Genomic DNA, 72,089 nt, shown 5'->3' on the forward strand with positions numbered 1-72,089 from the left:
ATATTTTTTACTGGCAAATGAGGTTCCAATGGTGATTCAGACACTTATTTTGGGGTGAAGATGCACACGAGATATTTCCAGCAACACTTTCAATATCAACCCTTCTGCTTCAAATGCAACTGGCATTGCGCATTACACAATATAACATGAGTACAAGTGTGTGTGTGTGTGAAGTCGAGTGATCGACCGATGAACTCACTTGCCCCTGCCACATGAATGCGGAATTTAGAATAGGGCTGTGTGAGCACCACCCGATGTTCTTTTGAGTGGAAAAACTCCCGTGGATTTGTGTGAAACGTGTAACATGCTCTCCTTTTTCAAAAAAATGGAAAATGTGCAAGGTTAATTATAGGATTTAGTTGGAGTGAATGATTTATACATGACAGCAGTATTAATATCCAGCATACTTATGAACTAAAATGTAACATTTATTCATCCAATTATAATATTTGTGAATATTTTAAATATTTGCCACATTTGGCTTATTTCACAATTAAAGAGGAAAAAATATATAAATTTCATCATCTAAGTCTCACAATTTTGTCACCAAACCATTTTAAATATTAAAAATATATATTTCTACTTTCTACTGTGGTTATGGAGAGGAGCATGTGGTGTCAGAGTGGCGAGATGTTAACCACCTCGCCTGGTATACAGGAGGTCGTGGGTTCGATCCCGACGCCTGCATATTTGAGTTTGCATATTATCCCCGTGATCGCGGTATTTTTTCTCTGCGTCCTCCGGGTTTCCCCTCCATATTTAAAATCGACGCGCATTTCGAGTATTTGGCTGCTATAAATGTCCATATGATGCTAAGCCACTTCGTTGGGCTGTCATTTCTGGCCGGGTCGCTTCTAAAAAGAGCTATATAGTCTCAGTGGACCTTACCTGGTAAAAAATATTTGTTTTCATAGTTTTGGTTGAACGTGTGAGTCAAAATCCCAATTGGGGATGACCTTAACCCATCATACTTTTGGGTCAATAAAATGAGTGTGAACCCGGTGGCCCCGAGTTCGATTCCCGCTCACAACCAATAACAGTGGCGAATATGTTAACGGATCCACGCCTCCTGTAGGTGTGTAAACATAATCACGGGGGAGACAAAGGGGGCCTGGCTTGGTGTTGCCCCCCCCCCCACCGCGTGCGAAAGTGTCGGCCTTCATAGGTGCTCGCTCACAGCACTCGCCCCACCTGTCTGTACAATGAATGGCGACATGGAGGAATCTTTGTGCATTGTGCGCAAAGCACGTGCGCACGTGTGTATTTTTAAGTATTTATTTGCTTTTTTTTGTTTTGACACGAAAATCTATTCTCATTTTGGGCAGTGCTTAACGACGTGGCGACAAATTCTGTTTTTAGCTCTCGTTAAATTTCCCATTATGTGTAAAAAATATATATATAATAAACAGGCGAGTAAATGAAGGAGCAAATTAGGTAAATAAATTATTCAACATATCTGTGTAAATACATATAGAGATAATGTTAAAAGCCAATGCTATCGCACCATAATGTTAAATGGCTACCGCAATCAAATAAAATCCAATACATCTTACTTTTTTAAAGTATTATTATTGAGTTGTGGTTTTGAGGGCTTGCTTATAGAAGGCACATTAGTGCTAGCACGGATTGCATTTCTCGAGGAAACTGATTTGTGCACATGATATTTAAATAAACAATTGGTAGAAAAAATTCTACAAATACATTCTTTTCCATCTGTTGAAAATTACGGTACAAATACAGTGCACTGTCAAGTTGCATAGCGTCTACATGCAGACCGCCATCTCACGACGCGTCTCCAAAAAAAACCAATCAAAGGTGATACAGGTTGAAGGATCTTAACAAAATATCGATATAAAACATGAGCTGGAAAAAATGTAATCGCAATCAAAATTCTAACCGTTTCAGTGCAGAAATGAAAATTTAGCATATGACCGCCAAATATATATTAAACCTCCCGACAAACTGCCAAGACACAACCTGCCAGTTCAATTGGGCAAGCACCGATATCAAAAAGAAAAAAAAACACTCACAACATTATTACACTCAACGCTCGCAGCCCTGAGTCATTATCTGGGAATCAGCTCAACGAACAACCTACGGACCAGATGGCAATCAATCAGTGGTCAGAGGCAGGCCAGGAAAATGTATTTGTGTTTAATAGCCAATTGCTGTCAAGAGGTAAAATTGGGTGGCTAAATTGGGTGACCGGGTCCCTCACAATGGTCACAAAGATTCTCTCTCAATAACCAACCAGTACGTAACCTCTCGCCATGGGAGTGTTGGCAAATATGACCTTCCATTAACCAAAGGTCAAATCCCCTTTCCGCAAAGCATTGAGGCCGTGTCGATGATACAAACAGTTGACGAATGAAGGTGGAGTCTCGTGAAGGATCCTACTGGGCAGTTGGAGGCTGTCGCCCTCAAGCAACAACAACGGGCAGAGGAGCGACGCTCACAACGACGAGCAGGGCGCCAGGTGGCTAAAACACAGCAAGTCGGCACAGGAGGGGACACAGGTGGTGCTTCGGCCAGTCATCTCAGTCAGTCGACCCATGGCACACGGGTCTGTTCCGTGACCTCCTGCCAGCGGGTGTTCGACACTTCACGTGGCCTTAGTGTACATATGGCCTGGCACAGACGCCATGGTGAAGACATGCCACTTAGTGGTGAATGGCGGCAGTTGTTGTTGTGACTTGCAATTGCAAAGTTGAGAGTTCAAATTCTAGTTGAGCGGTACACTTCAACTCAGCTCTGTCTCTCCTGGGTCGGTAAAATAGGCATACCACATTGTGGGGTGGCGTTGCATAGGTCCTCCAGTCTTGTGGGATGGTGCTAGCAGAGCCTAGTGGCCACTCTCGTTGATACTAAACGTGTATTAACCGATGAATACAATTCGGTTTGCCTTTTCACTGGACGATACAGATCCCGCGATGTTATTCGCGAAATAATAGGTAGGCCGCGTGTGCCAGCGTCATGGTACAAATTCGCCAAATTTGATACGTTCATCTTGTAAATTACTCACTTGGGAAAAGTCACATAGCAACATTGCCTCACCTACTGGCAGATCAATACCCACTTGCAGGCCAGTGCTGCATCAACCTTGTCCTGCATAGGGACAGCTGCCACTGGGCCTCCCCTTGGCTTGACTACGCCTTGGCATTAGAATAGTTCAGATGAGATGTGATGTCAGGCCTCTCTTTGAGTTGCTGATTGATTAAATCACCCCATGAATTTAGATCCTCAATTTTTTTAGCATTGTGGAAAGCCAAACCCGGTTGGTGGTAGACATTCACACTGAATATCCACCACCAAAAAAGTGTTGAATTTCCACCACTGGCTCAGTGGCAGTGGGGGGGGGGGTTGAAATTCCAAACTGTGTTCACGATCATCGCTATCTTTAGGGGAGCGATCCATAGCTGCATTTTCATGAAGTATTAATTACCAAAATGAGAACCCACTTGAAATACTTACCGTGTCGAGGTCAAACCAACACGAGGGTCGTGCAGAAATTGAAAAGTGTCTAAACACACATCCCCTTGAACCTTCGCGCAATTGGGGCTCGTGAATTTTGGATGGAGATAAGGGGGGATGTTGCTGATAATGGTCCGTGGACAAAATGGGCTGCATTAACTTATCTCTCAGCACAGAATTTATGACAAGATGTTCTGAGATAGATATACACACACACACTGAGAGCACACGAGCTGAATTTTGATTAAATGTTGCTTTCTTTTTCCCACATGCGTCGACCTATGACCAAATCGCCCGGAGTGGGTATGATCTCGCCAGATCTCGGAAGCTAAGCAGGAGGCGAGCCTGGAGAGTGCTTGGATGGTCTTCCACCATACATAACAAGGCATTGTGTATCATGGGACCTGTTTGCCAGTATCAAGGTATGAAAAATAAGAATAGGTTTTACCCTTTCTGGCAATACAATAGGTGTTAAGATGTTCAAACACCAAACAGAAACCTTTTGCGAGGAATCAAATCTGCATTAACTACACGTACCATTGGTACCTCATTTGCCAGTAAAAAATATGATAATTGGTTTTTTACCCTTCTATCTGGCAACAAAACTGACACCTTTTTTACAAGGAGTCATGTTTGCATAGACCACAATACCTGCAGCCATAATGCAATAAAAAACATAACTCTGATAATATATGCACTGTCCTTGAAGTTCAATGCAACATGACTCCTTGTAAAAAAGGTATCAGTTTTGTTGCCAGATAGAAGGGTAAAAAAACAATTATCATAACCACACGTACTTGTGGTGAACATGCAATCAAACATGCTCTGATAATCGAGGCATTGTGGTCTGCAGCGATACCTTGAGGACGGTGCAGAAATATCCCTTGAACTGTACCTCTATGACCCCCACATTCATCAACCAGTGGCAATGTTTTACACACCGCACCAGTTACTCATTTCAGGCTGAGTCGACCTAGGGGAGGCTCAGGACCGGTTCAGATAATTGTCACTGGTGTTGGCCGTGAGCGGGAATCGAACCCGGGTCTCCAGGTTCATAGCGCAGCGCGCTAACCGCTACAAAACGTGGTGTAGGATGGTAAAATAACCCGACATGGCACAGTGGGTGTGAGAAAGCCCTTCATCCAGCAGTGGACTGGGCAAGAGGCTGTAACATGCACAATTATCATATATTAAATTGAATTGAAAGGTGATTATATAATGGCATTGATAAAAAAAAATGTATCCTTGCGTATGAATGTTGATGTATTGACGTTTGTTATTTTTGTTCATACATCATTAAGCCGCACCTCCGGTTAGCGCGGATGGCTACGTAACGGTGCAAAAGAAGTGTATCTGTACGGTTGGCAACAGGGGCAAAGCAACAGGCATATCAAAGCACAAATTAATTGCGCAAATAAAGACCGTGGTGGTAGCAGTAACAGGGTGACACGGAAGCGACGGAATGGCTGTAAGAGAGAGAGAGAGAGTGTGTAACTGCCGTGAATAGTTCCGAGTTTGAGCGTCACTCTACCAAACATCGCTGAACGGGAGAAGAGAAAAATTAGCTAATTTAAATCTATGTATAGTGTGGTGTGGGCAGTGTGCGGTTAATGTGTTCAGACACCTGGTTTGGCATGTTTCCCTTGTACTGCAGTGTCTGGATGCCCCCTGCCGTGTCTGGCTCACAGCCACCTGCTGTAGCTTTCTCCCGTGTGGAAAATTGTCCGCAGATGGACCTGTTGTCCTGCCCATTTCAAGTGCTGATGAATGATTTCCATGCCCTTATCTTTCCCCGCTTTTAACCATACCCTCCGACACCACGGAGCCAGTCGCCACTTATTGCGTTATCGTTGTCGGTCTTTCTCCCGTTATGCTTTCGTACCGTGTGTATATGTGCGTATGCATGTATATTATACAATACAATATGTATTGTATACATATTGTATTGTAGCGGTTAGCGCGCTGCGCTATGAACCTGGAGACCCGGGTTCGATTCCCGCTCACGGCCAACACCAGTGACGATTATCTGAACCGGTCCTGAGCCTCCCCTAGGTCGACTCAGCCTGAAATGAGTAACTGGTGCGGTGTGTAAAACATTGCCACTGGGGAGACAAAGGCGGTCGGGCGTGGAGCTGGCCACCCACCCCCTCGTGTACCGTTCTGGCCTTCATAGGTGCTCGCTAACAGCACTTGCCCCTACAGTCTGTTAAGGCTATACGGGGGATCTTTTATACAATACATATTTAGAATTATATATATAATGTCGATCATGTGTATGTGCACATACATACATGAATGATTTATATGAATACTAATGTTTAGCATGCATTTTTATTTTTCATTATTTATTTATGCAGCCGTGGCTCCTGTGGGAGCATGAGTGGCCCACAATCACAAGGGCGTGAGTTCAACTCCTGGATGGAAGTTGACTCAGCCCATCAGCCATTCTGGGTTGATAAAAGTAGATGTATTCGTATTTATATGCCATTATATGAATCGAACTTATACGGTTTAATATAACATTACTCATCTTATTCTTGGTTCTTTCGGTAAAGTCACGTAGAAGGGAAACAATAAAATAATAAAAACATAAAATTATTGTTTTATATTGGCGACACGTATCTTTCACAGTTTGTTCATGCTGCCTGTGTTGTGCCCCCCCCCCCTCTCTTTAAACAAAGTCACGCTACAAGGCTATGCTCTACAATCTATATATATACAGTTTATAATAAGTTAAATCTTCCATCGTGGCGCTTTACAGTTTTTTATTACTATTTTTTTTACCAGATGAGTCCCACTGAGCTATGTAGCTCTTTTTTCAGAAGCGACCTGACCATCACAAGTGACAGCTCAACGAAGTGGCTTATCGTGTGGACATTTATAGCAGCCAAATACTCTAAACGCGGTGATGTTGACTCTAAATGTTGGACGGAAAGACCGGAGAATAATCCACACGACCATGAGGAGAACTGGAAAACTCCAAATATAGAGGCATCAGGGTTAGCGATCGAAACCAACGACCTCCTGTATACCTGGCGAGGTAGTTAACATCTCCTAGCCACCGCGGTGGGACAATCGAGAGAGTTTCTTCAATTCTCCCTGCCCCCCCCCCTGTTGAGCCAGCATCGTGAACGGGCACACGGCGGTTCGCGTGGTGGGGTAAAGTGTGGGTACTCCTACCACTCCCAAGACGCATGACCAGCGTGGAAGAGTAGGCCAAAAGTCGCCTCGAGAGAGCGAGTGTCTCCAAAGCTCCCTCTAGTGGAGGCCCTTCTGCCGGCAGCGGCGTAAGCAAGCCATTGCAGGGCCGCACCTTTACCCATTATACATTTGGGCAATGATTTAGGGGAAGAGGCCGGGTCAATTTGTCACCTTAAACGCCGCCGGCAATCGCGATGTCCTGCAGGCAACGCTGAGAAGCAATGAAGAACGCGTGGTGCTTTTAATGGAAATCATTGCAGATGACAAACATCGTGGGGAAAGGAAAGCACGCACACACGCTGACACAACCTTGTGGCCGACTGTGTGAGGACGTTTAAAAGTTCGGGTGCAAAGAGGATCGACACAAATATAAATAAATCTGGATTCGAGAGGAGCCGGCTACATTATACGTATTTGGTGGAATTTCGAAGAAGCGCATTTTGAGCAAAGTCTCGGGCTAATGCAATTTCTCCAGATCTCCCGACCAATGATCGCGAAAACGAATATGTAGTTACAATTATTATTACTGAGAGTGGTCAGTATCAAATGAAGCAATCGCACGCACGCTGCATTTGAAAGTGCACGCATTCCAGCGGCGTTCACGCAACGATCACTTTGAATAGCAGGAAAGAGCGTGGAATTGCCTTGCACACTGACAATCATTCCTTGCCGTGTGAGAGTACATACAGCTTTTGATAGGACATATCTCCTTATTGACCCCTGGGATACTCAGAGTGGCTCTAAATTGAAGTCTGGCATTGTGTGTTTCATCGCTGTGACGTGCTGCGCGGGATACATTATCGTCTGGGGGGAATTGGTTCTTTAAAACTTTTTCAACATTATTAAACGTATCTTCAGGCTATATACTGTAAGCCAAGAGAATGAAACATCTGCCCGATAAAATGCTGACGTAACAATTTTGTTTTCGCTTTTTTTTTCTTCAACCGAGGGTGGCAGCGTTCACGCTTTATCTCCGTCTGTTCGTCTATTGGTGACACGTGATCTCGTCAAGACGAGCCATTTCATATTGCGATTGAGTTTAACGTTTCGATATTTCGAGTGTGCACGTGTTAAATACATATTTTTTTTACTCAGAATTGAAATAATAATAGAAAAAACTCAATGACACTGCTTTATAGAAAAGATATTTTTTTAAAGTGACGTAAATATTTACGTACTATAAATATAAAGGGACATGAACCTAACCATCGCCAAATACAGTGCTCTATATATATATGTCCTTTTCAGGTCGACTTATGGATGGATGTGCTTGAGGCTTTTGTTATTTGTGCTTGTGCACCACCGCTTTCAAACGCGGCATCACCAAACGATGTGTGAAGAAAGTCAACTTGGGGCAGGACCACGTGGCTGAAAGAGATAATGGCCGACGTTGAAGAATCGTGATGGACTGGTATCTGCCAGGAACATCCACTGAGCAGATGGCGTGATGGAAATAAGCCCGTGCGCAGGTGCTGATGGAATCGTTACCTTGCGGGATTGTGGGAGATAACAGCGGCTGGGGGAAGAAAGCCTTCCTCCAGCAGTGAATTAACCATGGCTTATGATGATGATGATGATCAATATCTGTAGGTTGATAAAAGAAACATGACACCTCTCAATTGCCTGCTTGCCTCTAAAAGGGTTTTCATTTTGCAAATGCTTACCATTGACGATCAACTTGTAATACCCCGCTCATCATGCGATAATGAGCATGATGAGACACAGGAGATTAAAACCGGCTCAGAGTTTTCTGACCTAAGCGAATGCTTGCGCGATAACATTTCTCTGGAAAGCCAATGGGCTGATAATGGACTGAAACCCATGTTTATTTATTTGTCGAGACAGAATTTTGTTTCTGCTGATGTGTGCTTTATACAGGATTACTCATATTATCCGCAACCCGATTACCCACAATTCAAATTATCCTGGGGAGCTGTAGGGTCCACGAAAACTCCCATTAGCCGTGGCCCCAATGTATTATTAGTTTCAATTATCCACCGTTATCTTCTGCATTACCCAAAAGTCAATGGGGAACGGCGTCCAATCAACCGTCATTATTTTTCCCCACGGGGATAAGTGGAGTCCGTTCGCGAAAACCCCCCACAGATAATAGGATCTGCGATATTGTCCCCCCCATATCGTAATGGATAAAGAGGTTCTCTGCGGTTTGTCGTGTCTGTGTATATGAAAGTGGTGACGTGCACTCTGAAAAAATTGCAGCACATCTGATAATGCTTGTAGAACAGTGGGAGCGTGACCCGCAGCGCGGGTTAACGTGCAGGATTGATCTGACATCCTCTTGGGAAATTCGCCCCATTGGACTTGTGATGCAGAGAACAAGGCATTTTTATTGATTGTGCAACAGGCTCGATTTTGAGCAGAATTTTTTTGAAATATAATGAATATCAAAACAATTCGAAATAAAAAAAGAGAAAAAAACTACTGCTGCTGCTAGGAGATGCATTTGCTGTGCACATCCTCGTAGAGAAATGAAAAGTGATTACCTCGGCAGTTGAAAGTTAACTTTTGATGATATTTTTTTTAGTTTTTCATGTACGTTTCTGTTGCTGCTGCAAGAGGAGTAGTGACGTGGGTGTGCGTAATTCTGCAACAGGTTACCATCCTGATTACATCTTGAACAGATGTGGTCTCATCCTAATTGACAATCGATGTATAGCCGGATACATAATGTCGGTATAATAATGCCAATTCGAGCTAAATAACGCTCCACCCACCCGAGAAAATCAAGTTGTCACGCGGGCAAACTCGCCAATTGATTTGGGTTTTTTTTTCATTGTTGTTTTTGTTGTTGTGTTTCTACGGAGGCGTCCACCTTGACAGGTCTTTCTTTGAATGTAAACTTTAACCCAGGGCTAAACATTTTTTTAGCATGAGTTCAACACTCGCCTCTTAGTACACGAACCGTATTCTCTACTGGATTACAACGTAACACTTTTCCCTCCCTCAAGAGAAATTGAGGAAGCGGGCTAGCGGGGGACGGGGGGGGGGGACGTTGCAGCATCTTCCAATTCGGTAGGTGTGATTGTGTGTGTGTGACCAGATTTGTATATTGACAAAAGTCACCGGTGTGGTGGGCATCTTGTCAATCAGAAGACCCGGCGGTTAATATCAACTTAATCCACAGCCTACAAAACAGTTGGGCTTTGCTTTTTTTTTTCTCATCAAAAAGTTGCTAAAAGTTGCTGCTCAATACATCCCCAGAGGAGAAGGAGAAGAGGCGGTAACAAATAAACGGGAAGAAACAGACGCAACTCTGGTCTTTTTATCCTGACGTTGGGCAACGTTGGCCCTTAAAAAAACACAGCAGCAGCAGCAGCAGTGCCGTTTGTAGTTTGCAGTTGTTCAGCAGCCAATTAAAACGAATTTTGCCAGGGGAGTTGATTTAAGCACATCATCCCTGTTGAGGCACAATAAAATAAGTAGCACTATGTCGGAATTGATTATGTGATTATGATCATCATAATGGCTCCTGCCATGATAATGTGTAATTTCCACTGCTGGCATGATGAATGAGAGTTCCAGCGCATTGCTCGCTTGAGGAAGAAGACACTTAATGTCTAAAACTTGAATAATTTGGCAAATTTAAATGACTCATATTGCACATGAATTAGTAATACTGTACTTCTTACCAATTATTTGCTCAGGATGAATAATTCATCCTGAATATAGCATGTAACCCAGCCAATTAAGCATCTGTGTGTGTGTGTGTAAAACTTGAATAGGCGTACACAGAGAGATGGAACCTCTGCTAGTTGAAATGTGTGTACGTAACATTGGCACGACTTTGAAGTGCATCTTCTTGCCTTTCATGTCACCTTGATTTATATTTTAATATTCTGCTGCTTCCTACCTTTGAATCGTCGACTCCACACGTATACGTATCGGTCTCCTTTGCCATTGATCACTGCTACTACTACAGTGCCACCGAAAGACGATACATTTATCTTCTTGATTCTTTCGGTAAAGTCACGTAGAAGGGAAGTAATAAAATAATAAAAATAAAACATAATAAAATAAAATAATTCTCACGACGTTTCGGCTACAACACAAGCAGCCGTCTGAAGACGGCGTTGTAGCCGAAACGTCGTGAGAATTATTTTATTTTATTATGTTTTATTTTTATTATTTTATTACTTCCCTTCTACGTGACTTTACCGAAAGAACCAAGAAGATGAATCCCTGCAGTCACGAAAGCTTTAAATCGAAACGATACATTTAATTTGTCGCTCGATTTTTTTTCTTTTTCTCGCCTCCGATTAGCACGGTCTGCTACGTGCGGTGCGAAAGAAGCTCAACGTACATGCGCACGTGCACATTTGTTAACTTGTCCAGTGTCAGACTCTGCACTGATGAGTGGGGTTCGTTGCGTCCCCTATGGCAGGGGTCTCCAATTGTTTAGCGCGAGAGGATTTTCTGTACACGGCCTTTTGTTTTTCTCGCATTGATCCTCGGCCTGTAACTTTTGCCGTCTTTTTAAATCCTTTATATTACGTTCACTTGCTTGCTTGCTTGCGCGCTTACGACCGTGCAAATCTTTCGGTCGTTTTTTAACCCACTTCCCGTGATCCAATCGAGCTGACATTTTGCACACTGACTCGTTGTGCGAGACAATTAATGTTCGTGAAATTTTTTTCCCAAAATTTTCCACTTTTTAGGAAAAAAAATGTCATATTTAATTTAAAATACCAATGTGATAAAAATGAAACTCTTACTCAAGAAAAACAGAAATGAATAATAAAATAAAACCGATGCCACGCATATAAAGGATTTATAGTGAAAAACTTTGTTTTTACGGGTTAATTTTTTTGTTTGCCTTTCTCCAATCTTTTCCCTGGAGTTGTTTTTTGTGGTTTTAACCAAGTTGAGAAGCCAATAGACCAAAATAGTCTGATCCGCAAGAGAACTCGACGCGTACGCATACCTTCCGCTTATCACGGTTGGCTACGGTGCGGTACGAAAGATGTTAAACATGCGTACACATAATAACACTGTGGCTTAAAAACACATGTTAGAGGTGACGTTTTGGGCAACGGCCCTTTATCGCACATTCGTAACAGTATGTTCCCATTGGATGTTATGATCGCTGTGCCATTAGCAATTCTGCGATGGATGCTTTCCCCCTGCAAATATATTAGCGCACTTGATGATGAAATCAATTGTTTGGAGAGAAAACAAATCTTTCAACATCGCTGTCAATAAAGCGACGACCCTTTTCATATGTACGTTGGAAATGTAATCACGCAGTCTGAGTATGGATGATCTTTTCTGTACATGGGTTTTCATTGTTTCCCAATATGCATATCCTGGAGAGTTATTGAAGGCAGACTGAAGATCAATGTGCCTAAAGAGGAGAGCGTTCAATCATTGTGTATTACCCGCTGTGTTGTGTGCTTCTGCCGAGGTATCTCAAATAGATATGGTCAACTCGAGGTATTTACGCCCAAACTCGAATCAAGCCGTATGAAACTACAGTTGTGGCATTTTCTTCTTTCGTACGGCTGATGTAGATTCAGAGCAACGACTACAATTTCACATTTCAGGCGATCAAGCCAGATAACTGCGTCAGGAACAGTGGAGCGTATCGCTGTGACGTCTCCTTTGTATTTGTGTATTGGGCATCGCGTCTTTCTGTTGTACAGTCTGTTCTGCATTACCACAGTCGCACACGGGAGAGTTTTTAATTTCCCATTTGTGCATCAGGTCCTGGTTTGTGCTGATGCGCTTTAGGTTGGACCGTGAGCTTGGTGGAAGATTAAGCCCAAAGGGAACTGTGTTTGGTCTTGTGCCGATACTGATACATGACTCCAAATGCTGGAACTCGAGAAAAATTCTGAAAGAAAAAAAACAATAAATAGCAACTGCAGAAATTATCTGGCTGAAAAGAATCGCGAGAGTGTCTCGACTCGAGACAAATTCGAGCAGAGAGTTTCCGGGCTACAGGAAGTGAATAAATTGAGCAATAAGAGACTGGCCGGGGGTGGTGGGGGGTGGCATTGAGACACACTGATCGAGAAGATCGAAGAGATACATTCCCAGACCACATTCTAGACCACGTGTCCAAACCAAACCCGTTGGTTTGGACACGTGGGCTAGAGCGGAACGAATCCCGGAGGAGCGCATCGAGGACAAACAAAGTCGAGGAAGAGCAACGATGTGGTGCATTGAAACGGCGAGGAACGTTGTAAGGTCACTCTCATTGCACACACAGAGTGCTTGCCCCGAATGAACCACACAATACCTTGCTGATCTCGTCAAAGAGCATACACGAGCAAGCGAATAAAGCTGGCCACTGGATCGCACGCTTTAAAGTGTCCCTTCTGCGGCCGTCTGGCATGCTCTCTTCCCTCCAATATTAGGAAGCTACTGAAGCTATGCACTTTTAAATCTTGATCGAAAACTCATTTTTCTTCTTCTTGGTTCTTTCGGTAACGTCACGTAGAAGGGAAGTAATAAAATAATAAAAATAAAACATAATAAAATAATTCTCACGACGTTTCGGCCACAATGCAAGCAGCCGTCCTCAGGTCAAATCAGGTCTGTCGAGGCGACAGCGTCTGAATGAAACAGCACACGTGCTTGGAGCATATATATAAGCTGGGTTGGAAGGGGGGGGGAAAGGGCGCCTTGACAAAATAATTTGCATATCAAGAGGAATTTAGCATATTTATGGGAAATGCAGGTATGTGATTAGTACTACTTATGTCCGTGCATTATGCAGGATTAGCAGCATCCAAGGGAAGGGATATGGGAAATGCAGGTATGTGAAATGCAGGTAACTCATTTCTTTAGAACTGTTTGTTTGTGTTTAGTTTGTTGTCTTTCCTCCCCGCACCTCCTATGTGGCACGGTTGGCTACGTGATACGTTGAACGGACGTGCATACAATAGGTGCGTGCGTGGAATACATTGAGACAGAAAGAGGGACGTTTGAATTGGAGAGCATGCGCTGGTCATAGACTCATCTCAGCTGTCAATAAAATAGTGTGGTTGTGCAGGGAGCAGCATCGTGAAGAAGGGGTAATGGCCGGTGTTTGACGGAAGAAACGCGATTTAGAGTTCGTGCTCTTCAGAGATGGAGCGATGATATTGGCTCATATGCAGGTGCTTGGTGGATCGCTACATCGCAGGATTACGAGTGATGGTGAAAGCTTGGGGAATGCTTTAAATCGGCAGTGGATTGATCGCGGCCAATGATGAGATGGTTGACTTGAATGAGATGTGACGAGTAATGGCTTTTGATACGCGAGTTTCTAAGTTGGGCTTTGAGTTTAATCACTCGTGATGCACGACTGGAAAACTGCCATTGTCGGGACAAGAGCAGTGTGCATTCGGCACAAGGAGACACGGAGCAAAGTGGATTTGAAGACAGTTGGCACTGGCCAAAAGTGTCCAATTACTGCGGGATCAGCGGATGTGGAAAAAATTAACTTCGTGAACGATGCTATGGGGCAGCTGGCAACAGCCACCCTCCACCAAATCACGTGACAGAGAAACATTGCAGCAACGAGCAGAGTGTCAGGTGGCTAAAACACTCCGGTGTTTAGGGCATGCGTGTTCGCTCGTGGTTGACCCTGGGCTGCCAGCTTTTCTCCGCTCGAACATCTGGTGGGTGGCGGAGGCCTAGGGCACGCGTGGCAAACACTCCTTTCTGCATTGAATGGACAGCTGCCATGGGCGACTATGATGGAGATGGGAACTTCGTTTGGGGTAAAGTGCCAGGAGGGACTCGTCGAAGAGTGCACGCTTGCTACATGTTGTCTATTGGTGACGGTGGTAAAAAAAGATGATGATGATGATGATAATAGCAGAGCACTCTGTATATTTGCTGTGTGAATGGCCTGCGACCACGTAAGTGAGCCTCTGTCTCGATGCAGGAGAAACCAAAATCTGCTTTACGCCACTGCCGTGGTTCGCAGGCAGCCATCTAAAGCACCTCCTTTGCAGCTGTCATCTTGCTGAAGCTATCCGGTTTGTCGGGAAGCCTTTAGGCTCAAATGAGGGTGCGAACCTTTTGGTTCCGCTAGACCTCGCCACGGTGACGCGTGCTTGGCGTGTTAATGGTGACCAAGACACGGCCTTGTGCACATCAAGACGTCTGCCAGTGTCAGTTATCATGTATGTATAAGGATAGGTGTTACCCCTTTCTGGCAATAAAACAGGTATATTCTTGGGTCTTTCGGTAAAGTCACGTAGTAGGGAAACAATAAAATGATAAAATATGAAACAATACAATTTTATAAAATAAAAAATATATAAAACAATAACATTTTATAGTTTTTTATATTTTTATTATTATATTGCTTCCCTTCTACGTGACTTTACCGAAAGAACCAGGAATATCACGAAAGCTTTAAATCAAAATAAATCAAAATTAAATCAAAATAAAACAGGTGTTAAGATGTTCAAACACCAAACAGGAACCTTTTGCAAGGAATCAAGTCTGCATTAACCACACACAATTCTTGTAGTGAACATGCAAACAACACATGCTCTGGTAATATATGCATTGTCTTTGAAACTGGTTGGTCCACACCAGAGACAGCTTTCTTTACAGCCTTAAACACCTGTTCAATGGGCAGAAAAGGTAAAATCATTTCGCACCGTACCTAGCCAACCGTGCCAACCGGAGATGTTTTCAGTCTCTCATTTCCTTTCCGTAAATACTTTCTTTATTGCGCGTGTATTTTTGTGTCTGTCTGTTTACAGTCTTTATTGTAAGTTTGTTATTATTCAATTATGTTGTTATTATTATTATCATTGCATAGCTATTATCCTTGGTTAGGCGGCTAGCGGGTTTATTCACGTCACGAGAGGCCTTTGGTCACGGGCTGTTAGGGCCACGGTTATTCACAGATCAGGTGCCACGTGCCTCATCCCCTGCTTAATGCAGCAATGCCCCACGGTCCTAACCATCCACATTCCCTCTGGTCATTTCCCCCCTCCCCCTCCCACCCGTCATAAATTAGACAGCACCGTAGGGAGTGTAGGTTTGATTAAAGTCCATTAAAATGTGCGGTTACACATGGTTTCCAGAGCGATGCACATTACCTTCTTGCAGTTGGAATCGTCGCGAAGGCGGCGAATGCACTTTTCCCTTTTTGTGCGGCTGATTAAAAGCCATCGTCTCAATAAATGTGCGCGTGATTGCAATATTAAAAGCGTTAAGTGAAAAATCCTCTCCGTGGCACGGGAATCGCGTGCGGAACTTTTAAATGGGAAGCCGAGCACTTTGAGAAAATGGATGGCATCGAGCCAGCCTCACTGAGGGGATCAATTTAATTACATCTGAATGCCCCCTTACGGACGTGAAGCACTTAGGAGGGGTTTTTTTTTGTCCTTTGCGCTTTTCTCTCGCAGCGCATTCCGCGGATCTTTATCGAGGCGGCTGCGCATTGGTGCGCATTAACGCGGGGACTCGGTTGGCGTTGCAACGCTCGCGTGAGCCGGCGACTTAACGGGGCCGGCCTCGTGCATAGCGCACGCACGGAGGCGTGATGGGACCGCGAGATTTTTCCGCGCGTGCTGTAGGCAGTCAGCGCTCACCGAGCAGGAAGGGCAGAGGAGGTGGGAGGCATTATGCCCTGGGCCTCGCGCAAAGAGGGCCTCGCGTTGGGCTCGTCTTTTTTGTGTTTTAAAATCCTTTATATTAAGTTCGCTTGCTTGCTTGCGTGCTTGCGTGCTTGCGTGCTTGCTTGCTTGCTTACGACCGTGCAAATCTTTCGGTCGTTTTTTAACCCACTTCCCGTGATCCAATCGAGCTGACATTTTGCACACAGACTCGTTGTGCGAGACAATTAATCTAAAATTTTACACTGTTTAGGGAAAACAAATTAAATATTTAATTACCAATTGCTTAATACTGGCAGACAATCATCTGACCCATAGGTGGCAGCCATCTCAAGCCAGAGGACGAGAGGACTCTAGCCGCCACGCATATAAAGGATTTATAGTGAAAAACTTTGTTTTTACGGGTTATACTTATTTCTCACTCACTCACTTCTTCTACTCCCCGCTAATGAATGAACGGGGATCACTCGCGACATTCCGCTACGGGCCTCCTGGGAGCCTCTGGGAAGCTCTGAGTACAGCGAGTAGGCCCCAGATGTTGTTCATTGGAGTTTGCCTGTGCCCCCCACCCCCCCCCCCCTCTTGTATGTGTTTTCTCCTGGTACTCAAATTTTCTCGAGTATACAAAAAGTGTGCAAACCGTTTTTTTTTTCGCCAGAAGCGTCCAGCTTGCGATGTTTTTGGCCAACGGAACGGTTACATTTCATGGAGGGGGGGGGGGGTCGTTTCAGCTGTTGGAGGAGCTGTACAATCCCAGAGAAAACCCATGCAGACCAGGGAGAGAATAAACAAATTGAACACGGTGCCACACAAAACGTCGTGATATAGATCCAGGCTCGTATTTCTGCGAGGCACAAGTGTCACCGCTGTGCCATGCTGCTGCCCGCTTAAACTAAAGCGACGCCATAATAGAGGTTGTTTTGGGTTAGATCGCGTAAATGTGTAAATGTGTCGTTAAAATCCACCACCACCCGACACAGCCAACTAGTAAGGGTTGACACTAGTACAGCACACCGGTGTTTCGGAGAGCCAAGCCACAGCGACTCGTTGAAACTCCCAAGAGTAGCAGGAGAAACGTCCCAAACCGACTAGCGCAGCTGCCTTGATTTTATTTCAGTAAGTTTATTGGCAAAGAATTTGTCACACTGTGCACTAATGTCGGAAGTTCATCGCTGCGCATTGCATATTAATGGTTGCGAAAAAAAGCGATTCCAACGGAATGTTGTCACTTTAATTTGCACCCTACATTTTGGTCGAATGCAGGCAGAGGGATTTCTAAGGATTGCGGTGTGTGTCTGTGTGTGTGTTCATTTTCGTTTAAGAGGACACAGAAGGGTATTCATATTCTTGGGTTTTTTCGGTAAAGTCACGTAGGTAAAAAAATTAAAATTAATAAAAGTAGACTAGCCGTAGTTTCAGCCGCACCAACCTTACCATAATAATAAAAAGGGGGCCTACCTTGGCTCCTCCCACCCTCAACCAATTCCATTTTGGAAGGATGTGACTCCATGGGATAGCCACCGTTGAGTTGGCAATCCCAGAGAGATGATGGGTTTTAGAGTTAAAATGACACTATAAATTCAGGTATTTAGTAGTATGCATCATCAGGTAAAATAAATCCACTGCTGGATAAAGGCCTCATAGCCATTTCCATATCGCATGGGTCCCACACAGCGTCATTTTCAGCGTAGTCTTGATTGTCTGAATCAAGATTTCCGACGTTGTTGCTGATTGATCGTGGATTTATCCGGCTGAAATCCATCGCACATCTGTTGGTTAACTCTCCCCGTGTTCCACCGAGCAAATGGGCATTGGTCATCTTCATCGATGGCTCCAAGCCAGCGGTGTGGTCATTCTCCGTTCCCATGGCGAGGGGTCAATACTAAAAAAAGTGAATTTCCAACATTGACTACTCTAATAATTCTGTAGGGATAATGAGCCAAGTTGAGCCCGACAACTGCGATTTTAAGGCGCAAATTTCCAAGTGCCAGTCGACCTCTCTGCAAAGAGGACCACTTGAGCCAGAGAATATTGAATGAAAGCAATTGAGGCACTTGCACGAAACGATGTTGCTAAAGCAGATAAGCAATGCCATCGCGTGATGAGTGATGCTCGTTGAGCACGCGTGAGTGAGCACATGGGATCGAGGGTTAAATGCTGACATGTGTTCCAAGCCATCGAGTCCCCTCGCTGCTTCTCAGCACCGTGCCAGCAGCCCCCCCCCCCCCCCCCCAGACACTGACACGGCATCATGGGAAGCCCAAATCGTACTTTGATGTGCTAAACAAACAGCAGCGGCATTGGCGGCAGCAATACATTTGATCGTCGTATATCGAATATTTTTTATTCAAGCAGCCATTATCTATATCCATTGAGTATGTGTGTGTGTATAATAGGTCTGGCGTGGTGCTGACCATCCACCCCCTCGTGTAACTGTGCTGGCCTTGCGTGTGTGTTGAACTTCTTTCGCTCCGTACGTAGCCAACCTGCGTCAAAAGTGCTCGCACACAGCAATTGCTCCAAAAGTCTGTTTCGGTCATACGGGGGATTTTTTGTCTTGTTTTTTTTCGTAGAGAGTGATCGCGGAGTTGTTAGCTCACCACGCCATGACCCCTAGAAACCTGGGTTCGATTCCTGGCCACGCACAACTTGCGTTGAGAGCGATGCCTGTGACTCTGGGCTTCAGTTCGACCAACACCGTCAGTTGTTGAGCAGCGAGTGCAGTGTGGAGCGTCAACACTCGAGAGAAGAACGCGGCCGTTGGAAACTTCTGGCCAAAATCTCCCCTTCGATTGTCACGGCAGCCTTAATAGGTGCTCGCTGGAAAATCGCGTAACGTAATTGCACGCAACTGATTTTGTTCCACGTCGGAGCGATTTGCAATGCAGAGGTTGCCGGTTCGATCTCCCAACACGGAAGTTGAAACAACGGTGCAACTTTTTTTAACTTTATATTCTTGGTTCTTTCGGTAAAAAATACAAATATAAAACAAACAAAAATGTGTTGTTTTATATTTCTATTATTTTATTATTTCCCTTCTACGTGACTTTACCGAAAGAACCAAGAATATGAATCCCTGCAGTCACGAAAGCTTTAAATCAAAATTTTTTTACTTTCTCATTTGTGCAACTTTCTTAACCCCCCCCCCCCCCCCCCACTTGCCTTGCCTTGCCTCTATCCATCAGAGGCAAGGCGGTACAGCCACATCTGCCCAATATCTCCTCTCGGTCACCCCAAGCTTGTTTAAACTCTGTAAATAAATGATGCCAAAACACTTGTCGAAATCGGCGTGAGATATACACTGCCAAGCAAGAGGCAGCCAGCCGTGAGCACACTGCTGGTGTAAAGGCGGCCTCCCGCTATACTGAGCCCCCAGAGATCCCCTTCTAGAATACACGTGGCCTAATTCTTCCACGTTGACCAGAAATGTTAGAGGAGGTGGGTGTACCCACGCTTTAACCCACTGCACAGGACCTGCCTATCAACACTCACATCCTTGAATTTGAAAATAATTGGTGATCAACAACAACAACAAAAATATGCGCGTATTAAGCGCCGGTTTACTGACGAGCAATGGGCTGGCTCCTGCGTGATTCGAATTAAAAGCGTGACAAATTTCACAGCTGTGAAGTATAGCCCCCGCAAACTTGTGAAGTTCTCCCAGAATATTAATTAATACCTTCACCCCCCCCCCCCCCCCCCAAGGAATGTTTCCCTTATCGAAGGGTGAGGTGGCAGGAAGCTATTGAATTATGTACCACACTCGACTTTCGAGTTGTGTGAAATACGGGCGCCATCTGGCAATTCATCCCCGTACACGGGATGGAGCGCGGTCCTCTGATTAGCGCTAAATTGACTCCTTCACAGCGGGAGCCTTCATTAAACTCACGGGCTGTGTAGCATGTAAACAGTATGAAATTAATGAAAGTCTGTTCTTGCCTTGAAACTGCAGCGTGCCGATGAGGTTGGTGTGAGTAGAAAGCACGTCAACGAGGAAACCATCGGAATGATGCATTGGAAATCTGTGTGGTGTATCCAGGATGCTCGATTATTGGATAAAGGAGCAGCCCTGAAATTGCTTGTGAACACCACTGCTGGCGGAAGGGCCACCACGAGAGTGATCATTAAGTGTATGCTTGTGTCTATGCTTCCGCATTGACGAGACATTTTGGAAGAGGTGGGCATACCCACACTTTAACCCACAGCACGCAACGTATCGATCAGGTAACTTGAATTATGGTAGTGTATTAATAATCGTGTTATGCGTTTTATTAAATTGTCATTTTCATCGTTGTCATTTTATTTGTGTGTTGGAGAGCCAAGCCACAACAATTACAACTAGCTAGATGAAGCTAGTTGTAATTACTGGCGAAACGTCGTACTCAGATTGTAAATGTTGTGGCTTGGCTCTCCAACACACCGGTGTGCTGTATTAGTGACGAATTGGCACGTTTTGTTACAGGGACAACCCTTACTAATTGGCTGTGTCGGGTGGGGGCGGGTTTTAACGACACATTTATATATTTACGCGATCTAACCCAAAAATCCTCTATTATGGATGATATTGGTCGGTAAAGCCTACACGTGGAATATTAATGCAATCGCCACTATTACAATAATCAATTACGTTATTTTCATCCATTTACACGATTATGAAACGTATTTGCATCATCATAATTAGTCATTATGATCATCATCATCATAATTTTCATGATCTTAATCCTCCGTCACAACATTCACCATCGTCAGTTATCATTTTATCAGCACATAGCATTTTCATTGCTCAAAAAAATTACTATCGGACACGTAGTTATTTTGTTCTGCATTATTAAGGGAAATGTAGTATGGCCATTTGGTAAAATGCATTTTCTCAAAAGATATATTTTGCTCGGATAAAAAATCTCCGCCAAATTGCTGTGTGCGGAGTGCTCTGGTGATTGCTGGTTGTTGAATGCGCGACATTAATCTTCCATCCACCGTGTTGCTGGCATTGAGTGCCACGGTGGGAAGTGAAATCTTGCAGGAGCGGTCATTACAGCGCCCCCGTCGAGGTGAAAATGTGTGTTCCGTGAAATAAATGAACCATTTATTTATTTATATGCACACATTTTTTTTCTTCTTCTTCCCTTTTTCCCACGGACACAACATTTCCAGGAAAAGTGACGATGCGACAAAAATCTTCTCGCTAAATCCGTGAGCCAGAAAACGCCTTTGAGCCGCGGTAAATCTACCGCGTGAAATGGAGCAAAATTAGTCTCGATGACACTTGAACAGCATAATTTGTTATTTAAAAAAATATATCTAAATCAAGCCACGGATCTTTGAAGGCCTCTCCCATGCGCAAGTGAAGAGCGGGGGCGGTACTGATCTCCCCCTATTGGCATTGACCCAATATTGGAAGATACACATTCTTATGGCAGGGAACCCCCATGTCTGGCATTCAATAGAACAGCCACCGTTGACATCCTTCAGTGCTGTGCTCATTTAATTGACTCCGCTGGGATTAAAGGGCGTTAATCACTGCATACTTGTTAATCACAGTGCAATCCAGCCAAACAATCTCACAATAATAGGGGTACCACGGTGGCAAGATATTAACTACCTTGCCTGGTATACAGGCTGTATATTTTGAGATTGCATGTTCTCCCTGCGGTCGCGTGGATTTTTCACTACGTCCTCCGGTTTTCCTTTTCACATTTATAACAATGGTCAACACACTTAATCTGGCATCAGTTTTTGTCTATCACATCAGGTTTTTGAGATATCAAAAATTGCATTTTCAATACAAACTGCAGAAGAAAAATATTAAATAAATGTGGATATCTACATAAAATGATATTATAAACACACTATCCTAAAAATACAGCACCATATTTTAACACTAAAGCAGTCACTGACTCGCAACAACTTGCAGTCATAAGTGACAGAGTTAATTTCGGGTTAAATCAACGAAAATGGGGTATGCCTATAGCATAAAATGAGATGTGATAGAGCAAATCTGAGATCAGATTTGGAATCAGCACCCTGAAATTAGTCTAAAACAGCTGCAAAAGTCCAGGCCAGAAAAAAAAAATGTTGTTGTTGTTGACCAGTGTAATCAACGTCACGCGTTCAGAGTATTTGGCTGCAAAACATTTCCACGCGATAAGCCGCTTGGTGGAGCCAACATTTGTGGCCAGGTCGCTTCTAAAAAAAGAGCTATAGAGCTCAGCGGGTCTTACCTGGTACAATTAAAATAGTTTAGTCATAGTTTTAATCAAGTCATTCTGCATGCTGTATTTGAATACTCGTAACTTGAAGAGGGCATTACATGCTTTCTCACACCATTACCGTCAAATGTCATGGGAGGCACGCTATTTGGTTCACTGATGATGTTAATTATATATGCGTTCCGGCCACACGTAAACCAATTTATAACTTTGAACAAAATCTGGTCTATGAGTGCGCTTCTGCGGCCGTCTGGAATGCTTTTCTTTCCGATATTAGGAAGCCACTGGAGCTATGCACTTTAAAATCTAGATTGAAAACTCATCTCTTTCGAACTGATGTTGGGTTTTAGATTGCTGTCCTTCCCCAACACCCAATTATCACGGTTGGCTACCTAGGGTGCGAAAGAGGTTCAACATACATCTTCTGATTTCATGGCTTCCTTCGTCACCATTCCTCTCCATCCGACGTCTTCCCTGTAGTTCGGATGATGGGAGTGGGGGTGGGGTAGTGGTGATGAAGATTACCAATTTGAAAGGCGCCTTATGAAATGTAGTTTTTTATTCACATGGAGGAAGAAATTGCCCCATCCCCTCCCACCCTCCTAGAGACCCTGGACATTTTTGTTTATTTGATATTTACCAGAGAAAATACGGTGAATGTTGTTGTTTCTTCATTATTATTATTGTAACGTAGAGCTTTGTTTATAAAACTTGAGATGTTGGGACTCTCCCCCCCCGCCAACTCGAGAAGTTGCTAGATCCACCCCTGCCTCTTCCTTCACGTGATCAATTCACAACTCGCCCGGTCACGATGGGGGGGGGGGGGTCTGTTTTTTTCGTTACGATGAGAAACAAGTGGCAATCTTTCTTGATGACTGCGGTATATTAAATACAAAAGGATTGACGATCAGTACCGTACCATCACCGTCAAGCGGGCAGGCGGATTCTGATTTATTCTCCCTCTGCACGGACGTTTAAGTGCGCAAGTTGACTTTGATCCGAAGTCATTTGGCGTTCGCAAGCAGCACTCTTAAGCCACTCACTGCAGGGGTGACTCTAGAGTCAGACGGGCTTGCGTTTAGATCGCTCGTTTCAGCCGAGAGTTTTAGCGTGATGAGTGACACACGGCCGGTTTAATTGGGTCTCGCAGGAAAGTCTAGTTAGTAACACACAGTTGCACCGTGATGGCAATGCTTCCCCGTGGTGTACAGATCTACGCAATGACCAGCGTGGTGAAGTATGATCAAGAAACCCAAATGGAGTTGGGAGGCATTCATCGGGCAAAGCATGTCAATAATTTTGATATTTATATAAAAAAAGGTCATATAACACTTTGCCTCCAACCAAACTCCCAGAATGCATCCAATCTTGTCAGATGTTGAAAGGTTAAGCTGTGTTGAGCCTTGGCCATGTGTGGATTAGAGTCCGCCTGGGAATATCAGACCAGAAGGTGTCATTACAGCAGCAGATTGAATTTAACAGTGTGAAGCATTGAGTGTTTATCCCCTCGTATCAGTGGGTTTACTCCAGCTACTCTGTTTTTTCTCCCACCTGAAGCCAAACGCTCATTTATGAGATTGGCCAAACATCCCAATGCAGGACCTCGTGAACAAGGCTTGAGACTCGGGCAGTGGTGGCTACGCTCCGTGAAGGCAAGGAGGGTTTGTGGCTCATGCCAATGTTGAGTCGAGGAGGTGCTATACCCTGGCGTGTACGGAAAAAAAGTGGACCAATATTGATCTGTCCCGTCTGTTTGGGATCAAGTGTTGCCTCCTCGCATGCGTGAGTTGTCTCTGGGTGCTCCAGTTTCCTCCCACATGTAAGCACGTACATTGGCCGATAAGACCTTAATATATAGAGGATTTCAGAGCTTGGGCAACTGTTGGCACCTGTCCATCGTCTGTGGTTCCACGTGCTTCTGAGTTGTTCTCTCTGGTCGAGAGTGAGCGAATTCTGTGCGGTGCATTGCAAGTTAAAATTGTTAATTAAAAAATATTATTATATAGCCATCTGGATGGGTGATTCTCTTAATTTGACACGATTGTCATCATTGAATCATGTTTATTACATCGTTATCATGTACCACAGCATCTCGACAACCATCATCATTGTCAACGGCACGATTGGTCTCGTCATTATAATTTTAATTATTGTAACAATAATTGTAACTATCTCCATCACCAACATTATCATCTACACGATTATCACTGTCACTGCATATACTTCATCCTTACTACCATTTGATACTCATAATCAACGTTACTTTTACCTTCATACTAATTATAATTTCCTCCTTCATCAAATGCTGCAATTGCAGACTTTCATCACGCGAACACTGCACCGCGCTCACAACCGTCACATCCTTATCGGATTCGTCCAAGAGCGTCACTGCAGCCTTCGCAAACGCCGCTGAGGCCAAGCTCTGCGTTCAAATTGAGTCCTGATAGTAGCTGGGTTTTTTTTTTGCTGATGGATTCACTTTTATAGCCACTTTCCCCGATAGCATCCTCATAATCAATTTCAGCAAAGCTTGCCCGAGAGTGCCAATGCTCTCTGCTTTGCCTCTCCCTCAGTCTCAATAACAGGAGCTCGGGGAATCATTATTTTTTGTTTCTTGTAAATCCACAGAGGAGAACACGCCATCCCGATTTTACCTCTGTGCAATATTACGACTGGTCTTTTTTGGGGGGAACGCTCACGGGCATGTACGTATGTTGAATTTCTTTCGCACCGTACGTAGCCAAACGTGCACATCGGAGGTTGCGGGGGAAGGACAAAAACAACTAAACACAAAAAGCGGTTCCAGAGAAGTGCGGTTTCACTCGAGATTGAAAAGTGCATAGCTCCAGTGGATTCCTAACACTGAAAGGAAGGGCATTCCAGACGGCCGCAGAAGCGCATCTGGATCGGGCTTGCATTGGGGGAGACGACCTTGCGTAAGCGGGCATAACAGGCTGTGGAGCTATGTTGTGGGCAGCAGCGGCGCACGACAGAAAAGCCCAATGTTGTGCTATTCTTCTATGATCCCAGGTCTATGCTCCCCGCTTTCACCGACCCACTCACATCCCAGCGTAGTGAAGTGTGGTCACGTAAACTCCATGTCTCTGCATGTCGTTAGGAGGCCCTCATCCAGCAGTGGATTGACAAAAGAGCCGTAAGTGTACGGTCGTTTGGCAGGCTGGCGCTGTGGTCATGGGACTCCACTCACAAGTCAGAAAATCGTGAGTTTGACTCCCTGTCTGTGGCCATCGCAAGCCATTATCACCTCCAGTGTTCAGTAAAATAAGGACCGCTTTGTGTAAAGTGAGCAGGAGATGTCGTCTGGGGAAACTGCCTGCCACCAATGACACTTTGACTTTGACGTAATTTGAAATATGCTGCTATCGTGTTTAAATAATAATAACGTGAGATGCTTCAGTCGAGTAATTGTCAGCACACTAGACTTAGAGTCCAGAGGTCACTGGTGCAAACTCCTGGCGTGGCAGTTGAAACAAACCCTCTGTACACTCGGACATTTAAACTGGTGTACCACAGTTAGTCGATTGGTGAGTAGCGTGTGGTGGGGTAAAATGTGGGTACTGACCACCTCTTCTGAGATATTTAGTCGGCGTGGAAGAGTAGGCCAAAATTCCCTCGAGAGGATCTCTCTATAGAGCTCCCTCCAGAGGAAGCCCTTTCACCAGCATTGGCATGAACAAGCAATTGCAGGGCTGCACCTTTAACTTGTAATATAATTTATTTCACTAGGAGTCGCATCTCATTTCCAAAGGCACCAGACAATATTTAAGTGATAGTTCCACAATAAAATCCTCAAAAGATTGCAGACGGCCAATTGCACACAGATTATTAAATATGAAACATTTTTTAATATACAGTAATGCGTTGAAATAAAATATTATTGTTAGTCAAAATGAACAGAAAATTGTAGAACATTACACGACAGGTTCTATAATTGGGTGTACAAAAAATATTAACGTGGAATAATGTATACATTTTTAATCACTTAACAATGAACCTCAACGGGCAAATGGGTACATTCCTGTCCCGTGTCGATCAATACAGCCTTGAAATGCTTTTATTTAAGATGAGAACGCGTTCAGTATAACACTTCTCTCTTGCGGGAGAGGCCTTGGGGAGATGGAATGGGAGAAGCCTGTGTGTGGTGCACCACACATAGCAAAAACAGAATCACGAAACATCATCGTGCACATTTTATGAAGACTAACCACACATTGACCATTGTGGTGAAGTATGGTCACTCCACCCCCATAACTGACATGGCGTGGCGAGAGGCTTTCATCTTGCACGGGATTGAAAAAAATGAACCCGTAAAAAAAAGTTTTTCACTATAAATCCTTTATATGCGTGGCGGCTAGAGTCCTCTCGTCCTCTGGCTTGAGATGGCTGCCACCTATGGGTCAGATGATTGCCTGCCACCATTAAGCAATTGGTAATTTAATATTTTTTAAAAATTCCTAAAAGTGTAAAATTTTGGAAAAAAAATTTCACGAAAATTAATTGTCACGCACAACGAGTCTGTGTGCAAAATGTCAGCTCGATTGGATCACGGGAGGTGGGTTAAAAAACGACCGAAAATTTTGCACGGTCGTAAGCGCGCAAGCAAGCAAGCAAGTGAACTTAATATAAAGGATTTAAAAAGGACTGCCATTTGTTTTTTTTACTTGACTTCTAACCCATATTTAAGATTTTGTTTAAGTAATACACAACCTAAATGATTAAAAGATATTGCTGTGTATCGCCGATTCTCATACAATTTTATTCACCGACTTTTCCCCAGTTTTAGATGGCTTCTCCCAGTCTCTGTTAGCCTTCGTGCCAATACACAGTATACAGTAATACATTGGGGTACTGTGCATGAATTAATTATCAGCGCCTTTTACATTTCGAAGATGAGATATATTGGTACCGCTCAGTTCAAAAACTGAATACATTTTTAGATGCGGGTTTTGATCCACTTTTGGTCTGTTGATGATTACATTTTTTTTTTAAACTTTGTTAAATAAAACATTTACTTTTTGTTTTGCTCTTCCACTAAATGGCTGACGTGCCGCTTGTGACACGCGCGCCCCGTGCTTAGCTCGCCGTAGAACCGCTAAACTACAAAGAGAAAACACACGCGGCACTCCTGCTTTAAATTCCCCGTTTCCGCGCAGTGGGAGACACAGCCCGTTTTCGCAGCTGTGCCATCTGTGGCAATAACATCCCCAAATGAACCAGAAAATGAGCAGTAATTACATGCCTCTCTCTCTCTTCGCGAGAATCGAGGCAAACAATTCCCCCTACTCGCCGAATCCCAGTACGCTGCAGTTCTGTTTGCACACGCGTTTGTAAATACCTGGCAATGTTTAGATGCGTGATTCTCAACGTGCATCATGAAATTGGCACCAGAAATAACTCCATGACTAACACCCTCCGGCGTTGGAAATACGGAGTACCAAATTCTTATCGTCACGAAGCATCGTCATCGAGATTGTCAAGGTGTTTCGAAAGTGACGTCTTCGCGACTTTTCAGGATTACCCGCAAAGATGCACAACACTCTGATGATATGAACTTAAAGCTTTCGTGACTGCAGGGATTCGATCGCTTGTGTTGTGATCGAAACGTCGTAGTTTGTTTTGTTATTTTTTGTTATTTTCTTTCAACCTATCTACGTGACTTTACCGCAAGACCCAAAGAACTCTGATGATGCTCATTTGAGTCCGAGTCACGGTAACTTGACTTTTTTGCAAAAAAGACAAAAAATAAAACCTCACATTCAGAAATAACATGAATATAACATCATGGGATTGGGATTGAACTTAGTTAAACATGCAGGGCAGTGTTTACCGCTACCTGTGTGCTTTGTGTTCATAATTGTTGATTACTTTAGTGTCTGATGTAATCTGCTTCTGTTGAAATAACACGATCGCTTTTAGCGCACGATTTCAGAAATATAGGGCACAATTATTCAGGAGGATTATTTCAGAAATTTCGGGCACATTTATACAGGAGGAATATTTCAGAAATATAGAGCACAGTTATACAGCAGGATTATTTAAGAAATATAGGGCACAGTTATACAGCAGGATTATTTAAGAAAGAGAGGGCACATTTATACAAGAGCATTATTTCAGAAATATAGGGCACAGTTATACAGCATGATTATTTAAGAAATATAGGGCACAATTATACAGCAGGATTATTTAAGAAATATAGGGCACAATTATACAGGAGGATTATTTCCGAAATATAGGGCACAATTATATAGCAGGATTATTTCGGAAACAGGCACTGATTATGGGTAAGGCGTACCTTGTCCTCTAAACGGTAGTTAGTACCTTACGCAGATAATCTCTACTCCCAAACCCAGCCTCGCAGCATTCCCAAAACATATCGAGCGGGACATCAAGAACGATGGCCGCGGGACTCAGTGAGTTTCCTACCACATATGGGGGGGGCGGGCTGTATGCGGGAAAAATGAAAAAAAACGCTTATCCGTTAACTTTCACTGCGCTGAATTGGATTCGATTGAAAGAGTTGTGAACATCCAGGTTCGGCGACCTTGAATTCAGGAGATCAAAGCAAGGGGAGGCTGCCTTTGCTTAAAACACCCGAGACACCACTTTCTTTTTGGCATCGAAAAAAATCGGTAAACATTTGTCACGTGCACTCATGGGCACAGACTTTAAAAGAAACGTGCGCTTGTTGTATTTCGATGTGATGTTTCGGCAATTTTTATGCGCAAGCACTTAATTAATATATATTTTATCAATATTACCCCATGGATTTGTTGTTGTTGTTACGTGTTGCATGTAGGCATTCGTAAACGTGTGTAAATATTTTGATTTAAAGCTTTCGTGACTGCAGGGATTCATATTCTTGGTTCTTTCGGTAAAGTCACGTAGAAGGGAAATAATACAATAATAAAAATACACTGCAACACAAGCAATCATCATCACACCTGATGATGATTGCTTGTGTTGCAGTCGAAACGTCGTGATCATTTTTATTGTTTTTTATTATTTTTATTTTATTATTTCCCTTCTACGTGACTTTACCGAAAGAACCAAGAATATGTGTGTAAATATGTTGGAAATAGTTCATTATTATATTTATGCTGTATGGTTCAGCTTAAATTGGGCAGTTTAGAAGTTAAAGTTCGCGTTAAAGAACGACTCAGGCCATCAACCTTTCTGGGGTATATAAAGTGAGTACACTTCATGGAAAGTCAATGGAGATTATGCTATTGTCATGGGATTGTGATTGCAGGCTGCTATTGCGTAATCGTTAGCACACTCTCATTGCAATCCAGACATGGCTGGTTCCATATTCTGGCATGGCAGTTGTGCAACACTTGCACACAGGACAAAGACACAGATCCGTATAGAGCATTCAAATATTTTTCGATTTAAAGCTTTCGTGACTGCAGGGATTCATCTTCTTGGTTTTTTCGGTAAAGTCACGTAGAATGGAAAAAATAAAATAATAAAAATAATACATAATAAAATAATTCTAACGACGTTTCGGCCACAACGCAAGCAGCCGTCCTCAGGTGAGGAACAGGTCTGTCGAGAAGACAGTCTGAATGAAGACTCTATCTTCTCGACAGACCTGTTCTTCACCTGAGGACGGCTGCTTGCGTTGTGGCCGAAACGTCGTGAGAATTATTTTATTATGTTTTATTTTTATTTTTTTATTATTTCCATTCTACGTGACTTTACCGAAAGAACCAAGAAGACATTCAAGTATTGTTAGGGCAAGTGCCGTTAGCGAGCACCTATGACTGCCAGCACAGCACACGAGGGCGTTGGGTGCCCGCCTTTGTCCAGTGCACCACCAACAGTTCACCCGATCTGAAGGCCACGTGTGGTGGGGTAAAGTGTGAGTACCCCTTCTTGGACTACACCTCGCCGGCGTGGAAGAGTTGGCCACGATGCCCTCTGTAAGAGCTCTCGAGCACTCGCCTTGCGCGGGAGGGCATTCCACCAATGTTTTTTTTTTGGGGGGGGTGGGTCACCCTCGTGGCAAAAATGCTGTCAAGGCGATTGACGACATAATCTCGAGACTCTGACTGTAAGACGAAATGATGCAGGCTTCGTAGCGATTAGAGGAATCTGTGCGTCAACCCGCTTGGGCGAAAGTGTCCGTGTGAAATTATTTTAATGACTTCAGAAGGTCTACTCCCTAATGGCATCGGGTGAATTTCTGTTGTGGTTTGTTTGGTAACTTTCTGAATTTTAAGTTGTTTGCAACATCGGCCCAAGCCAAACTCATGTCCAGAATGTGTTCCCCGTGTGACTTCTCTTTGCTTCTGCAATAAAAGGCTTACTCGGTTCAGTGGGTGGGCTAGGCAGTCCTAAAACATTACACACGAGCATTGCATTCGATTTTAACTGGCATAAATGTGTCTACGAAATGATATGAATAATTCAGGGTCGAACGGTTTAGTGCGTCTGATGTATGCGCGAGGTGTCACGGGAAGAAAATGTAGTATTTCATAACCCCGTTGTTATGCAGCCGCAATGTAACCGGGACCCGCGAGATAATTCCGTGATTCACGCTCTGGTACTGTAACGGCAGCGGCAATAAACGCAGGTTCAAGTCTCCCACGGCGAATGCATTTCTTTGTTACAAATTGACGCAACCTCTTCCACTGGGGGGGGGGGGGGGGAGAAGTACAGTCTGTAATTCATGCTACGCTTGAAAATGAGTGTGCATACTCGAAATGAATATATCTTGCTGTGTATTAGATCACACCACTGGCTTGCCAGGACATCTGGTATATATGGACGTATTGGCGGTGCGCCGGTTGAGCATAACACACCGGTCCGCATACAACAGTCCAAAATAAAATAAAATGTGACTTAAAGCTTTCGTGACTGCAGGAATTCATACTCTTTGGGTCTTTCGGTAAAGTGACGAAGATAGAATAAATTAAATAATAAAAATTACGACGTTTCGATCGCAATACAAGCAATCGTCTTCAGGTGAAAAAATACAGCAGGTGGACTGCTGAAGCAGGAATAAAAAAAACATCTTTGTTGGGGGTTCAATTTTTTAATGACCCTGTCATCGACAAGTTTGATGCGATTCGAATGTTTATTTAGTCTTCTGAGACTTGATTTTTTTTAAAAGGTCAATATTGGCCGTTGACTTGGGTCCGTTGAATCGAGGAACCGTCCGACCAAGTCTCGGTCACGAGGAGTCAAATCTTGCCTCTGGAACACGGGAAAAGTGTCCGTGTGAATTGCTGCTCTACGGCAACAGACCGAGAAGCTTCTTCATGTTCAGCTGCTCGTAACATTCACTTTCCGACTGCTTCGACATCGCGAGATCTGATTTTGTCGCACCACCACCACCACCACAAGATTTTCCGCCCGGGGTTGCGAATCTCGGGAAAATAAAACAATAATTGCGAAAATGTCGCTATTTTTTCAACGGTTTTACTTAACCAGACTCCTATGTTTGTCGTGGTTAAATCTTGTTATCGAAATTTAGTCTACTTCCTTTACCGCTCAGACCCCGCTTGCTTGCCCATCGCCACATATATAACATATTGTTGTAACAGCTCTCTCGCTGGTTCAGCAGTTCCACGGCTGGATTATATTTTTTTACGCCTGAGGACGACCGCTTGTGTTGCGATCGAAACTTCGTGATTTATTTTATTTCATACCTACGTGACTTTACCCAAAGAACCAAAGAGCCTACTTCCTGTTTGCCAGTGAATTCCAAATTTTTCACACGTGCTCAGATTCGGTGATAATGCATGCCTGTATCAAAATCGCCATCAATTCATCAATTGCCTCTTTTAAAGCAATTTACATTTTGTATGGACGGCGTATTAATTATATATTCATGTGGGCAGGTCAAAAACGCCGCGGTCCCTAAACTCTGGAATCGCCTCGCCCAAGAGGCAGGTGCCACGTGTCTCTTGTGGTCACGATGTCGTCCACTGCCCGTTGTCCAATCGAGTTCTTTACTTTTTAGTGCACTTTAAAATAAAGCCGTTGTTTTAAAAACGCCTTTTTTAACGAGTTTATTTATACTGGTAGGAACCACCTGGTTCCACCAGCCCACAGGGGATTATTGTGTCCGTCTGTCCGTCGTGCATCCAAAAATGGGAGGGGTGGGGCTGGGTGGAGAGGGGAGGGTGGGGAGGGGCTGGGAGGGGAGGGGAGGGTGGGGCTGGGTGGGGAGGGTGGGGCTGGGTGGGGGGTGGGAGGGGTGGGGCTGGGTAGGGAGGGGCTGGTCACCCCGTGGTGCCCTTATAAAACTCAACGTTTAACCTACTCACGCCGGCCTGTGCCCGCCCTCACAGTCGGCCATATTTGCCGAATACACCACGCCACCGTTGACCCTGGCCATTGACCGAGCAACCCAACGTTCCTACCAGCTCCCTCCGCAAGAATGTGTTACCATGCACCATTGTACGGCCAATATGTTCAAATGTGTAAAGTAATACATCTATACTGCCGTCAAGTGTTGCGCTTTCAGTCTATTTCGTAGGCCAAGAAAATTAATTTTAAGAGTGATAAAAAAAACGATTATGTTTGACTCCATGAAAAAAAAACTTTAGTTTCAAATTAGGTTCTGCTAACAGTTGGTTAAATGTCATCCGCACGTATAACACACATTACCGTTCCTTCATATGCCCTCCATGGGATGTTTGCTGATTTTAATCGCCAACAATCACACACAGCAAGTTCCACAGCATGGGCACGGACCACTGTGGTCTGAGAACGCGTGTTCACAAATGCAGTCCGTGCATTTTCTCTCTGGATGGATAATTACAGGATTATTCTCTTGCCTAATATGGGCCATTGGACATGGTCCTTTTATTAAGCTCCCGCTGTGTGCTAATGTGTATAACTGCATCCCATGAAGTGGGCTTAATAACTGCAAATTTTATGCCAAGTGTCGTTATCTCGTTTTATGATGGTAATTTACTTAATTCAACAATTTGTATGACGAGTGATTATGGGACGCCACGGTGACGAAATGTTAACTATTTCGCCTGGGTTACAGGGGGTCGTGGCTTAGATTCCGACCTTGATGCCTGTATATTTGAAGTTTGCATGTTTTCCCCGTGGTCGCGTGGATTTTTCTCCAGGTCCTCTAATTTTTCCCTTCACATTTAGAAACTTGCATAGAGTATTTGGCTGCTATAAATTTCCACGTGATAAGCCACATTGTTGAGCTTTCATTTGTGGCCAGGTCGCTTCTGAAAGCAGATACATAGCTCCAGTGGTTCTGGTAAAATAAAATAAAAAGTTTAGTCTTCAGGTTCTTGGGTCTTTTGGTAAAGTCACGTAGATAGGTTCACATAATATTATGAATTCCTGCAGTCACGAAAGCTTTCAGTCAAGATTTAGTTTTCAGTTTTGGCAATGTAATACATTGCCAAAACTATGAATTTGAACCACCGCCCAATCTTGTATAGTGTACTTGACAGAGTGTGCATGTTCATGCGTTCAATTCCCGCTCATGGCCAACGCCAGTGGCAACTATCTGAACCGGTTCTGGTCGACTCAGCCTCAAATAAGTGCGTGGTCTGGTATGTAAACATCGACCACTGGGGAGACAGAGGGTTTGGTGGTGGCCACCTACCCCCTCGTGTGCTGTGCTGGCTGATAAAAGTACTCACTAACAGCACTTGCCCTAACAGTCTGTTAAGGCTGTACAGGAGATCTTTGTCTTGTTAGAGGCAACGTGGTGTGCGAGTGTGCACATCTTCAGATATTCTTGCCTTAAAATCATCTCGGATAAAAATCTGCTCCCCATTTAAAGGGGGAAAGGTATTATCAGAATCTTTCCATCTTACAAAACGCTTATTACGAAAGCAATTTCCAAAGTGTCAAATGAATTACACTCCTCTTGTCTTTTCTCAGTTTTTCACACGTGGGGCGCGTGCGGTGTGGTGGTGGCGTACACAATGAGTACATTGACTTATCTTGGAATGAAAAGGACTCCTTACAGTGGTACGGAGCACCTCGGCAAGATCCCATTCTTTTTTCGCCTTACATTCTCCGCAGAGCAGCGTACGGCATTACGCTTCGCAATTACCAGCAGATTAAATGTATTCTAATTGTGCTGCTAATTCCAACAGAGCAATTTCCAAACGACGTCTCTTTTTTTTTTTTACAGAAATTACATTTTAATGAAGGGATCTGACAGCACTACAACATAATCAATAATAGGCGTCCGTGCATGATTTGTGTCTAGAAAATTTACATCGAGTCTCGAGGCGTTCGTTTAGGAAGGTCTTGCCTCACATGTTGGGGAAAAATGCCACTTCTTAATCATCGGAATACCACGTGAACGTTCGCTTTAGAATAAACCAGCAGCATTCTCACCCACGAGTGTACACGAGCGAGGCGCATACCCAGGCCTGCCTTCCACCAGGACATTTTAAACTAAACTTTTTTTATATATATACCAGGTAAAAGCCCAATAAATCATATAGCTCTATTTCGGAAGCAACCTAGCCACAAATGATAGCTCAATGAAGTGGCTTATCATGGGGACATTTATAGCAGCCAAATACTCTAAACGCACTTTGATTCTAAATGTGGAGGAGCCGGGAAAAAATCCACGGGGAGAACATCCAAACTCTAAACATACAGGCATAGAGGGGTTGGGATTGGGATTGAACTCACGACCTCTTGCATACCGAGCAAGGGAGATTACATTAGGCCATGCAGGGCCCACGTTGTTTTCCTGAATGCCATACCATACCATGATCGCGGTGGAATCAGGGCAATTCCGCACGATAGCAATTGAAAATGCATTTCAATATTGATTCGGGCAGCTTTGAATTCGCGGTAATTGCTACTATGGCCATCTGGAATTTGTGAGGTTTTGCTAAGCGAAGCATAGCCATGGCTGAATCAAGCTAGGCTCACATTATGATCGCAATAGAATTCCATTCCGTTGCACAAACCTTGCATGCCCTATTTCTCTGTTCGAAGCCGATTTAAAATGTATGGGGATCATAACGTTGGGAGAATTGATGTTTATGCAGGAATCATCCTGCGTGGACTGTTAGAAGTGTAATGTTATTCCTGCATACACCGCTGAGAAATATTGTAGAAAGTGTGTTCTCTCAAAGCATATGCCTTCATTTTTTGGATTGCAGGGGCGTTTATGTTAATCCGAGGTTATGGCAGGCAGTAATATACAAGCAATACATATATTTAATATAAAATACGTGTTGAATATGTATTTGCAATACTACATACTCTTACTGCGAGAGTCGGTCCTTAATCATCTCTGTATTTTTACGACAGTTTCAAAGAACACTTCCAGATATCCAATAGAGGACAATTTATTTATACGTGAGAAAAAAAGAAAAAGACGCGTTTTATTCGACGAGGAAAACCCGAGCACTTATATTCAAAAGTGTATCGTAATCAGAATGCTTCTATTTTGCATTCGATAGGAAGCCAGAGTAGGCAGAGAGAGCCCATGGGTGTGAAGCAGAGGTCGCAAGTGGGTTTTGATTCCTTACCCGTACCCGGCCGCACCAGGGTCACAAACGGGTACCCGTACCCAGCCGTACCCGTACCCTACCCGCCGTACCCGGCCGGGTACGGCGGGTAGGGTACGGGTATCGGGTACCTGATTGCGACCTCTGGAATGAAGCCATGTTGCAGGCGCGGGTGGGTTGATTCTAGGAACTTGAATTGTCAGAAGAGACAAGACGTTGGGAAATGAGTGACAAACGGTTACTCACCAGTGACTCACGGTCTACCCGTACCTGTACCCGGCCGCACCAGGGTCGCAAACGGGGTACGGGTATCGGGTACCCGGTTGCGACCTCTGGTGTGAAGCGATACAACCTAAAACTGCACGGATTAGTCAGGACATCATCGTGCTTATTGCCATCTCCTGGCCACCCAACTGCCTAGGAGGTGTTCTACATCCTGGGGTTCACGATCATCTTCGTACGATCCACCAATCCTGCCTCGAAATTGCTGAATGGCGGCAGGCACATGCAATTTATATATTTTAATCAAATATTTAGACGGCGTGTGTGTTTTATATATGTACTTAATATGCCATTTGCATGCTACTGCACACTCTTGAATATAAAATATGCATGTTAAATTATATCTATTATTAAACGTATACCTTTTTTCACGATGAATGATTCACAACCAAACAAAAAAAACCGACATGTCTTGTGCGGCCCCGTAATACGCTTTCGGGAACGCTAACGCGACGCTCCATTTAACTCTTGCGAAATAGCTTTGTGGATAGAGTGGAGATGACATTCATTTTCGCCACCGCGATCCAATTCTGCCAAGTCGTACCATGTGTTTTTTTTTTAACTGGCAAGAGGGCAGCAGCACTGGTAGTGTGAAGTGTCCACGGTTTTACTAAAGTGGCTCTCGATTCACGTGAATGCGCATGAACATACTGGCTGGCAGATGGCTATTTCTGGACTTATAGACTAACTGGAACACAATTAAGAGCAACCCACACCCCACAGCCCCCCCCCCCCTCACACCCACCGGCCCCATGATGTCATAGTGAGAATTTTTTTTTTAACTGGAGGAATCCGATCAGCTATGAAGCTCTTTTCAAAAGATGTTTAGTAGGGGCAGGTCATTGTGATTCCCATGAAGTATGCACTCTCCTAAACTAAAACTAAACTTCGATTTAAAGCTTTCGTGACTGCAGGGATTCATCTTCTTGGTTCTTTCGGTAAAGTCACGTTGAAGGGAAATAATGAAAATAATAAAACATAATAAAATAATTCTCACGACGTTTCGGCCACAACGCAAGCAGCCGTCCTCAGGTGAAGAACAGGTCTGTCGGAAAGACGCTGAAAGACGCTGTCTTTCCGACAGACCTGGTCTTCACCTGAGGACGGCTGCTTGCGTTGTAGCCGAAACGTCGTGAGAATTATTTTATTATGTTTTATTTTTATTATTTTATTATTTCCCTTCTACGTGACTTTACCTGAAAGAACCAATAAGATAAAACTAAACTTTTTTTATCATATAAGGCCCACTGCACTTGCAGAGCTCTATTTCAGAAGCGACCTGGCCACAGATGATACGTATTTGATTTGCCGCTCGAAAAGTGTTTGTGGCATGGCAATCAAACGATGTTTTTGCATATGTCTGGTGTCTGCGCTGAGGCGATAAGCTTGCTACTTTTGAGAACATGTTTTAGTTGTGGGTGGCTGAAGTCTAGACATAAACCCAGAATCTCATTGGTGCCAACTCAGTGCTTTGACACTAAACTAAACTATTTTTAATTGACCACTGAGTTATATAGCTGATTTTCAGAAGCGAACTCGTCACAAATAATAGCCCAACGAAGTGGCTTATTACGTGGAAATGTATCGCAGCCAATATACTCTAAACGCATGTGGATTATAAATGTGAAGGGAAAAACTAGAGGACTCAGAGAAAAATCCAAATGACCATGGGGAGAACACGCAAACTCAAAATACAGCAGGTGTCTGGGTCGGGATAGAACCCACGACCTCCTGCATACCAGGCGTGGTAGTTAACATCTCCTAGCCACCGTGATGATGATGAGAGAGACGCAAACTTCAAATATACAGCAGCAGGTGTCGCCATGTGTCAGGATCGAACCCAATGCCGCCTGTATACCAGGCGTGGCAATTGACATCTCCTAGCCACCGTGATGATGATGAGAGAGAGACGCAGACTTCAAATATACAGCAGCAGGTGTCGTCATGTGTCAGGATCGAACCCAAGACATCCTGTATACCAGGCGAGGTAGTAAACATCTCCTAGCCACCAAGCTGCCTCCTCCCAGGTTCCATATCGTGGCAAGCTTTAATTGGTTCCCCATACACTTACCCTCATCCATCCAAGTCTTAATATTGCTTCTTCAGCTCTATTAGATTCTTAACAATTTATTTTATGGCTTATTGTTTTTATCATTGGTATCTTCCCATTCACTGTTGATAGAGTTAGGTGTGACCCGTACCATTATTTAGACGTGCCCTTGCGCCATTCTCAACCTTAAACCACTGGAAAAGGATTTCGATTTAAAGCTTTCGTGACTGCAGGGATTCATCTTCTTGGTTCATTCAGACTGCTGTCTTTCCGACAGACCTGTTCTTCACCTGAGGACGGCTGCTTGCGTTGTGGCCGAAACGTCGTGAGAATTGTCTTTTATTATGTTTTATTTTTATTATTTTATTATTTCCCTTCTACGTGACTTTACCGAAATAACCAATAAGACACTGGCAAAGGCTCTAAACCCTGCTGCAAAACGCAAGAGCATCTGACACCTGTGAACTCTACCATGACAATCCCTCCCTTCAAAATAAACACCTGATGATGATGATGAGTAAAAGATAAAAGGTCAAGCCACGTAAATCTGCGTCTATTGGCGGAAGAGCCTCCACGAGCAGAGCACTCGAGAGGTTAATTTGAAGGGTAATTTTGGCCTACTCTTCCACGCTCGCCTGACGTCTTGAGACGGGGGTGCCCACACTTTACCACAACACGTGCAACTACGTAATTTCAGAAGAATTTTTGCAAATTGACCAAATTTTAATCATGACACCAGCACCTCTGATTAGCACGGGAAGAAGCTCAACACACATCCATACGTACACAACGGCCTTTCCGTAATCAAATGAAGTCACCGGATCTTTAATGCACCTGTAGTATTTACCACGGCGGCTTGCCAGATTCTAAACGTGAAGCTCTGCCAACTAGCTGTGGCCACGCAACCGCTCGGCCCGTGCTGTCACCCCGGTTTTTCAAATTGTTGTCCTAAGACACGCTCAAGGTCTTCTCTGTTGGCGAGAGGGGGAGAAGGGTGATTAAATCAACTGGAGTTCGTCATCACAAAATACAGACGTCAGGAGATGGACTGGATAGCAACGAAACTTTGGGAGCCACGTGACAAATGCGAGGCACCTCCTAGTGCAAGGGTGTCACGGGAGGTGAGCAAAGGGCGTCACTGATGGATCAAAGGTGTGAAGGTGACACCACGAAGGATCTTCTAAGACTGGCAAAGCTTTTGAACGTTGGATTAAAAATGGCAAGCTATTTTCGTATCGCCAGCGTATATAATGATCACACTGGATGATTATTCACACAATGTACCTCTTCTAGCTCGTTATTGGTTCCAGACAATCTTAGAGTATTTTTTTATCTTCTTGGTTCTTTCGGTAAAGTCACGTAGAAGGAAATAATAAAATAATAAAAATAAAACATAATAAAATAATTCTCACGACGTTTCGGCCACAACGCAAGCAGCCGTCTTCAAGTGGAGAACAGGTATGTCTCCTTGACAGACCTTGACAGACCTGTTCTCCACCTGAAGACGGCTGCTTGCGTTGTGGCCGAAACGTCGTGAGAATTATTTTGATATATTTTATTTTTATTATTTTATTATTTCCTTCTACATGACTTTACCGAAAGAACCAAGAAGATGAATCCCTGCAGTCACGAAAGCTTTAAATCGAAAAATATTTTTTAATCATTCACTGAATGCTCATAATATAAAAATCGACAGGAAAAAAAAATTCTTACTGTTGTCATATTCCATCGCAAATGAAGGAAATTAACCTCTATCATGTTATTTTTTTTCTTTAACTAGCAGGTGCGTGTGTGTTTTATGGGTTTAATTATAAATAAAAGCCATAAACTCTAAACCTATTCGTTTCTCAAGGCAATTTCAACGTCGTGCTACTTTGTAGAAGCGAGTTAAACTTCTTCATGGAAAGGGTTGTTGAAAATAGCTTCTCTTTAATGTTGCCTCGGAATTACACCAACGGGAGAGGGTTTTGTCTGATTGGTGAAATGAGTTAAAGCAATGAGACACCCTGAAGTGGAATATCTTTTACGTGTGTATTTATATACATAAACACATCACCATTACAAAACACACACTCGTGTTTTAACTCTTCACTTTGTATTCAAACGTCTCCTCTGCCTGTTGAGGTCATTCGTACATTCGTCTTTTTTTATCTAATTCTGTAAATAGATCAAGTAGGTAAATATACAAACAACGTGCCCACAATGCTGTGCATTCCGGCAGCACTGTTAACCTGGACGATGAATGTAATTGCAATTGGTTTGATATACAAGGTCGTGCAATCACTAAAGAAGCGTTATGCATACTTTACAAGCGATATATAAAACCAACATTGCACATTCGTAGTGCGCATTGAGGCGCTGCCGTGTGAAAATGGTTAGCACATTGTATGTATGTTGAACTTCCTTTGCACCGTACGTAGCCATCCGTGCTAATTGTAGATGCTGGGGAAAGACAACAAGCTAAACACAAAAACCAGTTCTAAAGAAATAAATGTTAAATCTAGATGTAAAAGTGCATAGTCCCATTGGCTACCTAACATCGGAAGGAGAAGTGTTCCAGACTTCCGCAGGAGCGCATCTGAAAGCGCGCGATGCTGAGACCGTATTTGTTCGACGGTTAGCCAAACGCCGCTACTGCGAGGATGACCGGAGTTTGCGTGATGGTGGTTTATGCTCTTTGACGAGATCAAGCGAGGTATTGCGTTCATTTGTGGCGAGCACTTTGTGTGTGATGAGCGCCACCTTACACACCAGATCTATCATTCGACCTTCCGGCATGGAAGTTGAGAAGATGGGGTGCAACTTTGTTCAATCCCACCGCTGTTCGCCCAGTAGTGTAAATGGGAACGCCCCAGTCGATCGGCAGGTCGCGTGCGAGGAGGAGGAGGATGAGGAGGTTGGGCCGAGGCGTAGGCGCGCCCCCACCTTATTCCAGCACACGTGTGATCAAAGTGGCAAGAGTTAGGCTTAAATACAGCCTAAAGTTCGCTCGAGTGGAAGGCGGCAGTGGTGTGAGAGCGTGCAAATTGCAGGGGCCACACTTGCCCAGTACATCGGAATACAACTTGTCATATTTTGCCTTCCCTATCGCTATATTCCCCAATTTTCATGCGCAGTATATTGTGTTGCACACTTTTACTTACTTAAGTAGCATCGAAGACATGTTCAACAATTAGGAGCATTTGTATCTATTTAAAAGGCAGTTTTACTTGTCTCTTTTGGAATTTGTTTTATCTTATTGGGCTTGCTAAGTAAAAAAAATGGTTGTTTAATAGCTTACTGCAAATCTGCAACATATTTGCCATGCCTCAGTGGAGCAGAATACAGCAATAAAAAAAACTACATATTTTTTCTCCAAAGTGGCTCGATTTCCATTAAAACACTCAAGTGTGTGTTTCATTGTCAACGTAAGTATTATGCAGAGTGAATGCAATTGTTGGCTTGTGATCTCGGCTGGCAGGGTGGTGCAGCGTTAACACTGGTGTCTCACAGTAAGAAGGGGCCTGGGTTTGATTCCCAACTTGGGTGCCTTTCTGCATGGGATTCCTCCGGGTCCCCTGGCTTCCTCCAATAGCAAGCAAAAAATAATACTCTTAAGTTTTTTGGGTAAAGTCATGTAGGTAAAAAAATAAAATTAAAATTAATAAAAGTAAAATAAAAATCACGACGTTTCAGAGGCAACACAAGCTTCCGTCTTCAGGTGGAACCGTCACAGCACGATTGCTGTATCAAGTAAGAGAAATTCTAAGAGACCCGTCCTTGTATATATACTGGTTGAGGGTGGGAGGAGCCAAGGCAGGCACCTGGATCGGAGTTTTGTATTATTATTGTGAGGTTGGTGCGGCTGAGGCTGCTGTTAGGAATGAGCCTTTGTTGTGTAGACTGGTTGAACTGGGAGGTGCCAGAGTTGTTAAGGTGCGGCTGCTGTAAATGGGACTGAGCCTTTGATATGTAGATGAAACAGCCCTTTGCTATGTTGCTGGGTAGGTAAAACTTAAAGCAGTAAACCAGTGTGTGAAAAAAATTTACCCGTAAAAAAAAGTTTTTCACTATAAATCCTTTATATGCGTGGCGGCTAGAGTCCTCTCGTCCTCTGGCTTGAGATGGCTGCCACCTATGGGTCAGATGATTGTCTGCCACCATTAAGCAATTGGTAATTAAATATCTTTTTTTTTCTAAAAAGTGTAAAATTTGGGGAAAATTTTTTCACGAAAATTAATTGTCACGCACAACGAGTCTGTGTGGAGAATGTCAGCTCGATTGGATCACGGGAAGTGGGGTAAAAAACGACCGAAAAATTTGCACGGTCGTAAGTGCGCAAGCAAGCAAGTGAACTTAATATAAAGCATTTAAAAAGAAGCTAAATATGATAAAACAAAACTGGCTGTCTATCAGTAAACTGTACGTGACTTTACTGAATCCTTGCAATCACGAAAGCTTCAAATCTAGAACAAAAAAATACCCATAAAATTAATATAACTGGTGTTGGCCCAAAAATATCCCAATGCTGAAGAATAACACGCAAATAATTATTACATCGGAAGTACACAGCAGCAGCATTGCTCCGCCTGAGAAACATTGGCAGGACCCTCGGTAAGACTTTCCTGAGTTAACAATCTTAAAAAGAAGGATAATCCATCTACAACGTCTGATAAAGGCTCTCAGAAGTTTCTTAGAGATTTTCACCGCGCGGAATGTTCAATTATTTTCGAGAATTGCTGCGGGGTGGGAGGCATGGAATTGTCGCTTTTCCGATAAATCCATCACTTGCATCAGCAATGTTCAAACCACTGCTGGATGAAGGCCCCCTCAATCTCGCCACGTTCTCTGATCGCTCAGTTCGGGCGAGGGATTTCAGAAGCGGTGTCTGTGACATCATATTTTGGAGCTGTCATCCGATACGATGCGATGCACCCCTTAGCACAAAATTTAGCGCCGTGAAAATATACAGTAGGAGGGGAGGGGATTTTATTATTCGTTATCCAATCTTATTGGAGAGGGGAGGGTGGGGAGGGGCTGGGTGGAGAGGGGAAGGTGGAGAGGGGCTGGGTGGGGAGGGGCTGGTCACCCCGTGGTGCCCTTATAAAACTCAACGTTTAACCTACTCACGCCGGCTTGTGCCCACCCTCACAGTCGGCCATATTTGCGGAAAGCACCACGCCGCCGTTGACCCTGGCCATTGACCGAGCAACCCAACGTTCCTACCAGCTCCCTCCGCAGGAATGTGTTAGACTGCAGCTCGCGCTACCACTGAGCCACCTGGCTGGTACTGATGATTAACACCTCGCTACAATTAATCCATAACCTTGGTGAACTATACGAGCACCATCTATAACCACGCAAAGGATATTAAAGCCGTAACCTTTTTTGGTCCCTTTTGCAAATGTTAAAAGTCTCCGCATTGTAAGCATGCGCACATCGGCGAATGTGTGACTGAGCGGGAGCGCGTCTTTGGCGTTTGTGGCAGAGGTTCGTGGTTGGAGCCCAGTGGCCACCCTGGTTAATATTGCACAGGTGTATGAACCGTGTATACACTTTGTCCGTCTCACAGTGGACCACGGATATGAAAACAACAAAACAAGAGGCCATGTGCGACGGCGCGTTCCAAATGTTCCAAGTTTGAAAAATTATTACCTTAAGTCGGGCAGTTGGGTAATCGCACATAGCAACATCAACCCTTGCTGGCGATCTACATCCCTCGGTGAAACGTAGCCCCCTTTGCAAATCGTCGTTGTGTTGTAAGCATGGCGCGAATCACCGAAATGTTTAAATTATTATTAATGTAATTCGTCCACGAGCGTTGATGCATTTGTTTAAATAAAAAAAACTATGGCAGTGCTGCGCGTCAAAAAGTTTCAGGATGTGTAGGACCGTCATTACGGCGCTCACCGTTTCACGGGGAAATCGCTGAAGTGGATGCCCGATTTAGTGCCCATCTGTGGCTTGGTGCACGCCTCGTTTAGCATAGAAAACAACAGGCAACCATTAAGCCCTTGTTTTGCACTCCGATGGGCAGCAGTTCCCCCCCCACAGTTGGCAGGGTGGGTGGAGGGGTAGTGGGAGGGTGGGTGGAGGAATGGTGGGAGGGTGGGTGGAGAGGTGGGGATAGGGGTGGGGGGTTTATCGTCTTCTTTCTACAGCGGATGGGCCAAGGGAGGGGTTAAACTTGCTCTGCTGGCGATGGTCCAGATTGACACTAAATCATGGTGCAGTAATGCGATTTTTTTAGATGTGTTTAATTTGCTTGGAGGGAAAACGCTCCTAATGCGTGCTCGTCGAAGCATAATGTTTATTACTGAAAGCGGAGTCGGTTAATTTTGTGTTGGAATTGGATCGGAAAACCTGGCACTTGAGTCGAGGTGTGTGTTTTGGAACGGTGCCCTGGACTGTTTATATCCGTCAGCCTGTGCACCTTTGCATCTGTTGCTGTAGGAAATTCCACATTTCTGCATAGAAGATGTGTTTGTGAATGCGTGGGAGGCACATTTATCGTCACGTGCTATCGTTACAACATCAACAACAAAAAACCGAGTGTTAATTCCTTAGCACGATGAATAGGCCCAAAGGAAACAAGGTATCTGAACCTGTTTTTAGTCTCCCAATGGTTGTTAAAAGATAAAGTTGCAGCCCTGCCATTGCTTGCTCACATCACTGCTTGTTGGAAATTCCTCCACTGGAGGGAGCTCTATAAAACCCCTCTGGATAGTAATTTTGCCTACTCTTCCACGCTGGCGGGACATCTTGGAATAGTTGGGACCATCGGTTGGCCTCAACGTAACAGGAGTACTAGGCATTGTGCGGGGCTACTTGTACATGGGGCTACGTGGTGGGCAGCATAGGGCAGTGCAGCAAAATGCATTGTTGTACTGTACTTCTATGCTAACCGCCTTCAACCTCCATTGACCAGCGAAACAACCCCCAAAATCCACAGCGTGGGGATGCCCTCATCCAGGGACTCAACGCGTGCACTCTGCAGTCAGCTCCAGCACTAGAAAAACAAATATGGCTTGGCTATCAGTGGTGCTGACAAGACCATTCTGTCATGTGCTGTGTTGTCTATAAAGGGTTCTCACTAACTGCACTTTTACAAAAGCCCCTTTTTCAACTTGACCGAGGATTACAAGGACGTGCGTTTGTACGGTCAACAAAAAAAATGCATACGCTGTTTAAAATTGCCGTGGCCTCAAAACACTTGATGTTGGACACGCGCCAGTCTTCTACTTGAATAAGTCGACTGGTTTCACGCCGCCGCCTTCATCACCAAGGCTTATTAACATGCACTGTGGGTTTTTACCCTTTTAAACTGGTACAAAACTGACACCTTTATTCAAGGCATCATGTTTGCAATAACCACAACACAAGTAGTCAAAAAAGCAAGCAAAAGCAACTCTGATAATGATAATAATATGCACTGTCCTTTAAGTTGATTGGTCCACACCCGAGACGGCTTTCTTTAGAGCCTAGTTCCCATTGGTGTTGGACCAGATGACACCAGAAGGCGTACAACTCAAACACAGTGCGCCTTCTGGTGTCATCTGGTCCAACACCAATGGGGACTAGGCTCTAAAGAAAGCCGTCTCGGGTGTGGACCAATCAACTTAAAGGACAGTGCATATTATTATCATTATCAGAGTTGCTTCTTTTTGCTTGCTTTTTTGACTACTTGTGTTGTGGTTATTGCAAACATGATGCCTTGAATAAAGGTGTCAGTTTTGTACCAGTTTAAAAGGGTAAAAACCTACTACAATGCACTGTGGGCTTACGTGAGATATTGATGCTGTAGGAGATATTGCGGTCTGCTTCTTTGTTTTTGGTGGTGGAGTCTATCGGCAAATGTTTACGCTTTCGCGTCGAGGCTGTGATCTGAACCGGTGGATAGCTTCGGGAGTAGCCTGGGTGGACATCTAAAAAATTAACCCGTAAAAACAAAGTTTTTCACTCTAAATCCTTTATATGCGTGGCGGCTAGAGTCCTCTCGTCCTCTGGCTTGAGATGGCTGCCACCTATGGGTCAGATGATTGTCTGCCAGCATTAAGCAATTGGTAATTAAATATTTAATTTGTTTCCCCTAAACAGTGTAAAATTTTGGAAACAAATTTTCACGAAAATTAATTGTCACGCACAACGAGTATGTGTGGAAAATGTCAGCTCGATTGGATCACGGGAAGTGGGTTAAAAAACGACCGAAAGATTTGCACGGTCGTAAGCAAGCAAGCAAGCCGGCACGCAAGCACGCAAGCAAGCGAACTTAATATAAAGGATGTAATAAGTATAACCCGTAAAAACAAAGTTTTTCACTATAAATCCTTTATATGCGTGGCGGCGAACTTAATATAAAGGATTTAAAAATATATTCGCCTGTGGAGGACGCGGGGATCGATCCCGCGACCTTTGGCATGGGAAGCGAGGGCGCTACCAACTGCGCTACTCCACCACGGCCTGTGGAGGGGTTACGCTCTGGGCTCTTATACTGTGACGTTCAGCCAAAGCGATGAATGAGTTCTATTTGAATATATGTAAAATAAAAAAAAATTTGCCTAAAAAGTGTAAAATTTTGGGAATTTTTTTTCACGAACATTAATTGTCTGGCACAACGAGTCTGTGTGGAAAATGTCAGCTCGATTGGATCACGGGAAGTGGGTTAAAAAACGACCGAAATATTTGCACGGTCGTAAGCAAGCAAGCAAGCACGCAAGCACGCAAGCAAGCAAGCACGCAAGCAAGCAAGCAAACAAGCGAACTTAATATAAAAGATTTAAAAATAAGAATTTCTGAACGATCAAAAGCGGGGGCAGTGGTTGTCACCGTTGTTAGGCAGAGGACCCCGAGAAGAGGAATCAGAATCTGTATTTATCCATGGAGAGGAATCCGATGAGCTTTCAAGCTCTTTTTCACAGATGTCCAGGAAGAAGGGGCGGGTCCATAGGCGGAGTTTGACTCTATATTTGGGGGGGGGGGGGGGGGGTTCGCTTTGTCCCCTTACATTGGGAATCGCGGGTGCATATGCTTAATACATTGATGTTTTTTTTTCGATTTAAAGCTTTCGTGACTGCAGGGATTCATCTTCTTGGTTCTTTCGGTAAAGTCACGTAGAAGGGAAATAATAAAATAATAAAAAATAAAACATAATAAAATAATTCTCACGACGTTTCGGCCACAATGCAAGCAGCCGTCCTCAGGTGAAGAACAGGTCTGTCGACGTCGTGAGAATTATTTTATCATGTTTTATTTTTATTATTTTATTATTTCCCTTCTACGTGACTTTACCGAAAGAACCAAGAAGACATTGATTTTTATTCTTAATTATAAACTACTGAACGTAAATTAATAAAGTTATTGTCCATGGGTGGGTCCTCAAAAGGAAAGGCGTGGAAACCTAAAAAAGAGTGAGAAGAGAACGGAGCAAAATCAGGAATTGCTTCGGCCTATGGAGGAATGGGGGGTGGGGTGTACAGAGGAATGAGGAGCGGCCTACAGAGGTTGGAACCGCCCGATTTGTGTAAGGTAAACAAAACCGTAGAATCGCACGCGTGCAGCAGGCAGTGCATGGCTTTCGTGCTGCAGATGCGGCCAGAGGCCAATTCGTCTGCGTGCGTTGCAACTATACCACTGGGATACGCATTGCCCACCAGACTCCACCACTCGTTTGCTATAATTACACTGAGTGCCATTTGGTAATGTGAAGAACAACCAAACTGCCATGTGTTTCATGCCCTGGTGTAAATAGGATTAATTATCTCGCTTCAATAATTTCTGTAAATTAATATGTGCACATTAACTTTGTTGTTGTTGTTGTTGTGTGTTATGTGGCTGAATCTCATTACATGCAAATTATGATTAAATCTAATCCAAGAATGTTATTCCGGTACAAAAATCTGTGAGATTTATTCTTTGAGATGTAATGGGATTTGTGACGATTAACAAAGACAGGGGAAATTACTCTTTGTGATTCAACACAAAGTAGGTAACGTTTTGTCATGCACAGCATGAAGTGGCATAACTCTCCATAAATATTATTCTTTATTTCACCACTTCCATGAATGCATTGTGGCTTCATGTAAACCTCAGTCAAGGATAAGGATGTACAGTTGCGTAAATTCAGCCAAAACAGTCCCGAACGTCGTACCACAAATCATGCTTTACAAACCTTCTTATAGAGTTATAGTGTTATAAAGTGCAATAATAATTCATGGTTATTATGGATAGGTGCACCTTGTGCTACAGTGGTAGCGCCGATGCCAATAATCCATACCCTAAGCCAGATAAAAACGTTTAAACTATTCTATTAATCAAACTTGATTTGGAGCTTTCGTGACTGCTGGAATTACTCTTTGGTTCTTTCGGTAAAGTCACGTAGAAAGAAAAATAAATTTAATTTAATTTTACCAGGTCAGGCGCACTGAGCTCTAAATCTTATTTTCAGAAGCGAGCGAACTGGCCACGAACGATAGGTCACCGAAGCAGCTCATCGTGGAGAAATGTATCGCATCAAAATACTGTAAACGCGTGTTGATTCTACATGTGGTAGGAAAAGCCGGAGGACCTAGAGAAAACCCCACGCGACCACGGGGAGAGAGACACGCAAATTCCAAATATACAGCAGTCATCAGGGTCGGGATCGAACCCACGACCTCCTGCATTACCAGGCTAGGTAGTTAACATCTCGCCACCGTGGCGATGCACGGCGTTCCAGAAATAATGAGAAATTAAGACCTCAGGATAACGATTTTGCATTTGCAGGGAGTTGGCTTTGATTATTCCAAGCAACTCAAAGTACATTCCCTCTCATCTCAATCATTCCAACGCCCTGCTCCAGTTTAGCTAAGGAGCCCACAGCTGTCCCCATGCAGCACACCAGCCTGCAAAGAGTGAGGCTGGTGTTGATTTTAATCAATTCTTCCTGCCCAAGCAAACCAATGGGGCAGCACTTCTCCCCCATTTTTAAATCCTTTATATTAAGTTCACTTGCGTGCTTGCTTGCGTGCTTGCGTGCTTGCTTACGACCGTGCAAATCTTTCGGTCGTTTTTTAACCCACTTCCCGTGATCCAATCGAGCTGACATTTTCCACACAGACTCGTTGTGCGTGACAATAAATGTTCGTGAAAATTTTTTTCCAAAATTTTACACTTTTTAGGAATTGTTTTTATTTAATTACCAATTGCTTAATGGTGGCAGGTAATCATCTGACCCATAGGTGGCAGCCATCTCAAGCCAGAGGACGAGAGGACTCTAGCCGCCCGTTTCAAAGACCAATGTGGGCTGGGTTGTGGCCCATTGAACACGCATATAAAGGATTTATAGTGAAAAACTTTGTTTTTACGGGTTAATTTTTTCGGTACTGAGCCAGTAGTGGGAAGATGACACATTCCCTGAGAATGGCCAGCGTATGAATTTAATGACTACTGTCAACTTCCTGCCAAATGATGCTGATTTGTATTGACGCCTGAGTGGTGGACAGCCTGAGTTGATCAGTGATTGGGATCTTGAGACATTCCATGGGAAACACATGTTTAGAGCTGATGCTGAACGTTTCATCAGAGATAGCTTCCTGGTGTTAAAATACAAGGATAGTGGCAAATCATGCGCTCGCAACCATGGGCTTACACCAATTTGACACGTGACCTGCAGCGACTAATTGCTCCCATCGGGATCCAAAAAATGTTTTCCACCGCTTATAGCTACTGGGGTAACTGAAGGAATTATACTGGTAGGAACCGCCAGATTACACCAGCCCACAGGGGATTATTGCGTCCGTCGTGTAGGGAGGGGCTGGGTGGGAAGGAGCTGGGTGGGGAGGGTGCGGAAGGGCTGGGTGGGGAAGGTCTGGGTGGGGCTGGGTGGGGGGTGGGAGGGGTGGGACTGGGTGGGGAGGGGCTGGTCACCCCGTGCTGCCCTTATAAAACTCAACGTTTAACCTACTCATGCCGGCTTGTGCCCGCTCTCACAGTCGGGCATATTTGCGGAATACACCACGCCGCAGTTGACCCTGGCCATTGACCGAGCAACCCAACGTTCCTACCAGCTCCCTCCGCAGGAATGTGTTGTACAACGTATGGACATGTACAGAGTATTTTGACCATACATTTCTAGCTGGTGAGGGTGGGTTCATTGAAAGCGAGGGACATCGACGTGGGGCCATAGATGCACAGTACAACAATGCTTTATCCTGCACTGCTCTCTGTTGCCCACCATACAGCCCAATGACAACTTTTTTGTGTGAATTGAACACCCGGCCTAATCGCTAAGCGGGTGAAATACTGCAGGTGACTTTCTCGCAAGCTTAAAAACAACAACAACAGCAGCAGCATATACAACGCATAATCTAAGTCAAGCGCAGCCGAGGTCAATCCCCTGCCGCACAAAGGCAGTGGATTGTGCAAAGTCAACAATCCACCTGGCACCTGCAATGTGCACCGATGTCACGGCTCCATCTGCTCAGTGGACGTACTTTCGGGACGATGCTTGGTTTTATGTAGCGATGGTCAAATCAATGAGATGCCTGTTCATAAGCCGGGTGATTAAAGTAGAAACCCCTCTTAACGGCGGAAATTGGTTCCATGGAACCGGTCGTTAAGTGATTTGGTCATTAGGCGAGTATCGGAAATACACGTTAAAGGCTGAATTCGTTCCGATAGCATCGAAAGTTAGCGTTTGTCACACAAGAAAAATAACTTTATTATATTTAAACAATGGATATTAATGCATAAAGATACTAACAACATTATAAACGCATACTATTAATAGAAACATGGTGAATCAATTCATATTTACTGTACTTACAAGAGCCCCTCGTTAAAAGGGGAAAATGTTGGTAAGCGAACACACTCGGCTCTATGGAGGCACTACACTACTATACACTACACTGCATTATACACTACACTACTATACACTACACTGCATTATACACTACACTACTATACACTACACTACATTATACACTACACTACTATACACTACACTACATTATACACGACACTACTACGGCCGAAACGTCGTTAGAATTGTTTTATTATCTTTTCTTTTTGTTATTTTATTATTTCCTTTCTACGTGACTTTACCGAAAGAACCAAGAAGATGAATCCATGCAGTCACGAAAGCTTTAAATCGAAATTTAACCAGCTGGTTCTTTCGGTAAAGTCACGTAGGTAGAAAATTAATAGATGACGACGTTTCAATCGCAACACAAACAATCGTTATCAGGTGGGACAACCACAGCAAGAGAAAACTGCTGAAAGAGCCAAAGAGTATGGATTTCTGCAGTCACGAAAGCTTCAAATCAAGAAAGAACACGCTGTACAACATCCAAAGTGACGTTTGCGTACGAGCGCGCGCGGTTTCGACGCGTCTAACGGGAGCGCAAGAATCGATTTTAGTCAATCAACGGTGCAGTTACTTTCCTCTGCGGTACAATCACGCGTATGCATACACACAAGCCTGAGACACAAACCAAATCGAAGAGTTGATGTCCGCGCAACAAATGTATTCACTTGACCAAGCAAATTGAAAAACGTCAAGTGAATTGCGTTTGAACTGATAAATACTTGTGTATATATATTGTAGACGGCTTGGACAGGGTTGTCACAAGCATAGCAGCAGCTGCTACGAATTGTCTAACCGCAGCGAAATGAGGGATCTTTATCCTTGTTGTTGTTGCGTTTATGAAGAATGAATCATTGACTTAAAACTTTCCTGACTGCAGGAATGCATATTCTTTGGTTCTTTCGGTAAAGTTACGTAAAAAAATAATAATAATAAAATAAAAAATTGCCACGTTTCGATCGCAACAGAAGCGCTCGAAACGTCGTGGTTATTTTTTTTATATTTTTATTATTATTTATTTATTTATATATTATTCTACGTGACTTTACCGAAAGAACCACATTAAAACGAATCCTTCCCCGCTACATTTGAATGATGCACGTGCGTCTTTAGCGTTGTGTACACTTCACTCCCACCTCAATGAGAGTGTTTTCCACAACTTGTGGAAAAAATCATTTGTTGAAGACAAAGACTGAACGTTCATGGTCCAACTCTGCAAAGGAGCGTGTAACGCCTCTTCCCTTTGAACACCAACTTCTTGTATAATGCTTCTCCACTCGGAGCTGACTCGTTCACCGTGTGTGTTGTCAATTGTATTGCTGTTTCCACGACCACCTGTGGTGCATACTATCATTTCCCACGGTTATTACATAGACAGTCCTGCATTACGTGGTCAATACACAGCGCCGCGTGCGTGACCCAGTGGCACATCCAGTGGATTTCAGGATCGTGACTGCGTTCAGCTGCATGCCTTCAAAAAGAAGCCTCTAATATAGATGTGCACGTTTCATACCCTGATCCTGCTGATGATGCAGCCGGTCTTCCCAGTTCGGCACATTGGAGGATTCGTTATTTAGGCCAGGGCTTGAGCCTCCTTCGAGTGTTGGCTTTGTTATTGCCTCTGGCACCACTGCCAAAGCCGGTCTGTGTTTCAATCTTTTCTGGCACGTTGGTGGAAAAGAAAAAAAAAAGTAAAGGTGCAGCCCTGCAATTGCCTGCTCACACCGCTGCCGGTGGAAGGGCCTCAGCTTGAGGAAAGTCTCCAGAGCAACTTCTTGGAAAATTTGGTGGCATATTCTCTTCGACGCTGTCCAAACGTCTTTCAAGAAGAACCGTGGGAAATTATAGTGTGCACCACAGGTGGTAGCGGCAACGTCAATACAATCTAGATTGGAAGTTTTCGTGACTGCAGGGATCCATACTCGTTGGTTCTTTCGGTAAAGTCACGTAGGTATAAAATTAAATAAATTACATCACGACGTTTCGGGCGCAAAACAATTGTCCGTCATCAGGTCGTGTTTTAATTTATTTCATTTTATAGCTACGTGACTTTACCGAAATAACCAAAGAGGAAACATCAATACAATTGATAACACGAGTCAGCTCGGAGTGGAGAAGCATTATACAGGAAGTTTGTGTTCAAAGAGAAGAGGCATTACGCTCCTTGGCAGAGTTGGACCATACATATTCAGTCTTTGTCTCAACAAATGCATTTTTTCTTGGAAGAAGTGGTCAAGAAGATTTGCCGCGGTGTAACAATTTACGTCGTTGAGCGGACAAAGGATTTAGGTATCCATTGTTGCAACTGCCATACTGGAAGATGGCACCGGTTGACCTCTGGCTTGCAAGGCCAGCGTGCTCACCAATATACCACGTCAGCAAACCGTGGGCAATAAGGGGGGAGGTGAAGGCTTTAATGTGGGCTGGGACACAGATCAGTTTATAGAGCGGCAGGGCTCCCAATTATGTGGTTTCGAGTTCAAATCCCACTCACGGCTTAACTCAACCCTCATCATTGTCGGTGTCACCATCATTTGCCGTCGTTGTCATGATCGTCGTCGGTCGTAGAATTTGCCACCAAATGCGTGTCTTTCAGACAGCGTCTTTCCGACAGCGCTGTTCTTCACCTGAGGACGGCTGCTTGCGTTGTGGCCGAAACGTCGTGAGAATTGTATTTTTTTTTATGTTTTATTGTTATTATTTAATTATTTCCCTTCTACGTGACTTTACCGAAAGAACCAAGAAGATGAATCCCTGCAGTCACGAAAGCTTTAAATAGAAATGTATCTGCTTTTTCTGCAGGCGTTGCAATTCTCTCCCATTCCTCCAGAAATACTCGAGTGGAAAATGTCAAAAGCATCGGCCCCTCCTGTCGGCTCTGGGGCATTGCTGGATAAAATAAAGAAATACTTTTTTTTATTTCAAGACTAGCTTGTTTGCCCGCCCAAGGACGGGTGTAGATTGCAGTAAATCTGAAAAAAATGTTCAGCTAATGATTATTAATGAGGGGGGGTTTGCCCCATGTGGAGTGATGTCACCCGCTAATGGTTATTGGGGAGAAGTGCGGCATGGAATGACGTCACCCCCTCATGGTAATTGGGGAGGGGTGCGGCATGTGGAGTGACGTTACCCCCTCATGGTTAATGGGGAGGGGTGCGGCATGTGGAGTCACGTCACCCGCTCATATTTATTAATGAGGTAGGTGGGGCCTCGTGGAGTGACGTCACGCGCGGGACACACACACATTCTTGGCTCATTCCATTAGTAATATTTATCTCAGTCTACAAAGCCTGCACAACTGGATTTGAGGCACCATGTGCTGAATGCCCATGGATTAGGGTTGCCACAATGTACATTTTCAGGATACACCGCAACATACATTTTCTCGATCCGACGACCATCACGATATCTGTTTCTCGTAACAATCGTCATTTGCATTTGTATTGCATTGTGTGTGTGCTTCGGCAGTACGACTAAAGATCACTTAAGAGTGCAGTTTGAGTGAAGTGCATGCTACATGCGGCGGCCATAATCATTTAAATCACTCCATTACAGTCCATAACACACAAGTATGTGTGGTTAATCCAGACTTGATGTCTTGTTTTTTTTTGTTCCTGGGTAGTAAGTGTTATTTCCTAATTGCTTATGCCTCAAAAGTACAGACATGGCTATTATTCCCACAAACTTTGCTTTTGTGACCAGAACAGTGATATTTTGAAATGTACCTATTTTCAATGAGAAACGGGCGAATTGGTGTATTTTCGTTCCCATAAAGTCAGAAAAAAACAACATGTGAATATAACTGCTTAACCTGAGTTATCTTCTTGGTTCTTTCGGTAAAGTCACGTCATTCAGACGCTGTCTCCCCGACAGACCTGGTCTTCACCTGAGGACGGCTGCTTGCGTTGTGGCCGAAACGTCGTGAGAATTATTTTATTATATTTTATTTGTATTATTTTATTACTTCCCTTCTACGTGACTTTACCGAAAGAACCAAGAAGATGAATCCCTGCAGTCACGAAAGCTTTAAATCGAAATTTAACCTGAGTTATATTAATGTTTTGGAGTTTGCATTGTCTCATGGACAGTGCCTCCATTGTATACCACTAATATGTCTAGTTAATGCAGACTTGATGCCTTGTGATAGGTATCTCGTTGGTGTTGGAACATCTGAACACCTGCATTTATACGAGAAAGGGTCAATACCTCCTGTTGTCGTTCAATATCTTGATACTGGAAAAAGTGTCCAATCGATACAATTCAATAATGTACATTTGATGTCAGTTACAGAGAAACAAAACACATTCAACTTCAAAGTATGAATCACTATGACAAAACTTTTGCAAAGAATGAATGTAATGAGTAACGCAACATTTACTTATAATATGAAGTGATGTGATTCATCGCAGATGCTTGGGTTAGTCCCCGTGTAATAATCTGGATATATTTCTATGAAAAGACCCCTCCACCACCCAATACAGCCGAACGAAATCGATCATCGCTCGGTGCACAGGCGTTTAACAACGCGCCACTCATTTTTGTTTCGGCTCACTCAGCGGCGAGTTGACAAACCTTTCTCACAACCAAAACTTGTCAATTAGCTCCAGCTAGAAACTGAGCCAAGCATCATTCAGGCAGAATCCAGGAAGTCATAAACACATTCCTGCGGAGGAAGCTGGTAGGAACTTTGGGTTGCTCGGTCAATGGCCAGGGTCAACGGCGGCGTGGTGTATTCTGCAAATATGCCCGACTGTGAGGGTGGGCACAAGCCGGCGTGAGTAGGTTAAACGTTGAGTTTTATAAGGGCACCACGGAGTGACCAACCCCTCCCCACCCAGCCCCACCCCTCCCACCCCCCACCCGGCCCCACCCTCCCCACCCAGCCCCTCCCCACCCTCCCCACCCTCCCCACCCTCCCCTCCCCACCAAGCCCCACCCTCCCCACCCAGCCCCTCTCCACCCTTCCCTCCCCACCCATCCCCTCCCTGCACGACGGACACAATAATCCCCTGTGGGTTGGTGCAACCAGGAGGTTCCTACCAGTATATCTTAAGAGATAAATAAGGCATACATTTGACTCGATCGTTTCGGGACCGAATCCAAAAATGTATAAGGCTATCCACATATACAAACACAGAGACAATTTCAACCGAGAAGATGGATTCTGGCTTAGCAATCATTGGAAGGATTTGATAAACAATTTCGGGTCTTAATTTATTGTGTTCACGCTTACGGTGACTTTCAGACCGCATTCCATTCTCTTTCTCTCCCCCCCTCCTCCGTTCCTAGCATAGAAGGACTCGGCCGTCTGAACAACCGCCAGTTGCTGTCCGTGGTGCTGACGTTAAGAAAAAAAGCCACTTTTTTCAAAATTTATTGCCGTGGTTTTCACACCTAATGATGCTCGCTTGTGTTGCAATCGAAACGTCGTGAGAATTTAATTGTTTTATTTTTATTATTTCATTATTTCCCTTCTACGCGACTTCACCGAAAGAACCAAGAATATGAATATTCTTAGGTTTTTTTTGGTAAAGTCACGTAGGTAAAAATTTTAAATTAATAAAAAAAAAAAGAACTTGATACAGCTATCGTGCTGTGACGGTTCCACCTGAAGACGGAAGCTTGTGTTGCCTCCAAAACGTCGTGATTTTTGTTTTACTTTTATTAATTTTAATGTTTTACCTACGTGACTTTACCGAAAAAACCTAAGAATATGAATCCCTGCAGTCACGAAACCTTTAAATAGAAACTTGTAAAACATGTCGCTGTATCGACAGTATCTCTGCAACTCTGCTGTGGATTCGTACACGATGCTAGCTTCAGGTGGTCACTAGGTTAGTCCCCAAAGCATCGCGCAATCATCCCATCAACTTACATGCGAGCGGTATTCTGAAACTCATTTTCCCCGTTCTACGTCACGTGTGGTGCTCTGCGCGATGCGTGGCATGGACGAGATTTGTTGTCGAGTGGAAACGTGAAAATGCATTCGCTCAGCAATAAAACAACACAAACCCTAATACCATAACAGCTCATATGTGTTCATAACACTGCAGTAAAACACGATCACTGGCTCATGACAACTCTATCGTGGGCGGAGGTAAGAGCATTATTGTTCTGTGTTCATGACCCGGTCTTCTAGGCAGACGTTATTTTAAAAACAACGAATATTCCCATATTGAATAACACCCATTGGCCCATTTGCAGCAGCATTTGGTACTTTATGGCTAGAGACTAATTTAACAAACGGATTTATGTGTGTTCAGGTTCAGTGTACGTGCCATGTAGCAATGCATTAGCTTGGGTTATTATTTTAAGGTGCTGTTGAAAGCTTAGGCTGGGTCGTAAAGCAGCTTGTGTGTGTGTGTACGTGTGCATTTTAACGTGCGTCTTGTGTGTGCGTGTGTAGCATGGTATGTTTGCACAATGCGTTGCAATCCCAGTGGCCTAGCTTCTATTCCTGATCATTTTGCCGCGATGGTGAGATGTCAACACCCTCGCCTGTGTGCACGAGGTCGCGGGTATAATTCTGACCCTGACACCTGTAAATTTAGAGTTTCCATCTTATTCCCATGGTCATGTGGATTTTCCTCTGGCTCCGCCGCCTTTCCCTTCCACATTGAGAATCAACGCGCAGTTAGAGTATTTGGCTGCTGTAACTTTCCACGCGACAAGTCACTTCACTGAGCTATCATTTGCGGACAGGTTGCTTCTTCAAAAAATCCATGCAGCTCATTGGCCCTCACCTCGTAAAATAAAATCAGTTTAGCTAAGTACGACCGAGTTCGTTTTCGCGGTTTGCGCTGCCTATCTCTCCGATGCGCTGTCGAATTTCGCCTCCGCGCATTGTCGGGCGTGATGAACGACGTTCCGCTCCACGTTCCGGGAGCCTCTTCCCGGGCACGCGGAGCGAATCTCCGGACATTGCGCCGAACAACACGCGGTGGCACAGCCCGAAGACACACGAGAGAGAGAGAGAGAGCGATATCAGTACTTCGTGGTCTCTTAATGTGGTCCCCCGCATCACCGAGGTAGACTGAGGTCACATAAAATATATGCACGGAACACAGTGTGTAAATATCATCACCGGTGACAAAGGTGGCCATGCTGGGCCCTGACCACACTATCTCTTTGTGTGTCGTCCCTCCTTTCATGCATGGTCGCTAACGACTTCAGCAGGGTGTAAATGAATAGCCAAATGGGGGTAACGTATTTACGTGCGCGCGTTCGTGTGTACGTGTGTGTGTGTACGTGTGTGTGTACGTGTGTGTGTACGTGTGTACGCGTGTGTACGTGTGTGTGTGTGTACGTGTGTGTGTGTACGTGTGTGTGTACGTGTGTGTATACGTGTGTGTACGTGTGTGTGTGTACGTGTGTGTGTACATGTGTGTGTGTGTACGTGTGTACGTGTGTGTACGTGTGTGTGTACGTGTGGGTGTACGTGTGTGTGTGTACGTGTGTGTGTGCGTGTGTGTGTGCGTGTGTACGTGTGTGTGTACGTGTGTGTATACGTGTGTGTGTGTGTGTACGTGTGTGTGTACGTGTGTGTGTGTACGTGTGTGTGTGTACGTGTGTGTGTACGTGTGTGTGTGTACGTGTGTGTGTGTACGTGTGTGTGTGTACGTGTGTGTGTGTGTACGTGTGTGTGTGTGTACGTGTGTGTGTGTACGTGTGTGTGTGTGTACGTGTGTGTGTGTACGTGTGTGTGTGTACGTGTGTGTGTGTACGTGTGTGTGTGTACGTGTGTGTGTGTACGTGTGTGTGTACGTGCGCGCGTACGTGTGTGTGTGTGTGTGTACGTGTGTGTGTACGTGTGTGTGTACGTGTGTGTGTGTACGTGTGTGTACGCGTGTGTACGTGTGTGTGTACGTGTGTGTGTACGTGTGTGTACGTGTGTGTGTTTACGTGTGTGTGTACGTGTGTGTGTACGTGTGTGTGTGTACGTGTGTGTACGCGTGTGTACGCGTGTGTACGTGTGTGTGTACGCGTGTGTGTGTACGCGTGTGTACGTGTGTGTGTGTACGTGTGTGTGTACGTGTGTGTGTACGTGTGTGTGTACGTGTTTGTACGTGTGTGTACGCGCGTGTGTGTGTGCACGTGTGTGTGTACGTGTGTGTGTGTGTACGTGTGTGTGTGTAGTGTGTACGCGTGTTTACGTGTGTGTGTACATGTGTGTGTGTACATGTGTGTGTGTACGTGTGCTCTATGGGGAGCAGTAGAATAACGGTTCGCGCGCCAGTGGCGATTATGTGAACTGGTCCTGAGCCTCCCTTAGGTCGACTCGGCCTCAAACGAGTACCTGGTGTGGTGTGTAAACATCACCACTGGGAGAGACAAAGGCGGTCGGGTGTGGGGCTCGCCATCCACCACTTCGTGTGCCGTGCATGCCTTCATTGGTATTCGCTAACAGCACTTGCCCCGAACGTTCGTTAAGGCTATACGGGGATCTTTGTCTTTGTGCATGCACTCTAAACAGCATTTGCCACTCTCTAGTGTGCAAGGCTAAGTGTGAGATTTTGCTGCGTGTGAGACAGCGAGCGTGCGAGCGAGAGAAAAATATTGAAATTAAAGTGCTTCAGATATCCCATGGCATGCGTGGCATAAGGCAAAATCATGCCTTCACATCACTAGAGTTGTGACTTTGATCAAACTTAGTAACTCTGAATCGCATGTGGTCACGGATACATTTCACCCACGTTTTCGTCTTGATACACTGCCTCAGCGTTCTGGTCAAGTTGACTTTGCCAACACTCATATTGCTTTCACAGAATGTATCTCGCCCACCTTGCAGTTGCTAACAATCCAGAAAACTTGCTGTTAATGTGCCACGTCTATAAATTTAATGTCATCACTTTGTACGAGAAAAAAAACCCACAAAGGTCACTTTCACCCCGCTCTGCAGGACAGAATTGGTCATGTGTCTACATCTGAGGAGACATAATTATGATACGTTTAGGACTCAATGGATATGAATGTTCTGTCCCAATGCCCTTTCTCTATCTAATTTTTCTCCATTTCCCCCCCAACAATTTTAGCCCGATTATGCTATTAGACATCACGTCGTATGAGACAAATTTCAGTATCCATTTGTATCTCACGCAGAGGGTGTGTGCAATTGTTTGCGTGAGAAACTTTCTTAAGTCCGCAGAGCTTACACTGATATCCCTTCAACTGACCTCTCGTTGCCACATGAAGAGGTGTCACTTTCCCACAATGCACTGCGCACGTGCGCACGTGCGTTGCGCTTCTTGCACACCGTGCGTAGACATTCGTGCCAATCGGAAGTGCGAATGATGTTTTGACAAGCCACGTGCATGCTAAGCCAAACTGATGTTTTTAATTCTCAGACTTTGAAATCAACCCCTATTAAGTTCAGAACCAAAATCGTTCGGGATTGCTTTCTGCAATCAGTGTTGTGACTGGGCTGAAGCCATCAACTTTCCGCACTTGAAGGCCTGGTTCGATGGCAGGGTGGCTTGCTTTGAATTTTAACCCAAGATATCGGCAGTGGCAGCTTGGTGCTCTGATCTTTGAGCATATGTTAAGTAAGTAAATACGTACATTTATAAATACGTGACTCTGATAACTTGGGCTATCACGAGTGGGAGATCGTATTGAACCAAGAACCTCTGGAGTCCAGCTCTAAGAAGTGTGCTCACCATTAACACGATGGCGGTATTCCTTTTAGTAAATATTCGGATTAAAAACGTTGCTTATGCGTGAATTTGCCCATATGTAATGAGGTTCCCCCACTTATTTCACAATTGATATAAGGTGAAGTCACGCAGAAGGGAAATAATAAAATAATAAAAAGAAAACATATTTGATTATGTTTACGTGACTTTACCGAATGAACCATGAAGATGAATCCCTGCAGTCACGAAAGCTTTACATCGAAATTTAATGGATATAAGGTTGAGTGTCATGCAACGAACATTACTCCCCGTGGCAGGAACAGGTGGTAAAGTGCTGCTTCCTGCTGTGTGGTCCCGAGGTCACCTGAAGTGAATTCAGAGGTAGCTCTGTGTTCTCCGCTTCTGCAGGGCCATTCTCGAACATGAAAGGTTGCACTGCACTGCGACGTCTGAATTGATTCTTTGTCCCATGACATCATGTCCCATGACATGGCACATGACTTGAGGCCGATATGATAAGAGTGTAGAAGGAGACAACAGAGAGAGAGAGAGAGAGTGCTATGAGCCCTCTGACCTAGCCCTTGGAAGCTGTTTTTGATACCAAGAGAGGCAGATCAAAGGAGACCATGGAGTGCGCTTGCTGTGCTGCACTAAATTGAAGCAATTCTGAAAAAGAATCTCGTTTTGGGGGAAAAAATTCCAGTGGCATAAAATATCTTCAAAATGTAAAGCTAGCATTTATTTTTAGAGTGAAATAACATTTGAATAATATTAATCGATCATTCGTCATTACATTGTTATTTTATCCAGAACCAGTATTATTATTATTATTTTCGTCAAGGTTTTGGTTTACATTTGTCACAGACCATTCAATTTTCCATATTTTTTATGAACCCTAATATGGGTCTAAAGCTGTATGGTAATGCACAGATGGTCGTATCACATACAATGCCACAAACGGTGTGTCAGCCTAGCAACAGTCAACACTTTCTAAAAATACGTAGAAGTCACTACATGGAGCATATATATTGGAAATCACAAGTCAAGCCTTACAGGCAGTTGTGATTAAATTTTTTCTTAAATAATAGTAGCACATGTACGTGCATTGATTTAAGGAGTGGTGGTTTATGAGAATAAACCTCTTACATTTCTCCATCATAGTCTCAAAAATAAACCGCAAGGCATCTTTAAGGATGTGATGCAATGTAAGGTCTGCTCGCCACATCGATTAGGTTTCAGAAAAACACAAGATTTGTTTGTGTCAGAGGACCTAACTTGGGGCTGATTTATGAATTTGTCAACCTCACAAAAGTAACTTTTAAATTAGTTGTGCAGTCTTAGCCTCGAATGAGAGACAGATTTTAGCTGTTGGCTGATTTCGCAGATGTGCCATGAGCCTCAAAAATATGTGAACGTGGCCACAGTTTTAATTACAAATATGTCCATGGGCAAGTATCGCTTTTTTTTTTCGACAAGCACCGTGTTGATTGTAAAATAAAAAAAATACGATGAGTGTCTGTCTCAGTTGCTGGATGATATCCTCAGCCACTTTCAGACGTTGTCATCCATGGCTAATTAATATACTGGGTCGGGCAGTTAAATAAAAAAAATGAGTTTAATATCTCATCGGATTCCTCCCGTACAAGTATATATTCTGATTATGTATGTTGGGTGGATCAAAAATTGAGTTCTGCAGCCAAGGTATGGACGGCACAGCAAAGCAATTAATGTTCACAGAAGAAGACACTAAAACCAAGAACTTGACTAAATAAGTTACATTACTAAGCTGCAAATGCTCCTTGAGGACTTTTCGTTTGACAGGAAAATTAGGTGGCAGTTTTGCAAGTATGTCATGGAGAGATAACCAGTTTCATTTCTCTGTCGGCGTTATAAACAAAAAATCGTGTAAACCTCTTGTAAGCTTAACGTGATCTGACACTTTTCCTGAATAGGAAATGGATCATCATAAAAAGCTATGCAATTTGTGAAAACTCTGCTCCAGTTCAAACGTACGTTCTTTTGCATATCATTAACCCACGGTGTAACATTATGACGGCTATTCTTTTCCGGCAATATACTTTCATGACCAGATTAGCTTTTAAGGATACATCCACGGTGTCATAGCACGAAGCACATCGCTTGGATTTACAATACCGAGGTCGCCGGCTCGGTTACATCTGCTCGCGTGGCAGTTGCGATGATGCTGCGAGTTTCTTAAATCCTACCTCACCGCTGCTGTTCGTTCACCCATCGGTACGAATAGGTGGAGCACAGTTCGCCCATCGTGCAGTTACGCGAGGGTTGGTATGTACATATTCTTAGGTTTTTTCGCTAAAGTCACGTAGGTAAAACATTAAAATTAATAAAAGTAAAATAAAATAAAAATCACGACGTTTCGGAGGCAACACAAGACGGAAGCTTGTGTTGCCTCCGAAACGTCGTGATTTTTATTTTATTTTACTTTTATTAATTTTAATGTTTTACCTACGTGACTTTAGCGAAAAAACCTAAGAATATGAATCCTTGCAGTCACGAAAGCTTCAAATCTAGAATTGGTATGTACACTTGAACTTCATTCGGAGTCCCCGCATTTCTTTAAAACTGATTTTCGTGTTTAGTTTTGTTGTCATTTCCTCCGCACCTCTGATTTGGTACGGTTGGCTACGTACGGTGCGAAAGAAGTGCAACATACATACACACATACTGCCGCACCGTTGCCTTTTATAGTTTAACCGGCGACTTAAAGTGTCAGGGACTCTGCCAGCAGCTGGCAGTGGTTTGGTAGGAGAGGCTGCACGTACGTTACGACCTCACATTAATCATGGAAAAAACGCCGCTTTACAGCTGACAAAATGTACGCGAAGATAACATTTCAGCGGAGCACTTTCTTCAAAGTGGAGAGATGGGAGGCAGAAGATTGTGACTCACACTTGGAAATCGTCAGGTCGAAATACCTCCCTGCACATTCATCCCTGTTCTCAGCTGCGGTGAAAATTCCACGTTCCTATGACGAGTAACAGACTTCCAATAAAGTGGCTGTACACACAATGTTCCTCGTTTTATTCACCGCTGAGGAAATGAAAGGCTGTCAATCCACAACTCCTGATTTGAGTTCACAATCCATTCGTGTGTAGTGTATTTGTAAGCGGAGCACTGTCTGAAATGAAAATAGATACGAGTTAAAACCAGCATACGTTGTGATATTTAATTAGATCTCTTGGACAATAATTCTTCCATGGACGTGTTTGGCGTGCAGGGATCCGCCAGACATTGCACAGTATTGTCCCTACCGTGGTTGTGATTCGACTCCCCGTAGCACAGCATGTTTACACATTACCGCCGAAGGAACATCGGCTCATGAAAACATAATCGGCGTCTCGCTGTGCTCGCTGAAGCAAGCTGGCGCATCCAACGTAGCGGCGCGCAAAGTGCGAATGACTGCCGGGGGCATTCGCAGATGAATCTAATGAGAATTATTTAATTACAGCCCACTTTGCAAACTGCATCTGGAAACGGAACGACTTTCTCTTTTGCATTTGGACCCTGAACCAATTGCATGTTGGAATTTAATTAGACGTGTTTTTTATTTTATTTCTTTCCTCTCCCTCTCTCATGAGATCTGTTGTCCTTTATATATAGTTATACAAACACATTCTTAAACTTTGGAGAAAAACGTTGGGAAATGTACATAGTACAATGTTACACATTTTGGCCACTATTATTATAGAAAGTTAGTTGTATTTATTATTATTTATATTATCTTATTATGTTTTACTTACTGTTAGTAGCTCAGCTTATTGGAGAGTATATTTAGTATACTGATGATACTATGTAGTCTATACTTTAGTTTTTTACGTGGTGGTTTAGTAACTGCAGCTACATACTATTAACAAGAATACTGATGGTATACACTCGACAATCTATTCATTGCCAGGAGCAGCGAGGATCAAACCACAGCTGAACGAAGACATCTTCCCAAAGCTTCCTCTATCTCAATGCATTAAGAGCCACCACTCACACTAATGTAACTCACTTAACCAAAACACATTCGGTGGGACGGCTGGCGACGACTGTCGTTACCGTGGCGGAAGTTTCTGAAGACATTCAACATTGTCCATTAAAACGCAATCTGCGTGAAATGGAATGCAATCGAGGAGGTAGCAATGAGTTATTGAGTTAGGAAGCCTCATTTGAGGCCGAGGGCTTACATTGGCCAGGTGTTCCCATATATAATTTAGACTAAACCACGTGCAGAGTGCAATTGTTGCATCCTTTAACCATCCTGGCACTCGGCATCACCGCTTACAAGCAGCATGAATCACAGGTTCAATAGTACGCCGAGGTAATAATCACAGATGTTGCATGAGTTTAACACCTATCAGGCTTTCGAGACCAATGTTATCCATAATTAATATTGTCGCGAGCTCACCTGGGAAGTGCCCCGAGGTCGCCAAATTTCGGGCGGTGGGCAGGTGTGTGCCTGGCGAGAGCGTTGAATTCAAGTTCAAGGTGCAAGTTCATTTATCAGGTATAGCCCTGTGAGCCATTCGGCTATTGAATCGGGTGCAACCGCAACAAACAAAAAAACTAAAACATGAACAAAAAAATATCTTTAAGTGAATATGTGAATATATATTTGGTGACCCAGCTGCGCAGCGCTGCGGAAGTGTTGCCAATTGGCTGCTGCAGGGGCTACAGTCTGTGAAGATATATCCGTTGGGTTAGACATTGGAACCCCTCTGAACGACCACCCCTGTTAACGACTTGATCGCTTAACGACGGACCTCCATCGAGCCAAATATGTAGTGTATAGTGTAGTGTATGATGCATAGCTGTCGACCCATACGTTTAACCCGCATTCTTGTACAGAGAAATTGAGTTTTCAGGTCTATACGGTGTACAGCCGTTTCAATACGGGGGAAAACAATCGTAGTTTGTGTCTATTTGTTTGTCTTTCTCCCTTGCCATGTGACTTTGTAGGATGAACGTTGAGATTTATAATGGCACGGGATGACCAATACGGTCTGAATTGGTCTGTGATAAGGTAGGCACTGATAAGGGATTTACAGGTATGATAGTTTAATGTATAGCTGTGTAGTGTATAGTAGTGTAGTGTTTAGTAGTGTAATATTTAGTAGTGTAGTGTTTAGTAGTGTAGAGTAGTGTAGTGTATAGTAGTGTAATGTTTAGTAGTGTTAGTAGTGTAGTGTATAGTAGTGTAGTGTTTAGTAGTGTAATGTTAGTAGTGTAGTGTTTAGTAGTGTATAGTAGTGTAGTGTATAGCAGTGTAGTGCCTCTATAGAGCCCAATATGTTCGCTTACCGACCAATTCCCCTGTTAACGATGGGCTGTTATAGGTGCAGTAAATATTAATCATATAATTTATTAACCGTGTTTATTTTAATATTTCGTGTTGATAATGTTAATATCTTTCTGTATTAATATCCATGGTTTAAATATGATCAAGTACGTTTATTGGGTGAAAACGGGGTTACTTTCGATGCTATCGGAACGAATTAAGCCTTCAACGGGCATTTCCTATACTCGCTTGACGACCCAAATCACTTAACGAGAGGTTAAGCGGAAACACTTGCCGTGGTTAAGAGGAGGGGGGTTTCTTTTTTCTTCTTGGTTCTTTCGGTAAAGTCACGTAGAAGGGAAGTAATAAAATAATAAAAATAAAACACAATAAAATAATTCTCACGACGTTTCGGCCACAACGCAAGCAGCCGTCCTCAGGTGAAAACCAGGTCCGTCGAGGCGACAGAGTCTGAATGAAACAGCACACCAGCTTGGAGCATAAAAAAGGAGGGGGGTTCTACTGTGCGTGCTTCGACACTCCCCAAAACCTCCAACGAGGCCCTATGCCAGCGACATGGTGAAGTATAGTCAAGTGACCCCCTCAAACTTGCACGCCAGGCGGGGAAGGTTCCCCATCCGGTGGTGGGTTGGCAAAGGGACTGTGCGTGTGCAAATGCCCCCCGCCGTTTGACCAGGTGGAGCTGACGGGTGAGGAAGGGTTGCAAATTAAAAATTCAAAGGGTTTATTTGTTCAACCAGGGCGAGGCCTCAGAGAGACCAGGATAGGAGTCTAATTTTTTTTGTTTTCAAAAGTGACACAAATCAAAGCAAATCAGCGACGGAAATGAAAGCATCGCAAGGAACACGCTTCCTTCCGATGTTAGGAAGTCACTGGAGCGTTGCAACTTTTAAAAATAGATCGAAACTTTAATTCTTTATAAGTTCAACGTAAATACATACGAAATAAATATAAATCAATGGAAAAATAGTGTGTCACATGACAAACAGAAAATATGACAAATACAAAATAAATCAATGATAATTAATACATCACCTGGAATGTAAGTGTCTACTTGCGGTGTAAATAATGTAAAGTACAAAAATCATAACGATTGATAAGTTCACCATTGGAACCTCCTTTTCCAGTAGCAAAATATGATAATTGTTTTTTTTACCCTTTTATCTGGCAACAAAACTGACACCTTTTTTTACAAGGAGTCTATTACACACTTTTTTTTACCTTTTGCAAGAAGGCAGAGAGAGCAATTTGAGGGGAAAAGGACCAAAAAAACCTGAAAATTTGCCTATGGACTCTGAAATGAATCTTCAACTGACCCCAGTGAGGTGCTTTGTCGAGCTAATCTAATACATGCCCTCTATTTTCACTTGGCGATGCCCGTGGCGCCGTAAATTGTACACACATGCGGCTTGTGATAGCGTGCGGCGTGAAGCAGAAATGAGGGCTGCGTGTGTGCTGGATTTTTCCATTGACCTTGAGCACTGAGCCCCCCACCATTGTCACTTAACCCCCCCCCCCCCATGTGCACTGAATTATACCACAAAAGCGTACGGAATAAATGTCTTTAACACGGGCAGGACGATAGTGACTCAAATAATATTCATCTTCTTGGTTCTTTCGGTAAAGTCACGTAGAAGGGAAATAATAAAGTAATAAAAATTTAACCCGTAAAAACTAAGTTTTTCACTATAAATCCTTTATATGCGTGGCATCGGTTTTATTTTATTATTCATTTCTGTTTTTCTTGAGTAAGAGTTTCATTTTTATCACATTGGTATTTTAAATTAAATATGAAAAAAAAATCCTAAAAAGTGGAAAATTTTGGAACATTTTTTTCACGAAAATAAATTGTCACGCACAACGAGTCTGTGTGCAAAATGTCAACTCGATTGGATAACGGGAAGTGGGTTAAAAAACGACCGAAAGATTTGCACGGTCGAAAGCGCGCAAGCAAGCAATCAAGTGAACTTAATATAAAGGATTTAAAAATAAAACATAATAAAATAATTATCACGACGTTTCGGCCACAACGCAAGCAGCCATCCTCAGGTGAAGAACAGGTCTGTCGAAAAGCTTTAAATCGAAATCAAAGAATATTGTTTTTCGTGAAGATTATGCTCACGACGTGGATGCTAAAACCACCACTTTAAATATAACTTTGAAAAGTCATGGGTGATGCGTGTAAAGTGGTTGAAAAAGTTAGAAAGCACAGAGCGAATTGTTCCAACAGCGCAAAATAACCTGAATGCGAATCTCAAGAATGAATACGTAGAATTCCAGTAAAATAATTATAAATCACAGAAAACAAACACACTTCTTGTTGAGTAAGCATCGGATGCATGAAAGCAGCACATAGGTTGATTATTGACAGTTCACGATATTTACCTTATCAGTATTTAATTGGATTTTGGTTAAGATTTTATAATTTTGTGGTGTCTGGCTTTTTACTTTCACGGGTGAATGTCGCGCTAAGTGTCTGTCCTACAACGCGCTGGGATTCTTGAAGAAAGGTGCTTTAGAAATATAATTCTGATAACACTGTGTAACAAACAATTTTTTTTTTCCTGGGTAGTAAGTGTTATTTCCTAATTGATTATGCCTCAAAAGTACAGAAAATGGCTATTATTCCCCACAAATGTTCTTACGTGACCAGGACAGTCATAGTGATAGGTTTTTACCCTTTTACCTGGTACATAAACTGACACCTTTAGACAAGGCATCATGTTTGCAACAACCACAACACAAGCAGTCAAAATGCCAACAAAAAGAAACGACCATGATAATGATATGCACTGTCCTTGAAGTTGATTGGTCCACACCCAAGACAGCTTTTCTTAGAGCCTAGTCTCCATTGGTGTTGGACCAGATGACGCCAAAAGGCATACAACCAATTTGTTGGAAACCAAAAGTGTCTGGCCCTGGGCACTGCGACCTGTCTCCATCAAGGGGAATGTGGAATTTAAGACCTCCTTTACCAGTAAAGAAAAGCTGTCTCGGGTGTGGACCAATCAACTTCAAGGACAGTGCATATCATTATCATGATCAGAGTTGCTTCTTTTTGTTTGCATTTTGACTGCTTGTGTTGTGGTTATTGCAAACATGATGCCTTGTATAAAGGTGTCAGTTTTTGTACTAGTTGAAAGGGTAAAAACCTATCACTATATTTTGCCACAGGACAGTCATATTTAGAAATGTACCTATTTTCAATGAGAAAACGTGCGCATTTGTGTCATTCCTTCACATAAAGTCCATGGTCACAAAAGCAAAGTTTGTGGGCAATAATCGACATTTTCTATATTTTTTGGCATGAGCAATTAAAAAATAACACTTACTACCCAGGGACAAAAATCGTGTTACATCGTGTAATCATTATCGAGGAGAAAGATGGAACCACAACTCACAATAGAGATAGAATCTTAACATTAGCAGAGGGGAAATTTACAGGCATCTCTATAGCAAATCGTGCGTATCGACCATCTCTCAGATGAAGCTGAGGAAAATCCAGATGTCACACTCTACCCTTCACAATATGAAAATGGGGAAAGCTCCTGGACGAGATGCTATAACTTTGAACGTCATGAAAGAAATGGATAAACCATTTTCCGTTGCAGATTTTCCGAAAACAGAGTCAATATAATATCCTATCGAAGTGAACTACACAATATTTTCTTAATATCTACATGATAAAAATATTGGTGAGGCTCTGGTTACATATGTTTGCTAAACTATTTGAGTTTATCTGTTTATAGGGACACAAAAATAACAACAGTGTGGCAGCCAAGGAATGGAATACGTTTTCAGAGGACATCCATCTAGACTCTAGTCGATGGTGCAATTAAATCCATTAATTTCCAGGTGGTCGACAGATTACACTGGTCAACACACTTTTTCTGGCATAAGGTATTCCAACGGTTTTAAGGTAATTTTGGGGTGCTGATTCCAAATCTGGCATCAGTTTTTGTCTATCTGGTTTTTGAGATATCAAATATTGCATTTTCAATAAAAACTGCAGAAGAAAAATATTAAATAAATGTGGATATCTACATAAAATTATATTATAAACACACTATCCTAAAAATACAGCACCGTATTTTAACACTAAAGCAGTCAATGACTCGCAACAACTTGCAATCATAAGTGACAGAGTTAATTTCGGGTAAAATCAATGAAAATGGGGTATGCCGATAGCATAACAATGAGATGTGATAGCGCAAATCTGAGATCAGATTTGGAATGAGCACCCTGAAATTAGTCTAAAACAGCTGCAAAAGTCCAAGCCAGAAAAAAATGGGTTTTTTTGTTGACCAGTGTAATCACCTCGTGGAATCGTTTAAGAGATGTGGCAGCGTGGAAAGGCGTCCATCCAGCAGTGGATTGATCATTAATGATGATGGTGATGATGAATATTTCAGCCTTCAAGCCAGCCATGCGAGCGCTCGCGTTGGCTGGAAGGCTGCTGGCTTTGCGGGAGGTTCGTGCATTGTGCTGGGTGGACACTGTGGCCTCGTGATGAATGTGATTGCCTGACTTGCAGCGCTGCAGCTCGATTCGGTAGGATGTAAGAAAGTGGAAACTCGCTTGAAAAAGTGGCGATTGCTGCTTTGCGGAAATTGCCTATTTGCCCGAAAATTACGTGGGAAATAGACGTTTGAAATTGTCAACTTTCTTCAAATGATTGCATTTCTTCGACTTTGTGGCAATTACGCTCCATGGATGGCTTTAAGGTCCTTTCGGTGGCATTGTGATGTTCACATTTATTATTATATTTCAACATTTCTGGCCCACTGGAATTGATACAGTGTGTGGATGTATAACTTCCAGCTGTAAGGAAATAGGAGGCTCACGTCGTGACCTGTCTCGAGTTTATGTCTTCAGCCTCTGAGATGACTGTCTAAATTTAGCCTCCACTTCCCACAGCTCTGGAAGAAGAATAAAAAAAAATTGTGTTAAAGCAAGCTCGGTTGAACGGAGCAATATTAAGCATAATGTACTCAAACAATTTTTTTTTGCCCATTGGTGTCGGGAGTAATTTTTTTTAAACACCTTGTCATCTACAACACGACAGTATGGAGATATCTATATGAGTTTGACCGACTTATAAAGGTTCACGTCAGAGCAGTGAGCCAGAGCCCCTCTGAGATGCTCAGTTCAAATGGACGCTGCCCTCCGTGCCAAGCTGTCTTCTCACGTGGAGCGAGTTTCATTGGCCTCGGCACGCTCACCGATGTATTGCACGCAAATCGGAGCGTGACCTTATATTTAAACTGGAAACACGTAGGCTTTCGTGACCAATAATATCCATAATGGAGGGTTTTTGTTTAAATCCTTTATATTAAGTTCACTTACTTGCTTGCGCGCTTAGGACAAAAATATTATATTTAATTACCAATTGCTTAATGCTGCCATGCAATCATCTGACCCATAGGTGGCAGCCATCTCAAGCCAGAGGACGAGAGGACTCTAGCCGCCACGCATATAAAGGATTTATAGTGAAAAACTTTGTTTTTACGGGTTAATTTTTTAAGGCTTGGATCGCGTGAATATAAATGTGTCGTTAATCCCGCCAGCCACCCGACACAGCCAATTAGTGAGGTTTGTCACGTAAACAAAACATGGCAATTAGTTACTTGTTCAGCACACCGGTGCGTTGGAGATTAAACTCACGACATTTACACTTCGAGTACTGCGACTTTTCACTGGTAATTCCAACTGGCTGTCACCTGGTGAGGCTGTGTCGGGTGGTGGCGGGTTTAACGACGCATTTATATTTACGCGATCTAACCCAAAAAGCCTCTATCATGGAAAACTGGAAATTGTTTGCCGATCAAGGCACGAACCTAAAGCACACCGCTTAGGGCAATCATTTCCAGGGTGCATTTATTTTTTATTTCGGTGAATGCATGCGAGAAAAATTAACCCGTAAAAACAAAGTTTTCGTCCCTATAAATCCTATATATGTGTGGCGGCTAGAGTCCTCTCGTCCTCTGGCTTGAGATGGCTGCCACCTATGGGTCAGATGATTGCCTGGCA

Source organism: Lethenteron reissneri, chromosome 55 (genome assembly GCF_015708825.2).
Source record: "Lethenteron reissneri isolate LAM-NWPU_2019-01 chromosome 55, ASM1570882v1, whole genome shotgun sequence".
NCBI lineage: Eukaryota > Metazoa > Chordata > Hyperoartia > Petromyzontiformes > Petromyzontidae > Lethenteron > Lethenteron reissneri.